Source organism: Strongylocentrotus purpuratus, unplaced genomic scaffold (genome assembly GCF_000002235.5).
Source record: "Strongylocentrotus purpuratus isolate Spur 01 unplaced genomic scaffold, Spur_5.0 spur5_scaffold_3, whole genome shotgun sequence".
In the NCBI taxonomy this organism is placed as follows: Eukaryota; Metazoa; Echinodermata; class Echinoidea; order Camarodonta; family Strongylocentrotidae; genus Strongylocentrotus; species Strongylocentrotus purpuratus.
This window is the reverse complement of record NW_022145609.1, coordinates 21,771,627-21,838,209: the sequence shown is the minus strand read 5'-3', so window position 1 is coordinate 21,838,209 and position 66,583 is coordinate 21,771,627. Positions and strand designations below refer to the sequence as shown.

The 66,583-nt window shown below is 37.2% G+C and overlaps 1 protein-coding gene across 1 annotated transcript; it reads right to left on the bottom strand.

The window, feature by feature from the left end:
• Positions 1-15,958: 15,958 nt before the first annotated feature.
• On the bottom strand, positions 15,959-31,248 carry LOC100892521 (tachykinin-like peptides receptor 86C). Its single transcript, XM_030996796.1, has 5 exons — positions 31,049-31,248; positions 28,120-28,422; positions 27,455-27,578; positions 25,781-26,200; positions 15,959-17,604 (listed from the first exon to the last, which is right to left on the bottom strand). The coding sequence occupies exons 1-5, from the start codon at positions 31,231-31,233 to the stop codon at positions 17,176-17,178; spliced, it is 1,461 nt and encodes a 486-aa protein (XP_030852656.1). The 5' UTR covers positions 31,234-31,248; the 3' UTR covers positions 15,959-17,175.
• Between the last annotated feature and the right edge of the window lie 35,335 nt (positions 31,249-66,583).

Sequence of the window (66,583 nt, the reverse complement as noted above, 5' to 3'; positions counted from 1 at the left end):
TCATCGCAATATGAGAAATGATCATTATCGTGGTATCTCTCGTATAATCCTAATTAAGGTTTGACATTGGGCTTGTCAAACCATCGTCTATTAAGCCACTTACCATAATCAATCAATCACGATTAAAGTCTTAATGCTCCATAAAACTTGTCCATTAAATCACCCAGTTAATAACAATCATGCGCCTATAATGCCACATTACTGTCCCCGTTTTTCGTTGATCATTCATCTCCCATTTGTGGTAGACAAAAATGAGGATAGAAATTAAATAAATTTGCTATTAACCTTTTCGATAACCATCGCTCACTGGATCTATTATTTCCATGTCAGGGAAAGCGTCAGGAAAATGTTCGAGTGTCATTTTCATGCTTTGCATGGGGAAAGGTTAAACAAAATGCTTGCATGAATCTCCTGTGATGGGCATCTCTGTATTTTCGGTATGCTTTTTGTGATATAAATGTAGATATTTATACGCCAAACCGTAAGCTTATTTGTGAACAGTGAACCTATATACCTATTACTCAATATTATATTTATATTCCCCATTTATGCGTGAAAATAATGTAAATCTCAATATATATTTTCTTATTTTTTGTAGTGTATTGATTAAAAGATTGTTACATACATTCAAATTCGCCTAGAAACAAAAAAATCCTTAAAAAGTAATGAGGCCTACATGATTGTTTCAAACAACAAGCTTAGGCCTATGCATATCACTGAAGTGAAATTGTACTAATATAGAAACAGATAAATGATGTTCAGTATAATGCAGGAATTATGTCAATAAATTATCAGAACCCCATTCAGATGCATCACTAAAGCACTGAACGTGATTTGCACATTTTATTTATTTTATAGATAAAAAAAAAACTAAAGCAAACAGCTTCAGAAGAAGACAAAAAATACTCAGAATTGGTGAGGACGGGGGGGGGGGGTGTGCCGCTCAAGCTACGAAACTCCTACTCGTGTTTAACGATCATTTGGGGGATTTTTTTCTCGAAGTACAGCCCATTCTTCACAATTGCTATGCAAACACCCGTAATTTTGACGAAACGGACCCACGTTTAGGTATATTTTGTTAAAAATGGGACCCATGTTTAGGGATTTTTGTGTGAAAAAGTGACCCATTAGAGCGGCACACCCATTATGTCTTAATATCTGAGTACCCCCCCCCCCCCCGGACCACCCACCTCAGTGGCTTCTTGTACCCGCGCCATAATATACACCAATATATCTGTACGACCCAGGGTAACAAAACAAATGAAAATAAGATAACACAGCAGTTCAAGAATATTCCGGGAAAACATCATTAATATGCCATTTAAAAATATTTTTAATGTTTGTAATGCTTTTTACCTAATATCATTATGTATTGTAAATGTTGTATATATATTTTTTTGTTTTCTATCTTTGACTTTCTCTTTTGTTGCCCCTTTCTTATTTTACTTCTCTTCAATTTTACTGGTACCTGGTCATATCTCTATCTGTCTTTGCTTCTGCTATATTATGTAATCATTCATTTATATGTAATGTCTTATGTTTTGAAATATTCGTGTATTGTATTTTTCCGGTGTATGGTAATTTGTTGTCTAATTCATTTGTGTAATACCTTACAGATGGATATACTGGAAATAGCCCTTTTGGCTGAAAGTGTTTTTTTTACCGTTTCTAAATAAAATATAAAACAACAACAACAAAACTGACAGTATAGTTTACATTATCGTAGCAATTAATCGAATTGAGATGATATTGATGATTCCATTTGATAAAAATGTAATTTCAAAATTTACATGAGCGCTTGACAGTGGGATAGAGATAAACTTTTCAAGAAAATGCGGGGAGGGAAGGGGGGGGGGGGAGCAACACTTCAAATCAATAACTGAAATAAAGTCCATAGTTTTGGATTATGATATCAACTCATCCTAAAGGCCCTTTTTTGTGGGTGTGTGTCGGGGTTCACTCCAATGCACATGCCCCCCTCCCCCTCCCTGTCTTAATGGAGCGTCTCTTCTGGCACATGCTGGACCATATCGTCCTCGTCCTCGTCTTCGCAAGTTTTGACAATCCGAGAACGTAAACTTGGAGATGATATAGCAACAATTCTCACAATCCAATAATACGATTGACCGATTGTACTATAAGATAACATGAGTACATTTGCATAGCAAAACAAACAATTAAAACCATGAAATCAGAATAAATCGGATGGGAGAATGACATAGTGATAACAGAACTCCCGTTGTTTTTTAATTTGATAACAATCGATCATCTGAGGCGCCTACAGGCAATATCCTAGCAAATACGACTCAATGATAGCTCGGTAGCACTAATTAAGAAAAGTTGCCCTACATTTCAATCATTTCAAGCTCAGAATGGGATAATACCCGGGGTTAAACGGATTTATTTTCTCGTCCTTCTCAAGGATATCACTGATTCACATGATATGGTCATGTCAGAGTAGGACAGATCGTTCCAGTTATTACTTCTGCCTCATAAATCATCACTAAATGATATAAAGTCAAGTGACTGTTCAGATAATTATGTTAAAGGTATCAATTAAATAAACTAAAGAAAAATATAGAAAAAAGAAGAAGAAGAAGATGAAAAAGAAATAAGAGAAGAAAAGAAGAAGAAGAGGAACATCTTCGCAAGATATCTTTTGTAAACCTCTTTGAACGGGGATCATGAGCATCAACATTTTAAACCAAATAAAATCGATTACGTAAGATGGGGGTAGTCCTCCCGAGCATTACCGTTTTAAAAGCAAATGGGACAGATTTAGTAAGATGGAGGAGATTTCGCCCCCCCCCCAGAAAAAAAGCCGATATTTACAGATTTTTCAAATAAAAATTTACGAGGACGAAACCAGTTGAGAAGTTAATGTAAAGTCTTGATTCATGTTTAAAAAAACACATCCCACCTGGACCTTGAAAATAAATAGTTGGTCAAGAAACGTCTTAGCATTTAAATGCCTTCCCAGCCTTTTTTTCTTGGATAAGTATTACTTTTTGAAGCGCTCTTGAATGCATATTGCAACAAATAAAAAGAAATATAGGATAGTTGACTGAAATTACATGACCCTTTGATTTATATTAATAGCAAATAGATTCCAGATTTAGGCCAATACCGAGCCAACAGCACGCAAAGAGTTAATTAATGAACAAACAAAAAATATTCGTTAGGCCACCAAAGTCAGCGTAGGCTACCTATTAGTTCATAGCACCCATTTTCTCTTCCCTCTCTCAACTCTCGCTCACTCTCTCCTTTCCTCGTTCTATTTTCTTTTCTCCCATTTCCCTTAATTTGTAGTTTCCACTTTCAACCCCCGGTTCGTATTTCGTTTCTTTTTCTCTTCCTCCTCCATCGGTCTCCCTAACACACACACACACACTCTCTCTCTCTCTCTCTCTCTCTCTCTCTCTATGCTTGTATATCTCTGTATTTATGTCTGTCTTTCTCTCTCTTATTAATCAGTCCCTCCATTGGCCTACCTTTAAGTCATGCTTTGAAATCAATCCAGACCTCTTAGTAAGGTTATTCCCATCCATTTGTTATCTCCGACTGGCTTAATGGACAGACCACCTTTCGTGTGACATATACCCAAATCATTGCAAATGAACACTCAATTTGGAATATTTCATCGGCTCAAGCTTTTGGTATAGTCAATGCAGACTTCAGGACTGTGCTGTCTTGTGGGCGATTAACATTTACCGGTAAAAGTTTTTTATTCAGTAACTCAATTACATTGTAGACACATGATTTTTCACGAACAGTGTAAATGCTATGCACTACAGTATAGGTTGGCATGATTATTTGAAAGTAACGAATCTGAATCAGGATTAGGGGTAGGATTCCAGCTATATCAAGAAGAAAACAAAAACAATTATTTTTTAGTTCCTATAGTTTTCCTTCAGACTTGACGAAATTAAAAATTTAATAACAATAATAATAATAATACAACGGTGCTTAAAAAGAGCTTACTACCAAATTCTCTAATCGCTATAAATAGATTTATTTAAAAAAAAAAAAATCCGATAAGATACAATAACCTCAAATACGACCAGAATTTCTAATCTTGCTAATTTTTGATCTTGTGACACACTTTTAAGCAATCAATGAACACGAATATATGAATGACGTATATAAATTTAAATGCTTACACAATTTACAGTATTTGCGGTGGATTTCAAAATTCGGTACGAATGACCTTTATATACTCATGCGCAGATTGGACATTCGATCGACCTTTTGTCACGATGTCCTTGACCGTAAACAGGTGTGAGCAAAATAGTTCGCGGTTACTGCCTAAACTTCACCGAAGTTTAATGACCGGTCTTACCAGTTTGTTTAAGGTTATAATGCACCAAGTAGCATTCTACAATGACGCAGGTCCTGGCCCTACACTCTCATGGAACATGTTCAATTAGAGCCCCACCTGCAACTTGCACCTGCAACTTGCACCTGCAACTTGCACCGGCCACCTGCACCCGATCAGCTAGGAATTTGCGTCACCACATTCCAGTAATTTGTGCACAGCGCACTCCACAGGAAACCGTCTGCGCATCGTATTGACTGTCAGAAAGGAGCTGATCCGAGCTGAGCCTTCTGAATCAAGGTCGGATCAAGATCCAATGTAAGTCCTATAACGTTCACGTTTTTTGAAGCAGATTAATTGATTGATTAATTGATTGATTAATTGATTGATTAATTGATTGTGATAATGGGGGGAGAGCCCGTTCCAGATCCGGTATAACGGGAAAATGGGACTAAACACGTTGCGACCACTTCTCTTCTTTTCTTACACTCTTCAGTTCACACTATCGATATTGTTCAATAGATAATATAATTTATAATGCACAAATCTTTGTTAATTGCCTCATTACAAATTATTGCATATATCCGTCCTGACTCCTGAATAATTTTATTTCAATAGTCAGAATGCAAATTGCATATATTACGTGGACAAACAATTATTCGTAACAGGTGAATGAAATAATTTGTAACGAGGCCCTTATATTAAAGACGTGTGCCTTACATTTTTATTACATTACGAGAATGGTCTATAACGATACAGCGCTTTGCGTATGTGTGATACTTTCTTAATGATAGGCCCTATTTTATATTTTACGATCCGCACATCTTAACAAGTTTGAATTGAATGTGTTTTGATTTTTTAAAATAATTATTATGATAAAGGATAGGTCTATCTGAAATAACTGTCTAAAGATCTACGTTAGACTAATGGGCAGAGGCGGCCCTCCCGGGGGGCAGGGGGGGGGGGCACAGTGCCCCCACTTTTTCAGATACCCCCAAAATGCCCCTTTTTACATAGGAAAAGTGCCCCTTTTATTTTGTAAGAAGTGCCCCTTTTACATAGGAAAGGTGCCCCTTTTACTTTGACAAGTGCCCCTATTACTTAGTAAAAGTGCCCCTTTCCCCTTTTCACCTCTGACGAGTGCCCTTTTTATTTTTGACACGTGCCCCTTTTCCTTCGACATGTTCCCATTTTCCTTTGCAATAAATGTTCATTTTCCATTCTCATGAATCTTGAAATTATCTTGAATAAGTGCCCATTTTAATCTCTAGTAAGTGCCTCTTTTCAGGTACGAGAAGTGCCCCTTTTCACTTTTAATAAGTGCCCCCTTCACCTCTGATGATTGCCCTATTCAAAACTGAGAGGTGCTCTTTTTACTTTGACAACTTCCCCTTTTTTCCTTTGTAAGAAGTGCCCCTTCTCCTTTTAATAACTACCCCTTTTTTAAACTCGGATGAGCGCACCTTTCATTTTAACATGTGCCCCTCTTATTTTCTAATAAGTGCCCCTTTTCCTTATGATAAGTGCCCCCATTAAAAAGAGAGAGCTCCTTCCCCTTCTCATAACTTCCCCTTTCCCTTTCTAATAAGTGCCCCTTTTCCTTATGATAAGTGCCCCCATTCAAAAGAGAGAGCTCCTTCCCCTTCTCATAACTTCCCCTTCCCCTTCTCATAACTGCCCCTTTTAAACATCTGAACGGTGCCCCCTTTTCATTCAACAAATGCACATTTTCCTTTATTATAAGTGCCCCTTTTACATTTTCATAAGTGCCCTTTTGCAATTCTGATAATTCCCCTTTTAATAATGATACGTGCCCCTTTTCCTTTCTAATAAGGGACCTATCCCCTTTTCACCTTATAAATGACCCTATTAAAATCTGATGGGTGCCCCTTTTCCGTCAACAAATGCCTATTTCCCATTTTCGTAAACGCCTCCTTTTCATCACTGGTGAGTGCCTCTGTTCAAGTGAAAAAATGCCTCATTTTCACCTCTTATAATTATCCTTTGTACTTATACACGTGCTCCTGTTCTTTTCTAATAAGTGTCTTATCCCTTTCGATAATTGTCCCCTTTTCATGTAATCATTAAACGTGCCCCTTATTTAAAGCGACTAAGAGCAGTTTCCCCCAAAGTTCGCTAGCTGCGCTCGCTCGCATTTAAAGATTATATAATTATGTTACTTATCAAAGGTCTTTTCAGTCTTCCGTTATGAGAATGTGCTTATAACCCCATCACGATTGGCTTTTTTCCTCTTTATAAGATGTAATTTTTCACACTGCGACCTCACAGATCTTTAAAAATGTTCTCGCTCGCTCGTAAATGCATATTCAGACATGCACCCAACTGTAAAGTTTGATGCTTAAGCGATATATTGTATGATGTATGAAGAGAAACAAAATTGAAATCATCCCTGATAATGTAATCACAATGTAGGGGTATATACCAATGTCTAAAAATTGTATATTTTCGCTTTGAGATTTCCCACTGTAGGTGCCCTTTTTTCCAGAAAGTGCCCTTTTTTGTTGGTGCCCCCCACTTTGAAAGTCGCTCGGCCGCCCCTGCTAATGGGGTTAGACTATTACTCCTTAATCTTCATTTTCATAACTAACTCGTGTATGAAAAGTTAATTATCTTCCTCATTATTCACGAATATGAATACAATAAACGAACCGCCGAAATATCAAAGACACGTACTTTCATAATTGATCCAAAGAGCTTTTATTTCACAATCATACCTTTAAAAAAAAAAAAACTTAATAAGACCGTGGGTGGGGGAGGCTGGGGGCCATAATGCCCCCCCCCCTGTCGAATTTTTGCCGCTGCATCAAAACCCCTGAATCTTTGGCGCTGAAATTTCATGAACTTTTCCCCTCATTTCTCTTGCACATTTTGATACCAAATTTGTTATGGGCGGACCTATGGTTCGGGTGTTAGGTGACAAAATATCATCACATGTCATTAAAAATATGTAATTCTCCCTAATGTGCGTGTGTAAGTATATTGCAGTTATATGATCTTTATTAAAATCAATATCAAGAGTGATTTATTTCATGTTATGCAGTCATACATTCATGATTATACTTGTTTAGTATTGGCCCAGCATTTTTTATTCACACAATATAGTGATGTAGTGACATTTGACCTCTGTTTTGTTTTACTGCCAGCCTCATCAAGGGTTATCTTTAGGTAACCAATTCCCTGGATTTGCACATGGCCACTTTCAACTGTACCACCCTTTAACTTTTGTGTTATTGCGTACCATGTGCAGCTCACTGTGGTAATATGTATGCAGCCATGCACTGTACTGGCACTGATTTTGTCGTTGACATAATTGACTCCTGTGCTGTGTTGTGATGTTTTGATGCTGTATATTCACTAGCCTAGCCACAGATTATTTCCGTCATCTTGATCACCTTATTCTTGGAATTGAGAAACCGTTACCATGCCTCCTGCTAAAAATACCCCTGCAGAGATTGCTCGCCATGTTATGAGCGAGCTTGGAAATAGTGATTTGTTGGCAAATATCGTGGAAAAGGCAGTGAAAAAAGCAGTCACAGAAGCGGTCGCTGGCCTATATAGTCACCCGTCTCGAGGATCAGGAGGGGAGAGTTCTGGAGCTAGAGGGGCAGGTTCGGGCTCATGCGGAGGAAATTAAATTTTTTATATTTGCACTATGGTGTGCTAGCTTGGGGCAACTCTATATCTCAAATGGATAAATTACTACTGGTACAGAAAAGAGTAATACGAATTGTTTGTAATACTCACTATCTTGCGCATACAGATGTTCTTTTTTTTAATAGTGGTGTTTTGAAAGTTGAAGATATTTAGCATTTAGGCCTACAACTATAGGAGCTCTAATGTATGAATTGAATGCAGGTCTACTGCCAGTAGCCTTGGCTGGAATATTTCAGAAAAATAATCAAGTTCATAGTTATTCCACACGACAGGCGCAAGCATATCACTAACCTCTTGTTAGAACGCAATTTGCCTTTACTACTTTGGGGTCCACTTGACCTAGGTTTTGGAATTCCCTTGAACCAAGAATAGCCCAATCGGTCAGTATTTATGTATTTAAGCGCAAACTGAAGTTACTGTATTTGAGTCGATATTTTCTAGATTTAAAGTTGTGATCAATATTTAAGAAAACTATTTGCTATATAGGTCAGCATAATTCTACTCCCGTTTCTCACATCAAATCTTAAATAAGTAAGTAAAGTTTATTTAACCATAAAATGAAACATGTACATACAAATGAGTAACATAGTAAACATAATACGGTAAAGGACACCCTTAGAAGCAAATTGCTTGTGGTGGGGCCTTAAAAAGAAAAAACAAACTACACATAAATTATACAGTTTAAAAACTTTAAAATAACATGATACAAACACACAAGCACGCTCACACATAATACATACACACATACATTCAAAATATCCTCCTCTGCTCAAACTTGTTTACATAAATCATTAAATAATAACTGTGTACATCGTACTTTAAATCGAGATAGAGTTGTACTTTCCTTAATATCATTACTCAAATTATTCCATTCCTTAATGCCATTTAAATAGAAAGAATTTTGTGCATTTGTCGTACGAACTTTAAATAAATGTAAATGATTTTTCTGACGAGTAGAATACGAATGAATATCACTATTAATAACAAAATTTATATTAGGAATTTCTGGCAATAGGCGATTTTGAAATTTAAACATAAATATGCGAGTATTAAATTGAATCAATTCAAAAATTGGGACTATGTGTGTTTTAACAAAAAGTGGCCGTGATGGGGCTAAATAATCAGATTTAGTAATAATACGCACGGCTCGTTTCTGTAACAAAAAAATCTTATCTATATATGATGCATAAGTATTTCCCCAAATAATATTACAATAATTTACATGTGGAAAAATCATACTATTATACAACATAAGCAAAATATTTGATGGTAAAACATGCTTTAGCTTTGACAAAACTCCAATACTTCGAGATAATTTCAACGAAATGTAATCAATATGAGGTTTCCAATTAAGTAATTCATCAATTATAATACCAAGAAACTGAACACATTCTTTCCTTTTTATAATATTTACATCAATTTGTATAGGCAATAAATCACTAGGGATCTTCCGATTTCGAGAATGAAATATTACATAATTTGTTTTATCATAATTGAGAAATAATTTATTACATTTGAACCAATTATCCAATTTTATCAATTCATTATTCATAATATCAACTAAAGTAAATACACTACTATGTGATGTAATAACGGAAGTATCATCTGCAAAGAGTGTAAAATTTAATACATTTGAAGATTGTTTAATATCATTTATATAAATTAAAAACAAAAGGGGCCCTAGAACTGATCCTTGAGGAACACCACATATTACATCCCTCTTAGTCGAACAGACACCGTCAATCACCACATACTGCTTTCTATCACTCAAATAGTTTTCAATTAATTTCAATGGAAGGCCGCGAATACCATAATAATTTTTTTTTTTTAGCAGTATGTGGTGGTCAATGGTGTCGAACGCTTTTGACAAATCCATAAACACACCCAATGAATAATTACCCTTATCCATATTCTTAATTACATAATCTGTTAAATGAAGTGCTCCCAAACATGTAGAATAAGTCTTCCTAAATCCAAATTGCTCATTTATCAATAAATTGTTTTTAACCAAAAAATCATAAATTTTTTTTTGCAGGATTTTTTCAAATAATTTTGAAAAAATTGATAAAAGAGCAATTAGTCTCTAATTTTGTATATTTTCTTTTTCATTTTTCTTATAAATGGGTATAATTCTAGCTAATTTCAAACTGTCGGGGAATACTCCAGAAGAAATTGATTTATTAAATATATCACATAATGGATCAACAATAAAGTGTATACATTCTTTTACTACTCTGGGAGAAATACCATCTGGGCCACTTGCTTTATATGGTTTCAATGTTTTACTAAGTTCAATTATTTCAAATACTGTAGTAGGTTTTAAAAACAATGTAAAATCATCTTCTGTCTGTCTTGTTTAGTTTTTGTCTGTGTTTTCAGTCCTGTTGCTCGTAGTATATTCCTGTTCCTGTTGTTTATAGCCATTATTTAGTAGTCAGTAGATTTCATTGTACTTATTTATTTTTAATATTTTCTCAGTTGTTTAGTTAGTTTAGTTTTGTAAGCATTTAAATGTATGCATTATTTTTTATTTGACGAGTTTTGTTCTTTTAGGACATACTCTTAAACTACCAAGGTCACCTCATCTTTCTATTGTGACGCCATATTCTGTTCACTCCTTTATATTCATGTCATATTTATAATGTGTGTTATGAAAGAAAGATAAATAAACTTGAAACTTAAAACTTGAAACTTAAAACATAAGAAATTAAAAACAATAGAATACATAAGAAATTGGTAGTTATAAATTCAAATGAAACTGACGCTTTTCACCCGCAAAATGTTGTACAAACTATAGTTTCATATGGAAACAACATGTAGCAAACATATTTGTACCTGTGTGTGTGTGTTTATGTGTATGTTTGTATTAGAAACTATTATATTTCAATTGATAAATGTTATTTTAAATCAAATCTGCCCATGCATTGTTCAAAATCACGCATTATTGAAACTTTCCAAAAAAATTGCATATTGTCATAAACATATTTATAAAATAAAGACATTACCAGCATCTTATTCAATATACTTCAATCTATCACCATGCTAATTTTCACATTAATTGAACCTTCCTAGGCCGGGATCTTAGAGGGGGGCATAATGCCCCCCCCCCCCCCGGCCGTATTAAGACCTCAAATAGCCCGGCCTTTTTTAAAGGAATTATTAAAACCAAGTTTAAGAAGAAAAAAACTTCCTCATATAATCAGAAAGCAAATTGATAGCTTTCTGTCTTCATATCCTGATTTATATTTACATAATAGAAAGAGAGACACACACAAAAAATAGTATAATTTAAGATTTTTTTATTTTTTTAAAATCAGTGTTATATAGCAAATTAGCCGTTTTTTGTAATAGAATGAATTCTTATTATTAAGTGCTCTGTAGCTGTTATAACACACTTGTCATAACAAGGTAATTTATCAGGACCCAATTCTTTTTTTCTTCTTTTTTAAGTGTGTTTTATTGAAACAATGAAATACAATCACAATATTTACAAGTATTTATAAAAAGATTACAAAAAAAGCAGTACAGCATAGATCAAAACCTCACGAAAAGTAAATTTACCTCTCTTTAGAAATCAAGCCAACTGATTGTTCGAAATTGCAGTCGTGGTTTAGCCATGCATTGACGAACAATGCCAGTAATGGTCAATAGTTCATGAGTGATATTCCCGGAAAATTCCGGGTACCACGAAAATAGTAACATTTTGCTGCGATCTCCATTAATGAGTGATATTCCCGCAAAATTCCGGGTACCAGGAAAACAGTTGCGAACCCCATTGGTTTACGTGTTAAAACTTAGTTTGTGCGCAGCGCGGCTACCATACAGTTTTTGTGCGATACATTTTGGTCAGCGCTACATTTTGACGACCGCCGATCTCGATAGGCCGACTTGTAATCTCCGATTTTTTAGTTTCTGAAATTTATTTTATGTCCAAAGAAGGTAAAAATGGCTGAAGAGACTCTTCCTAGATTTGAACTTCTTGATGATGATCAATTACAAGACTTGATTAATTCTGCGGACAGCAGAACACCAAAAGTGCCGTGAAATTCTCTGTAAAAATATTCGAAGACTAGGCCTAGATCTACCTGCAAGTTATCAACACATTGGAGTGGGGAGTGGGAATGGGGGATGCTTTTGTCAAAGTGCACTTTTTGTTTTTTCAGGGTTCTGGCTCTCACTTCCCTATAGGATTTAAAAAAATGTATATTATATTAATGTTTATTACCATCGTCAGCAGTAGCATCATCTTCATCACCAATAAAGTCATCAACGTCATCATGATCATTATCATCATCAAAGTCAGGCTAAACATGATGAAGATATCATGATGAACATGATCATGATCCACAATAGCCACAACACTATTGTAATCTAAATATATCATCATCATCATCAACATCTTCAACTTCAAACCAAACCACTACCACTCTACCATACTCGCAACAAATATGACACCACCAGACCGTTTTCAGTTCTTAAAATAGAAATGTTAGATATATTTTACACCTCGTTCAAGATTACGACTGAGATACAGTCACTTTGAAATAAATACAATTCAATTTTGAGCACATTTCTCAAATATTTTGTGCAAGAACAATGTACAAGTTAGAGATCATTGAAAGTATTCGTATACAACGTCCGTTAAGAGCCAGAAGGGCCCAATGCCAATGTTAACGCTACTGGTTAACGCCCTTCTGGCACTCAGGAAAACAGTCTTACATAGACAGATAGATGTGCAAGAGTCGACATTAATCAAAGCTAGTTGCAATGAACGACTTCCGCTGAACACCATATTGCAATAACCGACAGTCATTGTTCAGAGTTGTGAAGTTATAAACAGTTTTATGTACAAAAATATGGGCATTCATCACTTTGTATCAATTCTATCAAATCAAATTTATCTCTGATGTGTATTATGAAGTTCAGAATACACTCTACATGAGTGTCGAGAATTGTTATCATTTAAAAAAAAATATATAAACGACTGAGGAATGACAGCATTTACGTAATATATCTCACAGTTGTAATCTGAATATTTAAATATTAGGCCTACATTGAATTTCCCCCAAACTTGATTGTGAAGTCAAATATTTAAACGGACCGAGGAGTTGAAAAGGCGCTTTCGAACTTGTGTTTACTCACGCTAGGTTGAAACCTGATTGTCATATCTGTTTAAAAAAAAATGAAGCGCGCTCATCCTCGGCCCCCCTTTTTAGGTATACTTCAGAGACTCTTCTGATAAAAACTGCTGTAAGGTGCAGTTGGTCTAGCGGTCGGTACTTTTGGGATTAACGTGTGTTTGAATCCTTGTTGAGAATTCCAGTTAGCAATATATCATGCAATCCCATCCCATATACTCTTTGCAATGAGTAATTTTGTAAGTATAAGAGCTTCAAATTTGGGCACAGATTTGAATTACATCGATTGAATATGATAGTTGGATTGATATAAAAGGTTTAAATCGCGGTTCTATTGCAAACCCTGACAATGAACACATATCTACACAGTTTACATTATAAAAACACGATAGTACACTCTTGGAGAGAAGAAACTAGACTGGTTAAACGATTTTAGTTTCAGAGGTACATAGGATTTTCAAAACCCTACCTCCTTAAACCCTCCTCATTTTTAATACATACATATATATTATTTGGGGGAGGGGGTTGCTTGTAAACTTTCACTAACATGGTATGCAGAGATGCAAGTAGAACCATGGAATAAGCACTTTTTAGTTTAATGTATTAGGTGCACCTTTAAAAAGTTGTAAATACCACCATCTGCGATGCAATACCATATCAACTGATACATTCATACTCGCTTGTCAAAATTAAATCATGGTTTTAACGAGCCTTTCCACATTAAATGTAATTGTGTGAAATGTGGAGCGTGCCGTTGTTGCAACCGAGGCCAGAATTTAGGTCGTGACATGAATTACAGTTTCTTGCATTTAATTTAGACTGCTTCCTAAAAGCTTTGACCTTCATCTTTTAACAACATGCCCTAGCTTTAAGAGAACATTATCTTTTAAATAAATTTTTCGTTGAAAATGACTAATCTTGATAAAGAAAGAAAGAAAACAGGGAAGGAGGGTAGAGAGAGATAGAGAGAAATGAAGGGGCGTGGGGTTATTACATACAGATGAGGGGCATCATTATGTATCGTGATGGGGTTTTCTTTTGATTTAAAATGTTCATGTGTACCCTTCGTAAGTAAAATTCGTCCAGTTCGTGAACAAGTCAGTGTTGGCGAAAGTGGCGGGGTGGGTGGGTAATACTTAACACCATTAAGGGCGTACATTTATCAAATTCGTCTGCTTTATGTCAACAGGAAAGAAAAAAGTACTTCCTGTTCCAATTATGTCATTTTCGTATAATTAGTGTATAGTAATATAATAGTAATATAATATGAAAGTGGCTTTTGTTTAGTACCGTCAGACGTGAATACATTAATATCCAATTCGTCTGGTTCAAGAACGCAAGAAATATAGTCTTGTTGTCAGAGGAAAGATATACACGAATGCCGCCTATAAAGATATTAAAGCGTTCTTGCTTGTCAGGTGGATGGTCAGTGGTTACGGACGAATTGTCAAGTTTATACCCGCGGCGAGAAATCTTGATTCATGCTACTGTCAGTAGAATGGTTGTTGGTTGTTATTTTTTTTTACCTGACTGCTAAGAAAGCATAAATGCTTGTAAGTAAGCAACCAGACGGCCGACGGCTTTAGGTCCTCTCCGAGGGACCTGGTAATGAGGAGTAATGCCTTACCAAAGGGCACTAACGCATCGACTTAGTTTCGAACCCGGGTCACCGGATTACGAGACCACTGCTCTATCGCTATCGCGCCTCCTCGAGTAGAGTTAGTCCAACTGACGTCACATTTTTTACCTGCATGCTCTGGTCTGGTTTATAGAGAAACCGAACTCTATACGCAAAGGCCGATCGGGGATTGTCTAAAGGGCCGCATGCAAAATCTTGTTTTAAAGTCGATACTCCCTCAAAGAGTGGCAGGCCCCAGGAAATCATGCTCGCAAGATTAAAATGTCAAAAATGATAGGTGAAGCAGTTTAAAGGCACAATTAATAAAACAAACTTTATAATAGGCAATATACATAGTGCTAGACAGATTTATTTTGGAGGAAAATTTTTGATAATTTGTTTTTTCATGCGAAAAAGTCAACGATAGTAGGTCGATTTTTTTTAATCGTCACTTGTTATATATTTCATTTACAAATGTTTAAGGATATTAACGGTCATGAAAATTCACTGTTTACCTACAATTGTGATGTGTCGTTTAATTGTGTATTCATGCGTCGTCGCGTCGTCCAGTCAAAGTCGTTGTTGTAGTTTGTCGTCATAATGGTGCGTGGTGATGTTATGATACCTTCTTCAAGAGGGATACAGAATTAAAAGAGAGAGACAGATGGAGAGAGAGAGAGAGAGAGAGAGTAGGGGCGAGCGGGTCAAACTTCATTACAACTAGTCAAGCATTCTCGATATATTGATGCATGTAATGTCAGTTTTCTTCATCGTACATCTTACTATTTTTTTTTTTACTTTTATCTTAATATATGTCGTAAAATATCCCTTTCTTTCAGTTTACAACGGTGAACTATTTCAAATGTAGTCCGTGTCAGTCACTCTCGTGATATGAAAAATATTAAACATATACAAATTACTATTTCTATCACACTGATGATGCTACTCAACTGCTCATTTTAACCGATATAACAGATATTAAAGTACATACACAAAATAAAACGCTAAATATTGCGAACTCGTTGATCACTTTCTTATCCACAGACCAACATAGCCTATAGTGCTGTCAGGGAAAAAGATGTTTTTGGAGAGCAGCATAATGTCCTTCACTAGAGACTTTTAGATTTGCACGACGAGAACGTGGACTGCTCGTGTGACGTCCTTTAAAGGCAATGTGACGTCACTGCCAGTCCCTTAAAAGGACGTCACATTGCCTTAAAAGGATTTTCGCAGTCCACGTTCTCGTCGTGCAAATCTAAAAGTCCATAATAACGTGACGACGTGACAACGTGACTGCTGCATGAGTGGACACGTCGGATCTTAGAGCCAGGATGCAAATTGGTTTAGTACTGCTACATGAACAATCATCGTTTTATGTTGTAGTAAAAAAGAAATTGCGATGCAATTTTCGCAATACAAAAAATATTGAGATAAAAACGATGCTTTAAAATAATAATACTACGTTAAGGATATAATCAAGTTTGAGTAATTTGAAGAACAAAAGCCGGATTGTTTTCATGCTCGGAACCATTACTATGAGAAACTCTGATTCACATGTTCTTATATCCCTGCCAAAGAGGATGTTCTTAAATAGTCGCATGTCTATGTATCATAACATAATCGTAAAAAACGCCATAAAAATGTATTTCAATAATTCTCTCACACATATTAAGTACCAGTGTGAACATGCTGACAAACAACATTCCGAATGAAGGAAAAAGCATACAACCCCACAGTTTCGTCTTTGCTTTTGAATAGCACTGCTTTTCCTAATAATTTTAGATGAAACACGTAATCGTCGCACCAAACAAAATAACACACATTGTAGTAATAAATATTTACAACTCGCTGCGTGCAGCAGTGATTTGAAAGACACTTAGAATGCAAAACAGTTATTTACATCAGGAATACTTATATCTCAATAAATAAATCAATTACGATAAATTAGGAAATATACAGACCACATCATTTTTTCACTGTGTTCACTAGTTAAAATTTAGAGAATTGTAAGTTGGATAAAAGAATAAAGTGAACTGTCATCTTACACGATTTTTAATTTTTTTTTTAAATAGATACTACTAAATCTAATTCTCTAAAACATGCCGAAAGGCGCAAAAAGGGTAGTGTTTATTGACAAAAGAAGGAAAATACTTATTGTGGTAAAATTAGAAAATCAAAATCCTCCGTGAGGAACCATTTGATTATAATATCTGTGATTTAAATAGTTTTATGGTTAATTCAATGAAAAGCAAATGACGAGAACGAAGTTGTGACTATGCCCGTTTAGAGTCCTCGAATCATTTTCCCAAACAGTCAAGGTATTGCAAAGTTCATTTTTCCCGAGATAATAATTACTCAGAGCGACTTCAAACGATGTCCAAAGTCGAGTCCTTCTGTTGGCTACCACAGTTCAAGCCTTTCCTAAAGCATTAGTGGACATTGTTGTTACGGAGGTATATATACCCATTCGGGTTTGCTCCGTTAGTGCGTTTCACCGAGTCTGCGTTATTGATGGACCGCATCGAGTACTGTGTCATTTGCGTCGAGTTAGAGAGACTCGAACCGCGGTCACGCGTCGACGTGAAGCGGTAATTTCGCAGCGGTAAACGCGGCGTTGGGATGCGGGTGCAACACATGGTGAAGGCGGTCTTGATGACTTTTCTGAAGCTTCGCGACATGAGGGCGTAGACCACCGGATTTATAGCGCTGTTGGACATGGCGAGAAGGTGGAAGGCGAGAGAGAGCAAGATCTTGGCCTTGTGACTGAACGTCACGTGGAGACTGATGATGTGCATGAACATCAGAGGGCCCCAAAGGAACGCGTAGGTAACCACCAAGATGCCGAGGAGAACCATGACCTATTCGAAGATAAATAGATGGAGAGAGAAAGAGAGAGAGAGAGAGAAATCGAGAGAAATCGAGAGAGAGAGAGAGAGAGAGAAAGGAGGGGTGTGGTTGAGACAAATTATTTCATTAAATCCAAGTTAACTGATGTGGATTCTTTTTTTGTACTAGTGTATTGGTTTATTGAGATTTTTTTTTTAAATCGTCGGACATGCAGCTATAAACTAAAAGCTGAGATTGTTCAATTTACAGAGTAAAAAGTACATGGCATAACAGTACATTGATAACACATTAAAATATATAACACTTAACAAATATTGTGTTTAATTAAATACGATTTACAATTTCCATTGATAATATAAAATTGCCATAATTTTACATAAAATAGAAATTCGATAATTAGTAATTTACAGGTTTATTGCAACAATGACATGCAGGTGGGAAAAAACGTTAGATGTTTATACAGATAAAATACTATACAAATGAAGATATTAAAGCTATCATTCAATATTGGTTAAACAAGGTGATGTTCCTGAACTCAACGAAATTGGCAAATTAATCTTACATCAGAAAGTACAAAGTGAAGAATCCTTGAATGCATTGAGTATAGTGATGATAAAGAAATGACAGATCTAGGGGAGGGGGATTAGGGGGCTTAACCCCCCCCCCCCTTGAGCTGACAAAAAGAAAGGAAAAAAGGATTTTTTTTTTTTTTTTTTTTTAAATGTCGGGGGCCAATTGATTTTTTTTTGTAGTGCTTCCCCCCCCCCCCCCACCCACGATATATTGGTCGGCAATTTTTTGAAATTCGGGGGGCAAAATGAAGGAAAAAATGTAGTACTCACTACCCCGCCCTCCCCCCCCCCCTTAACTTAAAAACGTAGTTCGGAACTGAAACTTTCTGTATCTTATCTCTTTCCTCGATTGCATCTCGGTTCAATTCTTCTCTCGAAAATGTCAGTCTCTCTCATTTTCTCTCTCTCTGCCCCCTGGCTCTCTCTGTTTGCATCCGTGTCTATACCTTCCTCTCTTTGTCTCCCCCACGGCACTTCTTAAAAATGTGTCTTATCCCCGATTTCTGTAAAATTTAAATGTCTAATTTTTTGGGTATTTTCCTCTGACCGCCCCTTTCATATTTCTTTAGTATAAGTTAGATGGGAACCATATAAATCTGTCTTTCATTTTCTTCGTCTTAACCTCTTGCCATCTCCTCATCTCTTTCTCTCCTTTTTGCCGTATCACGCTTTAGCTTCCAGTAAGAGACTTACTCCTCTCTAGAAATCCTTAATTTTTTTGTGGCAGCTATGTTCATACTAACTCCGTCGAGAGCCTTTTGGGCGTCGATCCTTTTATAAACTTACCGCCTTTCTACATTTTATAACTGCGAAACCGTTGCAGGTATATACGCTCAACTCTCATTTTCTCACTTTCTCTCTCTTGTTCCTTTACATTATGTGATGTTTAGATATCTGTAGTGTTGAACACTATACAGTGACAGTTGATAGCGATCACTAGAACCAAGCAACACAAAGCGATATAATCTGGTGTAACGACAGATACGGTTCCCTTGGCGGATTCGGTTTCGTCATAACATCCACTCGGTGTATCCGGTGGTCTTGACGAAATAATCGTCACCGATGTCAATACACTAACCGCATATGAAGCAACCGCTGCAGGGATGCCGGTTGTATTTCGGTTGTACTCATAGTCCCCCCGCAGAGGCAGACCCAGGATTTTGTAAAAGAGGGGGTCATAATCTGAATTTCTGACAAGCATGACATTTAAAAGACCCCACCCCTCACCCCTCGCCCCCAAAAATATAACATTAATAAATCAGCACTAAAAAAGAAAAAGAAAAGAAGGGGCATTCCTGGAGTTGCCACTTGGGTGTCAAAAAAAGGGGGGGGGGCACGAGACGGCTGTGTCTCTACCAGCAGCATAGATGTCTCTATATCATTAGAGTTGGGTTGCGTTGATCACATTTGGGCTACTTGTTACGCCTGACCAGGACAAATTGACATGGCTTCTCAAGCCAAATGTTAAGAAATTGGATTGGGAGTTTTAGTGGATCTGGCGGAAGTCACAAAGGAACCTCTACGGCCGATAATGACTTTGAAGAACAAAATTTAAAAAAAAATGTATTTAGGAGAGACTGATTGAGGGAGAGTGAACTGAATAACGTTTGAGATTTACTGAAGTCACAATTGGGGCTGAAGAAAGGAAAATGACTTCGATAGAGAATATTCAGTAAAGAAAAAGAGACAAAAGAAACAAAAGGGAAGAGACAGAAAGAGAAAGAGAGGGAGGGGGGGGGGGGGTGTGACACAGTCACAATTATAAGTTCCAAAAAGAGTTTATAATTTTGCATTTGATATTAGGTCTTTAAATAAAAATATTGATAATCTTAGGTTGTTGTATGAAGAATGCATCAAATCTCAATTTCATTTAATTGGGTTTTCTGAAGTTTGGAATGCATCATGTGCAGATGTTCTAGGGATGGAAGGGTATCCTTAGGAATTTAACTGTAGGGGCCCTGACATATGGGGAGGTGTTGGAGTTAATGCCCTTTCTTCTTTAAAATATTTATATACAATTTTATTTGGAAGATACTGTACTTTATAGGTTTCGGACATGATTAGCATTTTATGCTATTTTCTGGTCTCGTTTATCCATTCAAGGACTTTGTTAAACATGCATTTGTTATTGTTATTATTGTTCTATTAATGTATTTTAACGTTTGGACAATAAAACCTCAAACAACGGTGGAGAAAGGAGGTACAGAAACGGAGAGAGAAAAACAGTCGGACAAACAGACAAGGATTAAACAAAAAACGGGGAAATGGGTAAAGAGAGCATGCAGAGGGAAAGACGGATGGTTTAAATCCCTTTATACTGTATAAAGGCGTAGCCTGGAATCGAACCGGGTACATTTGAATTGTGAAGCGATGCCTTATCCACAAGACCACTTTGCCGCTTTGCTTTTATCTGGGTCGCTTTAAGTTGTTAACACTTTAGGGGGAAGAAAAATGAATAAAAATAAGACGGGAAGGCGTAGCCGGGATCGAACCGAGTACATTTGCATTGTGAAGCGATGTCTTATCCACAAGACCACTTTGCTCCACTGCAAAATAACAGGTTCGCTTCGAGTTGTTAACACTTTCTGATGTTAATTGCTTTACAAAATATGACGATTAACTGCTTTTAATCCTTTGTTGAGGAGGAGGGGATGTCCCCCTAAAAAAAAGAGATGGACAAGTCAATATGAAGAAAAAAAATTATGAAAATAATACGAGCTATAAAGGCGTAGCCGGGAATCTAACCGAGTACATGTGCATTGTTAAGCGATGCCTTATCCACATGACCACTTTGCCTCACTGCTACTATCTGGGTCGCTTAAAGTTATTAACACTATACGGGGAAGAAAAATTAATGAAACCAAGACGGGAAGGCGTAGCCGGGATCGAACCGAGTACATTTGCATTGTGAAGCGATGTCTTATCCACAAGACCACTTTGCTTCACTGCAAAATAACAGGTTCGCTTCGAGTTGTTAACACTTTCTGATGTTAATTGCTTTACAAAATATGATGATTAACTGCTTTTAATCCTTTTTTGAGGAGGAGAGATGTACAAGTCAATATGATCAAAATATGATAACAATATTACGAGGTATAAAGGCGTAGCCAGGAATCGAACCGAGTATATGTGCATTGTGAAGCGATGTCTTGTCCACATGACCACTTTGCCTCACTGCTATTATGTGAGTCGCTTTAAGTTGTTAACACTATACAGTACCTTGAAAGCAAAATGATGTTCTATCAATGTTGTGCCCTTTCAACACAATACTAATGGCTACGCCCACAAACACTTTACAAGCCATTTAAAACATGCGGGCCGAATTATGCCAACGGTCGCACTCATTTGGGTACTACTTAGGAATGAATACTTAAAGGACAACCGTCAACAATTACAATGTCCCATATTTTCTTTGATTTAATTTAATTCGATGTACATACCTTAATCATGTAAATCGAATCTTCAGATCGTTTATGCCTTTTGGCTTTAAGCTTCTAATGATGTAACATTTCCAACATATTATGTTCTTAAAAGAAAAGGCCTTATGTTCCATTAATAAGATTCCAAGGACTAATACCATGATTCCCGTGTTGGAAGCTGCTTTACCATTTTTGAAGCTGCCTTATAGATTCGATGAAGTCAATTTTAAAGAGAAAACAAAAAAGTCAATGCAGCTTTGATTTTATGGAATGTTTTTAAATCAGATGTCCTACATTTTACTGGTTTCACAAACATATTAATGAACGGCAGCACAATGTTCATTAATACACGAAGTTAAATGTCACCAGACTGGGTGGCGAAATTAAATCCACCATTATTGTGCGATGCTAAGTGCATGAACCCGTTGGCTGTAAAATGCTACATGTAAGTGTTTTCAGTGATGTGTATTAAACATCGAGTGCGAGGTCGAAACTCCCGCTGGAGATACACGATTTTGTTAGCTTGGTCTTTTTGAAGCGTATAATAGGCGGTGAAGTTAAATTAAAGTTGATCAAACGGAGAGTTAATAATGTGGTATGCAGGAAATAAGTGTAATAATAAGATTGCAATGGCAAAATATACCTTGTTCTTCAAAGTGACATATATCAATGCATTTAAAGATTAAGATAATAGATTGAAAATCATATCATGATTATACGTATACGAAATATAAGTATATCATACGGTGTTTATGACAGAATATCATCAAAATTGGGCTACGTGTTTCACCATTTTTTAACCATCCGCTTATTGATTCATAAATTCATTTATATCGTTAAGGCCGCTGAAAAATATCCATGTACTCGATTAATATTTAATGATCTTTAGAATGTATAAATAATTTCAATACTTGATATTCCGCGACGTTTGAAAATGTAAGCGCGCGTGTGGTGTACTTTCTGTTCTTTCGGAACTTAATGCTGTGAAACATGTACCCTCCTCGTGCCTCTGGCGTTTAAGGTGTGCCTCTACCCCTCTTGATTTCAAGCACCCTGGGTCATTCTACCCCTCTAGTTGGATCCACTTCATTCAAATTTGACCCTTCTGTCAATCGGCGATGGTAAACCGTCGACCAAACTATCCCACCATAAAGCTCAAGATACTCGCATTCGCTTCGATTCTTTCCAACATGCTATCCTCATATTTCCGCCATAGTATCCGAAAAGAAAGTGCACCTTAGGTGAAAAAGATGTAATTCGTCACTGTTCGCCCTTTTATCTCAACGGAAAAGTTCGATTGAATCCAGCCTTTTTACATTTCAGGTGATAAAATAATGTTTATTCGCTTATTTCCTACGTTTATTTCCTGCGCCCCTTGATATTGCCTCGGGGTAGCAGCATTAATACCAGGTTCTGCAGAGGTCGAGGAACTCGTGTCTTGTATTTGTCGACTTAAGGGTGTTAACCCTACTTTTTGAGAGAGATGGGTGTGAGAGTATCATCAATGCACACCCGCCCCCGAGTGATGTAGCTACATGGACATGCCCTGAAGTGTGTGACGCTTTCCCGAAAATAGACCAATAAGATTACGATTATTAGATCAGGACATTTCAAAAGTGTTTGATTCGAATCCTAAGCGGATTATGTAGTGCCCATACAAGCACGTGCACAATCTGTTACCTATTGAAGACTTTTTTCTTCTTTCAAGTCATTCTTAAAAGGGTCGGCAGTTTGAATGTTGTGTTTTAAGAAAAAATAGAACGTATGGCAACTTATACGTTTGGGATTAGGGATAAGGAAGGGAAACAATATAAACATGTCCCAATTTTATTATCGTTTGTCGTTCCTGCCGATTTTGAAGAAAACAAAGTTGTGATTTATTTTGTTAAATAAACAATATATAAATTGGGCACCTTTTCACTAAAGTCTGAGTATTCAGGTTTCGTGGTTTGCTTGACTAGTAAGTTTTTCTTTAAAAAAACCCAACAAATCTGACAAACCAGTGTTAAAATGGTGCTTATCTTAAATTTTTAAAAATTAAATACTGCGACGTGCCCCATATAAATCAAATGAAACAAGTTTATGTTAATAAACCTCTTACTGATTAAATACCAAAATTGAGGACCTTTGATGACATTTTTCGTAGCATTATACGAAAGTGAATTGTCAGACACTATTTCTCCATCACTTTTTTTACCTCTCACAATTTTTCTTTCTCTCCCCAGTTTTTTTTTCTCTCTCTCTCTCTCTTTCTAATTTCTTTATCTTTTATTATTGCACTTTTCTCTCTCACTGCCCCCTCATTATGTTTTTCCCCTCTCTCTTTCAGAAATTCAGGTTCTATCATGTCCTATCCAAGGTCTCCCGGCTCTTTTTCTTCATTTTCTACCTCTTACCGTCAATCATGCAGTTATCATGTAACGTATTTTTGCTTTATTGTAGCCTGCTTATAATTACCATAATAACAAAAAGTGTCCTTGTTTTTAACGATGTACATTTTAGAAGAAAAAAACGACGTGCCCAAAATCAGTTCCCATTACTCAGATTTAATTAGAAATCCATTATCAGGCATCGGGCCCTCTTCATTGACATTTCATTGCAATTATGGGCACAATTGAGAGCGCGACTTCAATTACGAAGGCTAATCATACGCTTTGGCCCTATTTTCACAGCGAAGCTATTGAAAAAAATATTCTAATGGGTAATTTGGACATAGAAACTGTGACTATTGCACTGGCGAGTAATTACTGGCTAAAAGCTAGGTATACACCGGTTTTAATACCTTGTCAAATAGTGTTTGAACGAGCTCAGCAAGGGACGAGCAAAGGCGAAGGCTGTGTTGACTTAATCATCTGGTCGATTCGACAGTTCAACATCATTTTATTGTAATAAAGAGATTTCGTCTATTAAAGCCCGGAAATAGCCCGCCGGAGCAAAAGTGATAGCTGTCGCATATACTGAAGGCTCTTGCCCTTCGACTAGAAGTCAATTTTGATATCCTTTTAATGGTGTTCTAGAATGCGTTGTAGGTTTGAATTGGTGGATAATGCCATTGAAGGTCAAAGCCAGACGCGGTGTTAAGTGGGGGGGGGGGGGGGGGTAGGTCACGTATCCCCTGCAAACTCATTTACAGTCGGTTGCTGAATTAACAATGTAGGATCGGGTAACACAAGGTTTGCCCCACCCCTAAGACTCTGGCGCCAGCCCTGGTTAAATACATTACTCCAATTAAGCTTCCATATCTATATTGGGTGATTCCATACACAGGCGATTCCATGAATGGGTGCTAAATACGGACAACGTGGAGACCACATTATATGCGAAATCGTTCACTATCAGGTATGTAATGTCAAGTAATCGGTTAGGTACTCTATACTTTGCCGCCGCCCCCCCCCCCGATTAGTCAAAACATAATTACCTTGGGCTAAACTCTCCAGCGTGATTCTTCTGCGGTGCGCCTAGGGTCGCTGAGCGAACACGCACGTGATCGCACACAGTACACAATGTTACAAAGAAAATTCCAATCCCTATAAAACCATACACATCTGCATCCTACTTCACTTGTGAACTTTGTATAATCGTGGTGATATCGGTGAATGCGAAGAATAAAGAGAATAGTATAAACTGGCCGATTGATTGCACTTTTTTTAACTTGCCGCTACCGTGTTTCTTTAAAAGTAGGGACTTTTAGATTTGCACGACGAGAACGTGGACTGCGACGTGTGACATCCTTTAAGGCAATATGAAGTTCTTTTAAAGCACTGGCAGTGACGTCACATTGCCTTAAATGCATGGGTGTCACACGAGCAGTCCACGTTCTCGTCGTGGAAATCTAAAAGTCCCTATTGACATTTTACATTACACGTTGGTAAATATGGTAACAAGGAATTTCTTTGTCATAGTGTGTAAGAGACACTATGAACATGACGGACAAAGAAAGAGGACAAAATATACAGTTCCTCATTCTACCCTCAACAATTGCTGTGGTAGACAAAGGAACATCCCTTCACTGCTATTGTGTAAAAATGTGTAGAGCAGGTGAATATGCATGTGACACCTGTTCTACACATTTTTACATAATAGCAGTGAAGGGATGTCCCTTTATCTACCTGAGGAACTGTATATTTTGTCCTCTTTCTTTGTCCGTCATGTTCATAGTGAGAATCATACATCCATCATTATTGAATACATCTTACCCGCTTTCTCTCCTGCAGAGTTGAATGCATCCTACTTTTACGTTTCCCACCGCCTTTCGTGTTGGACGTCGCATCCCCACTCGGTCCGGTGCTCGTTCCGCCGTGCGAGACCACGGTGCTGATCTCCGATTCCATGCCGCAGCTCAGTCTTCCCGTACTGGTCGCCCCGCCTTTCGAGCTCCGAACGCCGTTGTTGTAGACGCCCTTGGTGAGATTCACGCTCTGCATGGTTCGCGTGACACGGCTGCTACGATGGAGGGTTATGATTACCCGGATGTTGCAGAAGAGCATGCCGATAAGGGGGAGGCCGTAGAGTACCCCTATGAAGAAGCTTATCTTAAGTACCGTGCCGGTGTACGTTGTTGTTTCCCGATTGCACACGTTGTAAAGTTCGCCCCCATAATCAACAACGGAATATGACTACAAAGCAAAAAACACAGAATTAATAAGTGGTAATAATTAACATTTCTTCTTCATTATTAAAAAGGTCTTTCGTCACGTACGAGCGTACTTATACTATAAACAGAGGTTTAGCCAACCATTCATGGATTTAAACATGTTTTTATAAATGTCTCCATGTCACATAATCATACTGTGCTTTCAAATGCTTTATAAAGTGGCATATTTTATGAATATTTTGTGGACGTAGCACCGGCCCGGGGGGGGGGGGGGGGGGGGGGTACTCACATACTAAGATATACGGGGATGTACCGCTCTAATGGGTCCAACAAAATTTTAGGTGTTTGTATGGCGACCACCCAAAATTTGTGAAAATGGGTACCTTTTTCTGCCAAGATGACCCTTAAAAAATGGGTTGGGGGTTTTGAGGCTTGACCGGCAAACCGCCGTCAAAACCAAATCTGAGGGCCCTTCCAGCCGGGCAAATAATCAATTCTCAATATCTTTTTCAAAATTTCTACCACATGCTTCCCAATAAAACAAGAATGGACATTTTGTAGGCCTACGGTCTATGTGAAAATGAATGTTTCAGTTTCAGTTCTTTAAAAAACACTCTCGTTCGACCCGTTGCTATGACACTTTTAAGAGCACACCGTTGACTCGGAGAGTTAATCATTATAGCCCCTAAAGCAGAAAATCTGAGCCCGCTTCAGCTCTCGACTTCGAATGAGCAATCTGTTAGACTTTGCACTTTGCTTGATGAAAATAAATTGATGTAAAGAAGAAAAATAGAGAACTTAAAAAATGATATAGGGAGTAACTATGGATGTTAACGAGAAGACGTATTTGAATCAGTAGAGCGTCTGTCTGTTAGGGAAGTGATACTCTACGATCTTGACACTTTAAAGATCCGCTCGTATTTATGGTAAAGATTCCGGGAGCCACCACCACCTCATGCAGTGGCACACCTTCAAAGCCGAACCAGTATACAGGCAGGTAAAAACTAATAGTTGAATTCTGGGGTGGTTATATATTTTATTAAGTTTCTCTCGGGGTTCCTCTTTCAATTTCAGAGAAAGAAAACACCAAATGCTTTTATTGGTTCCTTTGTATATAGCCATGAATTTGTCGTCAACTTTTTGTAGAATAAGAGAATTCGGAAGATGTTCCTTCAGTGGGGCCTGTTCCACGCACACCCAGTTGATTATAGATTTTGCCTTAAATGATTGAACAATTGCACGGATCTTTAAATGACGAACATTATTTTATACTCACTGTGAATGGTATCGAAACTAATGACAAGAGAATCGCTATTAGCCACGTCACATTCACGATAATCAACCCCATCTTTTTCGTGAGCAAAACTTTGGCTTGTAGCGGGTGGATGATGACAATGTACCTGGAAAATACAAATCAGCAAAGCAAGGATTCATTATAAACGTAAAATGGGTTTAGATTCATGCTTTAGGTTCAATCTAAGACATTTGTGATTGAACAAAGCACATAATATGAGATCTGCACTAAATCGCGGACAAAATATATTAATATCTCCCATAGGTGCCCTCTAAAGATCGCCATAGTTGTAACACAATATAATAGCTGAGAACTTGATAAGATTTGTAAGTGGATAATATATGTATCTTCATACAATCAAAACTACACTTACCACTTTTTTTGTTTGTTTTTAGTGTGTGCTTTGTATATATGCATTAAAATCAAAGAAATATGAGCCCTGCGTCTCGTGAAGGCCAGAAGGGCATTAGACCTTTGCAAATAAGTAACTTGAAAAAGCGCCCTCTTAAAGTTCGACATAAAATTCTTCACTTTCAGCGCTACTGACGAGAAGAAGTGCGTTCACTCTTATGCAAAAGGACTTTCAGTTGACGCCCTTTTATAAGTTTGTATAACAATAACAAGTCATATTGAAATCATCTTCTTGCCTTTCAGCGCTAATGACGAGCAGCATTATCGCCGAAGAAGCCGGGCCGAGGAACCAGAGGAAAGCCACCATATAGCAGCCGATAAACCCGAATTGCCAGCTGCCATGGTAGCTGCTGTAGAGCTGTATAGGGATGAAGACGGCGGCGAAGAGGAGATCGGCAAAGGCCAAACTGCACAGCATCATCGAGGTGAAGGAGATACGACGGTAGGTGCGGAGAATGCTGAAGATGACGACCAGGTTTCCGACCAGGCCGATAGCGATGATGATGCCGTAGATTGTGAAAGATGTGATGTTTACCGCTCTGTAGTGAACAGAAAAAGGCAGAAAAGATATTGAACCGTCAGGGAAATGATCTAGGCTGCCTGTTGCACACGAGCTGTTATCCCAGTTGCGCTTTGTTTATTCTTCACATAATTTTATGTCTGTATTAAAATTGTGATTTCAATCGCAGAAGTGCAATGTTAGGTGGAAAATACATTAAGTTTGCTCCATTTCACTACTCCAAAATTTTCAATTACAATGGTGTTTTTAAATACTTGCCAGCACTATGGGGCGTAGGTTAAAATAAATAAAAACAGATTTTTCAATTGCATAAGCGCCCTTGTTCGAAGACAAGCGCAGTTAAAATCGTTCAACTAAGAAATATCTCGATAATTTGCCCGTAAACCTCCCACGGGTTACAGTAATCGAATGATCGAAAGATCAATATGAGACGCAAGGCACGTCTAGACGATAATTATGACGTCACAAAAGGAACTTCCATATAACTGACTCTGTTTAATGATGTCATCCGCCGCACAGACAGCAATTTACACACCTCAACATTTAAAAAGAAGTTAGATCAGGTGGAAAATATAGGATTTTCCGGCCACATTCACGAATTAGTCATTTAAATTAATTTGTCTTGCGTTCAAATTCGACGGTTTTAGTGCTGTCAGATATATCTTGGGATTATATTCATTTTTCTAGTTTTCAAATCTATGAAGTTTTCGTTGGAATCTATGTATGCTTCATTCAAATTAATGAATAATGTGCTTCTTTCGCTATTTGGTCATTCAATTTGGTGCAACACGATTTCTGACATCGCGAAGGTGTACTTTTAGCATTCGAATTCATTTGTAGCATTCAAATTAGCACTTTGTGCACTTAAATTGATAGTCAATATACATTTCTCGTTTATTACACACTTTTTATAGCTCATTCTTCTCTTTCAAGATTGTTTTTGTCCATGTGTATTTCATCATATTTTATTTTCCCAATATTTTTGTAAATTTTTATGTAAGGAAGTTGTTTGTTTTGTGTTTCATCATCAATTTATCACAATTTCATTATGGAGGAAGGGTACAATATTGTGACTGGGGTAGGTTTTTTTTTGTATCCCCACTTTTCCGGGGTATATGAACATGTCTGTGCAGAAATGCCATATAATTTGATTTCGCCCCTTCTTTACCCAATGTCTCACTAAACCCATATGCATTGTCCTCAAAATTAATTAGTGAAATAAGGCCATTAACAAAAATATACATGTTTAGCGTCCCCGCCCGCTTCCTTTTTGGGGGCCGCCTTCTATTTTTTTTTTCAAGAAAAAAAACATGAAAAACACTGCTAAAATGGATCTATATATGATTAAAAAAAATAAAAATAAAAAATGTCGTGGGCCATCTTTAAAAATAGCCCGACTGTCAGGGCAAACGTACCGAGCGGCCATTTCGAGCGGCCATTTTGAAAGAAAAATAAAAAATAAAAAAGGGCCTCCTCCTTCCTATTTCTCGAAAAAAACAGGACGCTAAACATGTTGTTTTTTATTATTTGGCCTAACAGAAAAGACCCTAATGGCAAATCATGCATTTAATTGTTTTTTTCCTTCAAACTGTAAACGTGTGTTGCATTTCTCCCCCCCTAACATTCCTAATTTGAATAAACATAATTCGAATACGAATGACAGGTGCTAATTTGAATGATAAAAATGACGCCTCGACAAGTGACGATTAATTTGAATGCTAGTTGAGCAGCTTCTAAATTGAATGACAGATCTATCCAACCCTTCGACCAAAATTCTAAATTGAATACCAAAACGGGAAAATTGAATGCTAATTGGCATGGCAAAGCCAATCTGCGCTAACTTAAATGCAAAGTAAATGAATTCAAATGACAAACTAGCGAATTTCGCCGGAAAATCCTATAGTTTGTTAGCTTCCCATTTTTGTTTTCCAACGTGAAAAAAATAGCATACAGCCAATTAAGATTGCTGTGGGAAAGCTGTGATGTTTCAAATAACTATGACTAGAAATGTTTTTCGACATTATTAGACGAACCTATAACCAATTGTTTTGTCCTAAGTATCATACAAGTTTTCAGTTCATTGTTGTAATTGTTCAGCAAAATACAGTTATTTTGAATTTTGATGATAACAAACCTTGGGGAATATGTCGGGAAAAAAGTCACAATTCAATATTGCATGACACGGACCCATTATCATCCTTTAGCCCAAACAAGGGATGGACTGCTATCTCTCACCATACCTTTCTCTCTCTCTTTTTTAATTTTGAGCAGTATATGAAGGCTGAGCAAAACTCACTGAAACTTATTTCTCTCCGTCCATTTGAAATTTGTTTTTAATCCTGTGAAATTTACACCCCCTGGCCAAAATTCATGATTCTTATCCGACAATAAATTCTTAGTAAAAAGAAAGAAATTTTAGTGCCATGGACAAGCTTACTACCAAAAATCTTTAAATAAACGAATAGTTTGACAAAATGTTACAAATGTGGTTAACGAAATAATGTTACATTACTAGTGTCCTCGACAATAATGCTTACTTTGAAAGTAAATTTTCTTTTGCCTTACCCAAACGAGAAACATTTTGTAAACAAGCGTTAGATAATAAAAAAAAAAAACCAAAACAAACAAACAACGATAAAACATACTTTGCAAAGCCAGCATCATAGTAGTAGCTCGTTTCGTTTGCATCATTATAATCAATATCCGACTGGGACGTCGGCATGCCGCTGGGAGCAGGGCTGGATGAAAGTCTTGCCAGGAGGCTATCCGACGCACTGCCAGCCACTCCTTCTCCGGCTGCATCATTCGGGGCGTAAGCTGGCCCCGTCATGGCGACTGGTCGACCAGACTATGGTTAACGGCAGATAAATCTGACTTTTTCGTCACAGTGTTAGTCTTGTCGTGAAGAAGGTATATGGATCTGAAAAGATGAATATTTGTGACGTCATTACATATCGATCATGTACGAACAAGAACTTAAAATGTGTAAAGCGCATAATACAATTTCTCTTACTTTCAAAGACCGAAACAAGGATACATATTTCTACATTAAATGATCATGATTGCCCCCTAAAGCCACATGGTCTATGGTTTCATTAGTCAGTTGATGCAACGTGGTAGATATACTGTCAATTTAATGTTTGCCTTTCTCGGCTTGCGAGAGTTCATTGGAAAAAGTTTACACAAGGTATTGTATACTTACAGGCTGGATATTTTAACTGCATGAAAAGATTCCTGTTTTTTTCCAAACCAACACCGATGTAACGGGTTGTAGACTAAATAGCCTAAACGGTGATTTAACAAGAAAACTGTTTTAACCCCCCCCCCCCCGACAAAATGAATTTATATGAGCTCAGAGAATATCACATTTACCACAACCCGACTGACGCGTTTCAAAATGCTTTTTCTTTTTGCCTTTACATGCTAAAGGTTAGACATATTTGGCGGTAGATTTTTCATGATTTTGCCGTCGCTTTATCTTTTTTAAACGCCCACTTCACGCATCAACAATATTAATCTCTATGGCAACGTGGAAATCCCCTTCATGTTCCGGACATGTTAATAATAAGAAGCAATATATCACTCTGGATAAAATGTTCCCGCTCCGGTGCAACTCGGGATCCCGGCCTGCGCATTTCCATTTATCATATTCATCCGTTATGGGATTAAGATGATGTTGTAGATGATGTACTAGTCATGTAATTGCATTTTGAAGAAGAAAAACAAATTGTCTATAGAGGTTATTCTGAATAGATGATCATTCGTATAGGAAGTTATTTCCAGTCAGTCTTGCTTGATCTTTTCCTGGAGTTTGCCATGCACTAAACCACACTATTAGCCTTCACCATGTTTATCATAATTCAATTTCTTTTAATGCGATTATTCCACATTATTCAACTCTATGTGAACTCAAGTAAGATCTAAATCCTTCTCTTTGCGACTATTCAACATTTCTCCCTTCATTAACCCAACCTTCTCTTTGAATCGCCGGCAAAGCGGAGAAGAAAAATGTTTTTCACTATGTTCAAGGTCTTAACTAGATGAGCGTGGGCTAAATAAAATTAAATTAAAGGCATTTAAGCAAAACTGCAGGACGTTTATTTAATTATTATGCCAATCACCCACATTCGTGCCGATAATTTCATATCTGGCATTCAAACGCGGATCAATGAGCTGGAAAACGTTTTATCGACGCTTAATTGGAATCGAGTCTATGGAGTTAATTGAGTACTGAGATCGCAAACTGGACGTGAAGGAGAGTAAGGAAAATATGAGGGAAATAGAGAGATAGAGAGAGAGAGAGAGAGAGAGAATGAGAGAGAAAGAGAGCCTGGGAGAAAGCGACAGACAGATATACCAAGAGAATGATTTAAAAAAACAGAGAGATAAAAAAATAATAAGTTTAGGAAGAGAGGAACGAGAGAGAGTAAGAGAGAGAGAGAGAGAGAGAGAGAAAGAGAGGGAAGGGAGAGAGATAGAGAGAGAGAGAGAGAGAGAGAGAAAGGGAGCTGATAATTAAGAAGAAGAATAAAGAGGAAGAGAAAGATAACTCGAATAATAAGAAGTAATTAACTCGACATGATATTGTGAAGCGGCACAGTATTAAAGAGGAAAATCAATGACATGATTAAAGTATTCGCCACCCATAACAATAACATGTCAGTTTAGAACAACAAGTGAAAATTAAATCATTCATTATTTGGATGCAGCAAAATTTGTTTGACATTATCGAACCAGAAAGGAGGGGACAGAGAGGGAGAGGGGAAGCAATAGAGAGAGAGAGAGAGAGAGAGAGAGAGAGAGAGGGGGGAATAGATAAATACAATTAACTGATAAAGCGGTTTCTGAAATTAAAGCAATTTACATAACATACAGGGTTTAATTATTTTCCAGCCATAAAAATTACACAATTAAAAAAACGTATATTGAAATCATTAGTTATTTGGGTGTGGAGCGAAATTGGTTTTTATCTTATCGTACAATCTGATAGAAATAGAGAGAAAGAGAGATAAAATAAAGAGGGAGAGAGAGAGAGAGATGAGGGGTAAGGCAGAAGAATATACTAGCCCAAAGGATTTAAACTGTAACGTGAAATATTGTTATCCATCTGTAACAAGAACATGCCATTTAAAACAACCAAAAATGATTACATCATTTATTTGGGGGGGTTCAGCGAAATTCGTTCGACTTTATTGGTCCAGTGAAAGAAACAAGAGAGGGAGAGAGAGAGAGAGAGAGAATGGTCGTGCAAGAAGAAAGCCGACGGGCAAAGCGGTAATGGCAATAAGGCAATTCGCGCGATTTAATTATTCCTCGCCTATAACAATAACATGCAAATTTAACAAACAAGCAAAGATAATGAACTCATTAATCAACCCTGTGCCGCCGCATGAGTACAATTTACAGCTAATTTGGTTGACGCTAGCCCTGATGTTGAAAATTAAGTGAGCAGTCTCCGGCTCTCTTACAAAAAAATATATATCATTTAATGACAACCTTAATAATTTTCAATATTAAAAGTTGAAGTTTTCATTTTACCATTGTTCTTTGGTCGGAGGCAATAAAAAATCGTTTCTCGGCAGGAGTTCAGCGATGTGAATTTTTTTTCCAAAATCGATTATCATTAAGTTTCGATCGTGATGGTGTTAACATGTTGGGGAAGACGGAAATGCTTCACATCGTGTGGCAAAATGCATTTAAGAATACGTGTGCGTGCGTGCGTGCGCGTGTGTGCGTGTGTGAGCGTGTGCGTGTGTTTGTGCGTGTGTGTGAGACTTTCTTTGCGCCCATAAGTGTAGATTAGGGCCGTATTCATAAAACCTTTCTAAGCCTGGCAAGTAGACCCTATTAAAAAAAAAAAAAACTGGTAACAAGCTTAGAAATATTTTATGAATATGGGGGCTGTACTTCGGCAAACCTTTGAATTTATTGAAAAAAACATAACATTATTTTTGGGACTCGATAAATATGATAATAGAAAAGCCAGCATTTTCTAAACATCTCATGTGTAACGTTTCTTTTACTTCCTTTTTTTCTTCTTTTCAAACTTGCTGCCCAATTTAAGAATGCGCCCATGTTAATGGATATGTGAGGTCATATGAACATACTCCTCTCATATCGCCTACTCCGCGCCTTTCGTCCTTTCTCTGTCTCTCGTGTTCACCCACCCACTCTCTCCCCCTCTCACATGACTCCCTTTCTCACTCTCTCCCTTATCCTTTTCCCTCTCATTTTCATTGATTATTTAGTATTCAGACTATAGTGCACGATCCGCCTGTCACGTCAATCAGAAACAAAATTCTGTATACAACTTTGAAAATCCCACTGATATACATTATGACGATCATAATTGCGCCCACGCATCAGGAGGCCAACAAAAAGATTATTTAGACGAAGAGGAACGTCGTTCGATTTTGAATGATGTACACGAAGCTAACGAGCGTCAAAGCGCAAAGCACAAAAGATTGCAATTCAAAAGTTTTGCATTCGTGATAGAAATATTGCACCGTTTTCAGACAATTTCCGAACGCAATAAAAGATGTTTAGAAAACCCTTAGAAATGCCATTATTATGGGGAATTCCCCCTAACCTGGTATCTCAACAAAGACATATTTGCTTCGTATAATCTCTCTTTTTCATTGAAATTTGTCTCACTATTGGTAACACGATTATAGACAAATAAGTATGATGAAAATAATACATTACTTGAACGAGAAGAGCAGTAGTCTAAATGTTAGTAACTTTAACTTTTTGTTGTTGCAGTAAACTGGTTATTTGGCCAAGCAATGTTTATACAAACTCACGAAAACTCACTTTAAAAAAAAATCATTTTGAATGTCAATACTGCGCAAACAGCACTCAAGTCTGTATGCTCGATAAATTCGGGCCTTTCCAGACCAATATTTTCTATATTTCCATGTTTATTTCTTTCGCTATACTTCTTTCGAAATTCTTTTGGAATTGGTAATTTATAAGGTTTTAAGAGTCGGTGTAGTTTTAGGAGGACTCTGTACAAATTTACATTTGCATTAATTATGAAAACTACGATAACATTATCAACATATAATGTCCTTGACAGCATCAAATTTTCTGTGATGACATGAATAGAAACATGTGAATTCACTCGAACATAACGCAAGGACAATTAATTGTTATATTTATGTGTTGATGTGTTATACGATGGCACGAATATGGATACATTAACAGAGGTAACATAATGCATGCTATCGTCGTATTTTTAATAAGGTCATCATCCCATCTAGATATACTACTTACAGTGGCCTATTTTATGTATCTTTCATTCTCTCCCACACTTTTTCCGTCGTTCTCACTTTATTATGCTATTTCCTTCCTGCTTCCCCATTCCCTCCCACTCGCTTGTGCTCGCTCTTTCTCTCCCTCCCCCTCTCTCCCTGCCCCCTTCTCTCTCTCTTTCTCTCTTTTCTCTCTCTGCTACTACCTCCTCTCCAGCCTCTTCCGCTTTCCCCCTCTCTTTCTCTCATTTTAGTATGAAAAATGATTGATTTCATTTCCGTCTCTGTCATCATCTCTTTTCCTATCTTCCCTTCTGATTTGGCTAAGTACATGATCTAACAATCTTATACTCTTATTTTAAATACACTGGTTTCCCTTTTAAAAGGCAAAGTCTCGTCAAATATTAATAACAAATGTAGTCGAGTGTTTATTCAAAAAATAAAATGCAAAGTTTCCCGCAGTCTAAACCGAATGAGGAATGCGATAAAAGCTAATTAAGTTTTACACACGAGACAGACTGTACAATGAAGACGGATGAACGTGGAGTAGACATTGTAGATCGGGTAAGGTTAATCACAGACCTCTTTTGAGTGGTGTTTTCATCAGGGGCTAACCGGCACCCAATAGGGTCACTAAGGCTGGCGTCACGCACAGAAACACGACAAGTCGACCACAAGATCTGTTTACAAATACCCCTAGGACGTTGAGAGCCGTTGTGTCTTTCGAGTTTGTTAGGACACTTAATTAATTCACAGGGATGATTTAAACCAACTGATGTGTAAAAAAGGAGGTTTTCTGTAACATTGAAAAGGCGAATCTATCTATAAGCAATATTTGTATATCTTATACATCTAACCAATAATGCGTAGTCAAATGCTTTAATATGATTCCTAAAGTAATATTCGTATACATATTCTCCCCCTCCATATACAGTGGCGTAGTGCTAGCGATGGAGGCAAGGAGGGGGGGGGGGGAGGGAGAAGAAGGTACCGAATTAGAAAGGGCACCCCTCTAAAACAAGGACGGATGTGACGGAAAATTAGGTTCTCTTGAATGATTTAGCACCTACCCCATGACATCATCCGCCCTGAGTTCTGTTTTATGGCTCCTTTCCTCACCATTAATATGATATATCAATGATGTTATTGTTGATGACTTACGAGCAGTGATCATCAATATTAAACGACCCCCCCCCCTAAATCTGTGACTCAAACAGAAGGAGGAAATGTCATCGGGTGCCTGCAAGAAGGCCGTTACTGCTATTGATAAGACATAGAGGTTACAGCCTTCTTAGGAGCAGGCGACAATGTACAGGAAAATGAAGACAACATATTAAATCGAGTCAAATTTGGAGAGAGGAGAAAACTCCTTTACCATGATACAGAAATATTCTATCGAGACCCTCTTTTGCATTAATGTTACCGCTCCTGTGAATGGAACCGCGCTACGTCCTGCCAGAATGTTTTATTGTGGCGCCATTAAATGGTTTGGAAATGACGAGTAGCTTCCCTTTTCTGTCTATCGATTAAGAATTGAAAAAAAAATCAGAGGCTCCTGCATGTATAGTCGAGAGTTAAAGCTATAGACCGGTAGTGGTCAAATTGTGGTTCAGTTGGGGGTGGAAATATCCATTCAATATTGTTTAAATATTGCCTTCAGAGGTTTAGATGGCAATTTTCAACCTTAATTCGCAAAAATCAGAATTATATGCATTCGCGATATCTACCCAGGCCAGATCGATATGATAATTTGCTAAATATATCAATTAGTAGGCGGTTTCCCGCCAAAATTTGTATCATCACATATTAGTCAAAACATATTCTTTCACATGATTGGTAATAAGAGCTTCCATTTCATTTCTTGAGAGGGGAGCGTTTTAAAAACTGGCCCTTACCTTTAAAAAGACATAGTCTGTATTCAAGCGCATGCCTGCGTGCACTTGAATGATCAATGTTTATTGTGTGGTAATTAGAGCTTTGATTTCCTCCTTTCTCTCGTGACGGGAATGCCCACTGAATTAGTCTGTGTAGTTATATCTGCCCAGATACATGTATATACGGCTACAACTTTTGAATACGAGCTTAAAACATTTTTAACTTTAATTACTATCATTTTCATGATTTACATTATCTAGCCCGTATGCAGTGTGTTAAAAGCATAACAGCTTTAACAAAAAGTAGGTATGAATTAAGCCAGAATTGTGATGAAAGCAAACTCAGGATCGTGGATGATCCATTGGATACAATCCAATGCTCATACAAATTTGAAGGGCCGGATGCCCATTTTTTGGCAATTTTATTTCAGAGATTCATTTTTTTGTAAATTGACTACTCGAACTTTCATGAACGGTATGATTCATCTTCAAGAGGATTAAATTATGTTTATTTGATATGTGAAAGATAAGCCTAAATCAAAATGCAGTTATAGAAAAAGAAGTCCTGATATATCAGTTTTATTTAAAAACCGACACCATACCGACACCACATCGACATCACACCGACACCCACCGACTCCTAACCGACCGATTCTTAGCCAATCAGGATAATGCAATGATTTTGTTCGGTCAGTTGTCGTTCTGGTGTCGGTCCCTTTGGTGTGACTTGGTTATTAACATGATTAAGAACAACCCTGCAACCCTCCGGTATCTAAGTATGGGTATCCTACCCCTGGGTTCTGCAGGTGCCACGTTTCAGGGGGACATGTGAAAATCGAACATCAAGAAGCGAACATTCGCATCATTAAACTTGACATTGGTAAGTGTCTGATAGCACGAAACAACATTAGATACTCCCGTCTTCGGTTTGCATATTATAGATCTGCTTCTAAAACAAGCTAGCAAGCTAATAGAAGTGTCGGAGTCGATTGGTTTAAGCACTTGACTGGAAATTCGAAGGTCGTGGTTCGATCCTCGACACGGCACTAATGTCCTTTGGTAGGGCATTAATTTAAATTTGCCACACTCGACCCAGGTGAGGTAAATGGGTACCTGGCAGGAATTAATTCCTGGAAGTACTAGGGCGCTGTAATGGCAGCTATATAGGCTAAAGCCGGGGTAATAATTAATTTGTGCGCCTCGGAATAGAATTGTCTAGATAGACGCCGCTATATGAATGCCTATTATTATTATTATTATTAGACGTAAAACGGGTGAAGATATAACAATATAATGTGTTAGTACATGTGTATGTGGGGTTGCATTGTTTTAAAGAAAAAGAAAGAAAAACAGGTCACATTCTAGGATTATTTCATTTTTGTTAACAAGCCCAAAATACAAAAAAAGTTGCCCAACAAGTATTAAAGATCTGTATTCATAAAATATTTGAATGCTGGACAAATCTGATACCTACATACATTCATATCTGTAAGATCGGGTGGGCTTATTTGGTAATTCAAAATGTTTGCCCTTTCAGCAGAATCATTTGAAAACATTCCCATGAAACTGGGGCTACAGAAACATAATACATTGCACATCTTGAATGTAACTTCTGTGAGGTTTAGTGTGCAATAGTTCCCTATATCCCAATATTTCTTGTTTTTATTTCTTAATTATCACTGTTATTACCCTTCCAAAAACAAACGAAAAAAATTAAATGCTGAGTTAAACCTGTGCGCATTTAGCCCTTAGTACAGTTTAACTTTGGCCACGACATGTTCCTAATTCCGGAGCTCGACAAATTTCAGATTGTACCAATTCTAATATAAATGTTCTATAGCTCAATTTTAACCGACTTGTATCTATTCATAATAATTATGAACAAATACAAGTTGGTTAAAATTGAGCTAAAGAATAATTCAGGTGATATACCCCAGTCCAATTACAAAATGGACACCACATCTACACCACACGGACTCTAAACCGAACATTATGAGGTAAACTTTCCTGCATTTAGTATAATGTAACTTTGGCCGCGACACGGTTCTCATTCAAAGACCAAAATTGATGAGCGGTAAAAAAGAAAATGTGTTTATTTCACCTGGTGCAATAACTACGGATGATACACAGAGTCTTACAATACCTGATATGTAAATCCCCCTCAAGGCAATCTTTGCAAGAAACCGAACTTCTTCTTTTATTCCATATCTTTTGTAAACTAGGAAGAATATTGAAGTTGACGTTTCATATTGGTATGTGCTATATAATAAGGTTTAAAATATAACTGTTTACAATTGCATACGTACACGGTTGGAGAAAATACTCCTTCTGAATAATTGAAATAGCGAATGATTTATTGTAAATTATATAAAATGCGTCAGTGCCGGCATTCTGCCAATTTCAAGAGCAGAAATTGGCAACAGCAATAAACTAATAAAAACATGTTTTCCTCCGCGATTGAGTTTCCCACACTGTGTACACGTCGGGTAGTTACAAGGTTTTTACAATGATGGATTTGCACTAGACTTCTTTGCTTTAATAGTAAACCAATCCGTGTATCCGATTATAGTTATTTGCAGAACATGCTCGAATCACGGTGCTTGGTGAGATCATTTTTATAGCTGTCCATTAGCTTTCTGAACATGTCGATGAATATTAATCTAGATACTAACATACGCAGAGCTGCAGATTTACCACAGCTTCTTTATATTTTGAGAATTTTACGATTTCGAAGTGTTTCATTCCAATTATTACGGTATACAGACAGGAGTATACTTCCCCTTTCACCCTCTCATGACTACTGATTTACTACTAATTAAAGTTATTCTGATTTACTCAGTCGAATTGATCATAATGTTCCGTCCTTACTTTAAGGGATCTCATGATCAACACGCCGAGCATTTTCCTAGAACTATTAAACAGCAGATTGAAATGAACCTTTTGATTATTTGACGTTATTCTGTATTTTTAACAAGAAGATCTGAGTGATTAGGGGGTACAAAATAATACAAGTACATGTACACATCCTGCTTGTAATCTCCCCGTGGCACGTAATGTGGCGATATAAATCATAACTGTACGTGCTTTATGAACAACTAGCAGGCCCATAGCTATTCGAACGACTAAAATAAATTCTGGTTGTGACGATTTTATAGCGTTACAGTGAAACGGGGAAAACTGGCTTAGTGACGACCAGTGAAAAAAATCACGGGGCTCGGGGCAAATTAGCCCCCGAAATGCCAAAAAGAGCCCCCGAAAGTCATAAAAGAGCCTCCCAAAATTTGCATAGAGTTCAATGCGAAACAAATTAAAGAGTGTTATTTTCATGCAAGCTTGAAAAGTAGCCCCCCCCCCCCCCCCATTTTTTTTTCCTGGTGACGACCTGTACATAAAAACCACCCGTCTTTAAAGACCATCTTCATCATGGTTCCCATTTCTCGTCAACATGATTCAAACAGTCCTGTTCTTAAAAAATATGTACACTGTATATCATTGCCCTCTTGTAATCTGTTTATATACAACTTGTCTATAAAAGTCGAAGTCCAATGTGTTTAGTAATTCTATGTTTCTTAATTAATTGTTTTTGTTTTACTTGATCAGTATACATTTATCACAAAATTATAAAAATCCTATTTCTTTCTTTCTTGTCTATTCTTCATATCACGATACATAATATATATTTGTTTGCGCCTTTAATTCACTTCATGACGTTAAAGGTCATGACCCTAGAGGTTGAAGGTCATGTGTCACTCGGGGGGGGGGGGGTGTCATGTATCCGAGTCTGGAGGGAGCAAACATTGAACTTGAAAGAAACATCAACCTCCCCGGGGAATAACAGTGGGTCGAAAAAAGAGATCGAGCCGGTTGTTTGTATTATTCATTAGGGAGACAGATATCGAATAAAGCTTTGAGCAGTCAGATTGCACGGGCAAACGGAGGGGAGGGGGTATGCCAATATATAATGCAAAGAGATGTGACAGACATAAATGTATTTGTTCAAAGTGTATACTCCGAAAAAAGTAAATACAGAGAATATTTGGCCCTATCCAACTAACTATTTTGGTAAAGGGTCCGAATACATTTACAGTCATGCATATACAGAGTGATTCAGAAAAAAGTTTACACCTAGAAAATTACAAATTATTAACATGACTTCACATCCTTCTGGATTTGAGAAAGCGATGTCTGTAAACGAGGGAGCATAATAACACATCTACGCACATTTTCATACTGTTATTAATTTTAATGGGAATTACGTATGAAACAATAGTAAGCTTAAGCACTCAAGTACGAATCATACTAGTATCGAATTCCAATCACTATCAGATCCGTGTATTGCATTTTGATAGGTATATTGATAATAGTTTGGAAGAGTATTTCACTTCGTCAACGGTTTCGATGTGTACATAACTAAAGTTAGGGGATCTCGAAAATTTAAAAAGTTGTGCAAGCGAAGCATCTGTGTACTTAAAACTCAGAAATAAATAGACTAATGAAAGAAAACAAATCTATTATCATTGGACATATTTCCACTCGAGTACTCACTTACAGTGAGCTACTTGAGAAATAGGTAAACAAACTTCGCAAAAATGAGCTCAGGATCGAAACGTAGGAAATTGTTGTGCAGTAAAATTATGCTAGTGGGTTCATGAATCCAGAGCCATATCTAGGTTCCCAGGAAGCCCCTATCATAGGACGGGTTCGTGCTCAATACAAATTGAATAGCGAACTTGTTGGCAAATTGGCTGACACCACCTCCAAATTCAAAAGGTTCTCAGAACGTCCCTTACAGTGCACCAGTTTGTGAATCTGGGGCCTTCTACGATTTAACCATTGGGCATGCGAGGGAGATGAATTAAGATCGATCTTTCGTATACATTAATCCATTGACTCCTGAATTGTATATGTCCCATAGACTTAGCACGGGGACCACCAGGTTCCCGTAAGCAAAGGGTTAAGCTTGTTTGAATACAGCACACTTACAAAGAATAATGTCTTTCGTCTTTCAAAGAATCGTTCGTAGATGTGGACATATTATCCTTTCTTCAATCATGTGCAGTCAAACCTGTCTAAGTGGCTAGCTGTCTAAAATGGTCACACTATAGAAGAACTTGTATGACTTTTTTGAAGCTGTCCAGAAATGCTACCTTTCTACCGTGGCCACTGTTTCTTTTCTTAGTTTAGTAACAGCTTGATTGTTATCAGTTTGAATCTCAGTATATCATCACGTGACATCTAACAGTATAATTATCTGATTGTTTACTAATTTGTTTTAAACAGTAAGAGAGAAAATGGATTCTCCAGAGCTGATTGTACCATGATTTCAAGATAAGAATTGGTCTGGAACAAAAGCTCAACAAAATGAAGGAAAACGAAAACGAATATGAAGACGTCATCTCCGAAGTAGCATATATGACATTGGTTTAAAAAAAAATATCTATAAATAAAATCAATGATTAGATGACACATCCGGTGATTGGAGAACTAAGGCAATCGTATGCATTACTCATATAGAATTTCTCTTTTTCTTCTTCAACTTCACTTCTATATCTTTCTCCCTCTTTGTCTATCCGATCCTCTAACAGATAACAATTTTCATCGCTGTCTAGTATTGATTTATAGATGTCTTCATCAATTGTTGTATAGTGCTTTCGGCGATTCGTTACATGTGCCATCTAAACGAAATTAGTTGAATTCCATCCAAGTTTTTTGCATCAATACATGTAATCGGAATCTGTAAATCTGTATGATCGAGATGTTCTGTCTAGATGACTGAAAAAAATATCCTCTGAAAATCGTAAGCCCAATGTTTTCTTATCAATGTGTGTGGTGTCAAAGAGTGATGCTAGAAAGTGATATATAATTGAAATGAAAGTATGAACGAATGGAAAATATTACTTCTGACAGGAACACGTCAACTTACAGAGTTCCTTCTGTTTATGTTGAGTGTGTGATGTGTAACGGATTGAGGCCCGAAACACTATGCCTGGAAATATTTCAATTGAGTTTGGCTCACAGTATGCGTAGGTAAAAGTTTCCAGTCACGTTTCTTGCTTCTCGATATAAGTGACGAATGTATCTTACATTAACCCGATTCTGCTACCGTATTGTTACCGCTTTTGTAACTGTATGATTAACACTTACATACGTTACCGCATGGTTACCGCTTTTGTTACTGTATGATTACCACTTACGTTACCCTATGATTATCGCTTATGTTACCGATTGGCGCACAGTATGGTTTCATGGTAGAAATGCAATGCGTAAGAGCAGATAGACATCAGTGATAAAGAAAGTAATTGTGAATTATATAACGTAACAAAACATTACATTTCTCCTAATTTAACATCTCATGTCCATCCAAATAAGACGCTGTATCGGATTAAAAATGAAAAGCATGTCTGTAACAGTCTGTTTATTATTCGAGCAATTTTTCTGCAAAAACGCTGTCAAATGAAGATGTGAACGTCTAAATCATTCAGAAATCTTGTATTTCTTTTAAAAATGTGCATGTAGTTCGAATAATCTGTTTTCCAAACAAGACGCTATATCAGATTTCAAAATTATAGCCATGCGTGTTCATGATTCGAGCAATTTTCCGCAAAAACGCTGTCTTAGGAAGATGTGAACATACCAATTTTGCGAAAATTCTTGATTTCTTCTAAAAATGTCTCGTGTAGGTCGGTAAATATGTTTTTACCTTTAAAGACAAACAAAATACCATTTATAAGATCAGTGACGTGAGATATTCATTTATTTGAATGCCTCTGGTGTTTTGTCAATCCGAATTCAGAAGATGACAATGATTTTTATTCGAGATCTTAGAGAAAAATACATTATTAACACCTACAAAATTATATAAAAGAGGGCCTCGATACGAAAACAGGTAAGGAAGAATTTTTGACGAAGATCGAATAGGTTTTTTTACTTTCATATATTATAGAATTTGTAAACGGTCTATACAGATTATTCAGCCTAAGGCAAGTGTTTGATACCTATTTAATCATGTAATGTCACATGCAAAACGAGCATTTGAGAGCTGCGTGGCACGAAATATATTCACTAATATCAAATTCATCGCACCTTTCAGGAATGTCTAATGTATAGCTATAAAGTAAAATTAGATTGAGAGAAATTATGAATGTCCCGTTGACTTGGTGAAAACTACAGTTTCAAAAATATTCCTGTCTTTTACAAGACACGAACAACTCATTATTTCAAATTCGTTTCGATTCGTTTAAATGCAAAGAAACATAACTAGTTACATTCCCTTTATAATATAACATTCTGCATACACAAGAATAAACTTTGTGACGGAAGAATTAGAAACAGCATTGAAATGTAATGTTTGTATTATTTAAACAACACAGTTTAATATTATTTCCAATACTTCCGTCTGTATACTTTAAAATGAAAACGAAGTAAGTAACTAACAATTATATTGACTTTTATATTTAGGTTTCCTCACCAGATCCAGTCGAGAACCACTAACAAAACAGTTTCGACCAGCAATCCAGATAGACAAATAATTCCAACAAGTCACGCCGGGGAAGATAATTCCAACTTGTTACGACAACGCAATTCCAAACAAGTCTTGAAAGTTCTATTCAATCCCAACACACGCAGCTGGCAACACAACTCCAGGTAGGTCTAACTATCTGAATGACTGCAAAAGCAACTTTCCTTTTGCCTTCTCCCCGTCCCATAGATGTTCACTCAACGCTTCCCAGGCTTTGTGTGATGAGTGAGCGAGCGAACACTGATAGTTTTATGTCTTGCTCATCGGGATTGAACGTGGGAGGATGCGAATTTTGTCATGATGCTATCATCGAAAGTTTATTCTTGCTCCCAGCCGCATTGATTTAATTACAGGATGCTAGCCGTATGCTTCTGAAGCCTGGGCACCTGATACAATATGTAAACGTGATAATGAGTAAACAACGACTGGGATTTTTCGGTGTTTTAATTATCTGTTTACTGCCTCATTATTTTCCTTCTCTAACCAAATAAATGGCCGCCTTTTAATATAAGTTTTATTACAATATTGTATTGATTAGTTAATATTTGAGAAGCTAAATGAGTTACTGACGATATATAAATGTCCATGCAATGATTATTACGGTTTTTTTTTTAAATAGCAGTTGGTCATGTATGCAGTCTCTCAAAAAGATATTTGAAAAGACACACATTATCGAATCCATTACCCTTCAACTCCCTTTAGTAGTTTAAATACTAAAAAAAAAAAAAAAAAACACTTACACAGGAAACATGCACAATGGCGACATACGACAGCCAGCGAGAACAACAAGAAAACACAACAAAAACGAAGAATATAAAAGATACTTTCTTTCAGACTAGAAGGTAGTCTACCAAACTATTGGGCCGCGAATACAATTGGCCGACCGGAGTTGTTTAATATCGTGACGTATAAGTCTCTCATTAAGGAGCACAACCGAAAATTAAACCTCTTCACTCGAGAGTGTGTGTGTTGTGTGATCAAGAGATTACGTCGAGAGGAGAGTACGAAAGAGAGACAAAACGAAATGGTGCAAGACGAGAAAAAGGAGATCGGGTTTGATAGGGATGATTATAGAGATCTCTCTTTCTCCCCCATCTCTCTCTCTCTCTCTCTCTCTGTATTATATATATATGTGTGTGTGTGTGTACATTATTATACATTTATGTTGAATATTAAATTATCTATATGATTAAGAGAGAGAGAGAGAGAGTGAGGGAGGAAAAGAGAAAGAGAGAAGTAAGAGATTGATAGGAAGATGTGAGACAGGGTACATTGGAGAGTCAGAAGGAAAGATAAAGGTGAAGAGAGAGGGAGAGAGAGAGAAAGAGAGAGAGGAAAAAAGTGAAAGTTGGGGAGGGGAAGAGGTGAGAAAGAGAGAGATTGAAAGGGAGAGAAAAGATTTAAGAGACGTGGAGAAAAAAGGGGAAAGGAGAAGGAGAGAGAGAGAGGGAGGAAGGGAGAGAGAGAAAGAGAGAGAGAGAGATAGAGAGAGAGAGAGAGAGAGAGGGGAGGGGGGAGAAGGGGGGCAGATACACAGAGATAGAGAATCGCACGTAAATGTTTGATACTGTGTCAGATGGTTGCTATTGATACGCGTTAATTAGTTCAAAATCCGTCGCCCACACGCTTCCTAGAAGATGAGGGAAAAATTGGAATTTCAAACACTCAAAGCTTCTACGATCGAATTCGTTTTTGATACATCACCTCACTTTCATCCTAATCCATAATCTGTCTTACCTCGAACAGTGTGAATTATTAACCGATGATGGATTTAGTTATGAATATGATACGCAAATCACTTCCTCTCATGGTCTCAGTTTCCGCCTCCTCCGTTTCAAACCTCGGAGATAATTTCGTCGGATGTACATTACGTATACATTTATTTATGTTGAGTAAATCTATTAAAAGATTGGATTTTACGGCAAAATTCTTTCTTAAAGTCAATCTAATTTCATGCGTTTTAAAATTGTATTGCACAATCAGAATGGAGATAAAATAAAAACGGACGTGCAATCTGCTATAAAACAATTTGGATAAATATCTGTTTATTTCATATAAAACGAAAGAGGTATAATTCATTTCGTACACTAGTTCTCGGTGTTATATTAATTCATTGTGGCCTACGAAAATTAGGCGCACCATCTTTATATTTCTAAAATGTACTGTACATGTTAGTCTACTAAAAAGACATATTGTTATAGCATCTTGAAATTTGTTAAAGTAAAGGTTGAGCTCAAAACAATAAAAACTGATTCAATCTTTCATCTTTGTGGTAATTTCCAGCCATAGCTGATGAGGACGTAATGTGTGTACTCTTATGTTGTGTACCCATATGTTTGAAGCGGTCTTCTCTACGCGATTTCTGTCTGCTATTATTCATTGCGTTATAATTTTGTTAACAGGTCTAAGAAAGTCACTAATTACTTTCAGCGCGTGAAGCTTCAGACAGCTAAAAACCAGAGTTAGTGGTATGGAATCTAACGTAATTCTGTGAATTTTACCAAGGGAATTAAAATGTCCATGTGGACACGGTCTTGATGTGGAAGAGGTTATTGATCTTTTGCGCCACCTCTCTTCACTGTCACTAGTGGCTTTGCGGTATATCAACACACGCGAGGTTTATGATTGTCTGCCAAAAATTAGTTTGGCCAAGCATTGGCGCCATGTTGTGAGATATAATATCATAGCGCCAACACACGGGATAAAAATTAATACAATATTTTATATATTGAACAACATGCAGCATTATTGTAAGTACATGTTTAGTTCGTGGGTATATTAAGAGGTAATGGATGTGATAAGGTAATACGAATTTAATTAAGAATCATAACAATACTAATTATAACCAAACAAATGAAAAGCTAAGATAGGACTTGGTAGTAGCGAGGGACAGAGAGGCACAACTCGAAAGACATCATACTTAGATAATAATAATAATAATAGTGGCTACTTGTATAGCGCACAGGTCCACCTTTCGGTGCTCATGGCGCTTGGGGGAGAGAGAGAGAGATTATGATGCGGCAGCTATAGAGCAGTATGATCAATCAAGAGGCAAAATATTCTATATTAAAGTAAATACAGCTCTGCCTCTGCATGTTACTCCATGCACATTGTCTAATCCAGTTTTAGCATGCCTCATCACAGCGCTGAATTGGCAATAATTCCTCTCCGAAACATAGATGCTGGGACATCTGAACCCATCCCGCCAATTACGGAATTCGAATTATTCGAATGAGATGTTTGATGTTGTAATAGTGGAGCTAGAATATCTGTCATCCCGGGCCCTTTCCTCGCGGAGACTCTCTCTGATCACGCCGCGGGGTAAGTCATACACCAACATGACGAAGGAGACTTAATAATTGAGAAGTGCAATAAAAACCTGAGACAATAATTGCTACAGGGTAACTTCCTACCCCTAACCGATTTCCGAACCCCAACCCTAAACCCAACACCTAGCCCCCCCCCCCCTCCCAGGCGTTGTGTCGTGCGCCTGTAATCCAGCTAAAAGTGGACGTTACAAAGTGATTTAGCCAAGGACGCAGGTTCGAAACTGAGTCACGTCTTTCGGATGGTGACGTTTAAAGGTCGGTCCCCAGACGTAAATTCAATTCAATTCAATTCAATTCAATTTCTGGTTTATTGCAAATAAAAACATACTGTATAAAAAGTCCGGAGACTCATACAATTCAGTTTACAAATTATAAATACATACAAGAATAAAGAAATCAATACTTTTAGCAATTTTTATATTAGTTACTGATTATAATGAACTAAACAACTAATTTCAAACAATCGTGAAATAATACATGTTCTAATTATGCAGTTGTAACATTTAAATAGTAAAATGATTGATACACGTCTGTTAAAACCCAATACACAGACACACCTCAGTCACACCAACGAGACCGACACCAGACCGAAAACAGGCCGATCGAACAATCGCATTACCCCTAGTGGCCAATGGAGTCGGTCTTTAGACAGTTCGGCTGTGTGACTGAGGTACCACCCCAACTACTTATACTTGTGACAGCATAAAAGCCTGGAGCATTATTTTGTCGCCGCAGCATAATGCCTGATCACTTAAACGTCATCTCGTAAACAAGGAATAACACCTTTTCAAATTGTGTATGCATTTTTTTCTTCTTACAGTATCGAGCTTCCGAAGAACATGATTCATGGGTGACAGCAGCATTCCCATTTTGTCTCTAATTAGCATATTTCAGTCTATTCAGATGACTTTACCGCAGGTACGTTCTTCCAGTCATTTCCTTTACGCAGGTCATAGACGTTTTAGACATTCGCTGTTGTAAACATGCAAGCCTATTTATGATAAATACTTTGGAGATTGTCAGTAATTCGACAGTTACATGCAGGGCTGATTTCGACGAACTCGATGTGAAAAAGAAATGTCACTTGATGAACTTTAAAAAATAAATTGGGATAATGAGAATGTGACAAGAGCAAGAGAGATACAATGGAAAATGAGAGAGTGGAGGAAAACGATATAAGGAGACAGACAGGCAGAGTGAGAGGAAAAGAGAGGGGGGGGGGGGGGGTAGTAAGATGAGGCGGGGTCTTCCCCCCCCCCCCATAATTTGAAAGTAAAAAAAATAGAAGCGTATTACGAATCCAAGCAACCGAGTAATTCCACTCTATCAAACAATGATTATCGAAAGGATTGGAAATTACCTTCTTAACGTTTTTTCTCTTTCAAAAATGATATTTGATACCGGATACTTGAGATTAGCTTTTAAAAAGTCAAAGTACAATTACTGCACATTAATGATACACAAACTCCTCCGCACTACAGCCCTTATTATATATACTTTGTCAATTTAATGAGAGGGAGAAAGTTAATGCGAAATCGCAGCTTATTTTAAGTTCTCCTCTGAAAAATGTGATTTATCACTTCGTTTAAAGTGTCCATCTGATGCCGAATAAAAGTCACGATAATCTAGATGAATGGGGACGGGCTGAAGTGTATGGTATAGGTGAGGCAGGAGAGGGGGGGGGGGGGGGGGTGATACAGAGAGACTGACAAAAGAAAGAGATATAAATTGCGGCTAGAGAAAGAAAGAAACAATACTAAAATCGTACTACTACAAGAAGCAATGGGATTGAAAGTACCCAGACAACGAGATGAGTCAACAAATCTTTTTTGAAATCAAAAAGAAAACGAACGCATAAAGACGTGAAGAGATGTACAGAAAACCCTTTGAATGTACGGCCCAACCATAATATCAAGATGTTAGGGCTTACTTCGTTCCGTCGGGTAGTCACGTCAGGTCGGATTCTTGCACGACCTTCCGTAAATACATACCCCCCATGTCAACGGAAGGTCGGGTGTTTCACGTTGTCGAGTTACGCGATATTTGTGAAAAATGCCCCTTTATATTCACGAAAGGTAATGTTAAATGAATGGGGGAAAAAAAATTACAATTTATTCAAAGATGGTCCTTGGGATAAAATCAATATTTCTACATGGACTTTTGATGATGTAGTGTCAACCACTAGCCCCCTTTACGAGCTCTTATGATTATTGATCTCGTCAAAAAAAGTGTCGCGTTAAAGCGAGAGTTTTCGTAGGTTTGCTATAGGCTTTTCAGGAAGTGTCAAGTAAATTGAACCCGATATTTTGGTGATAAGAGGGGTGTACTGCATAAACGTTACACCAGAAAACTTCGGGAACCTTGGCTTGATTATTCACGAAATGTGTAACACGGAGACAACGAAGTAAGTAAGAAGTTAGTAAATCGCAATTTTTGGACCCTAATAGAATATGGACCTACATGTATAGTAGAACGTTAAGAAACTAGAAGGAGAAGGTTCCTAAGATGACAAGCGAAATGCAATATTTACATACTTATGAAGACAGAGGGGAAAACAAAGGAAAGAGTTAATTTGAGAAAAAGAAACCTGTGGCTGTATATAAAGATATTTCAGAGAACTGGAGACGGATGGAAATTAGCAACACAAAATAAGCATTCATCTTTAACAACATCCGAACGCAAAATAAAGTATGTATTCCAATCAGAAAATGTTGGAATTCTAATTTTACTTTTTTAAACTAATTTTTATTCAGTTAGGTATATAATAATTTTTATCTCCGTATGCATTTTCAACTTTGCATAAATTGTATGCATTGTAACCGCCATAAAATATTCTGAAATACTTGCTTGTATAGTTCTTGTATGACGTCAATCGGTGAAAATTTGCGGGGTGTCGAATGAAATATTGAATGAAGGCGGACTTGAAAAGTGTCATTTTTAGTATGGCCTATACATCAGACATACCCCCAAAGGGCTAAGTGAACTCATGTCACCCTTTACAAATCAAATCGCATTTTCGAATATTAATCCAAGACCTCAAAATACTAATTATTCTCCTTTCTTTAGAAGGAAACATTGCTTTGTTTTGATAAGACATAAGTAATACACAGTACCCTGTTGGATCTACACGATTGGTATTCCAAAATTGACGATTATTTGCTCTATAAAATGATAAGAATAATCGAAAATAGAGGCATATTTATTTTGTTCTCTTTTATTAGCATGTGTATTATGGTTAACTTTTGATCAATTGCTTGCTGTGGATCACTGACAATGTACTCTAATATTTATATTTATTCTTACCAAGCAAATCGATATCTGTACTTTTTATACTAAAAATAGTATACGATTTATATCCGCATCATGCTGCTACGTACATTTTTTTCATCTCACAGTGACATTTTAAAATGTTAGTTTTTAACACCCTCTTTTTTTAGCTCACATCAGCCTTGACCGACTTACTTTATCTTAACTGTCCTATTTTCTCTTTTTAGATTGATCTCTCAGTTATGCTTCCTGGAAAAAAATATCATGAAATAATTTGGGAACCTTCGGCGTTCTTTACTCTATTATAGATAAATTTTGTGCTCTTCTACAACACTGATGAATTATGTTAAGTAATGTTTGGAGGTCTGTTTAACGGCGTTAATCACATGGATTATGGAATTCTTTTACCTTGAAACCAGAAGAAGGGAGCAATTGCTATATAGGGAGGCAATAGGGCAATGTGACCCTCTTAACAAAAAAAACCCAGCAAACATCATAGTCCTGCCACCCCCCACCATTTATTTTCTTTCTCCTCTTCATAATTCAGCTGCCTTCCCATGAAAGGTCGGTAGATATCCATCACTTATGTTTATTAATAAAGAATCATTATTGGAATTTAACATAAGAGTTCTTTTCATGTTGTGCCTTAAGGTTAATCAAAGGGCATCATTTCCAAGAAAGAAAGGAGAAAGATAGGGGAGGGAGGGGTGTAGGAAAAGAAAGAGAGAGAGGGAGAGATAGAGGAAGAGAGAGATATAGGGCAGACAGACGCAAAAGAAGAAAAGACGGATAGTTACAGGGAGAGAAAGAGAGGAAAAACGAGACCACATTGCAGAAAGTGAATGAAAGATAACAATGACAAAAATAATAATACTACTAATGATAATCATATGTCTTGATCACCCAGGGTAGCCTCATCAGTATTCGTAATGGTCTCCCTGAAGGCTCTGCAATCATTTCATTACCCCATCTTTGAATGAAGAAGAGACCGTGAGGCTGCGATAGAGAAAGAAAGGGAGAGAGATAGGGAGAAAGTGAGAAAGAGACAGAAACAGACACGGTGAGAGAGTCATTGAGAGGGTAAGAGAGAGAAAGAGAGAGAAAGAGAGAGAGATAGAGAAAGAGAGAGAGAGAGAGAGAGAGAGAGGAAGGAGATCAAAAGAAAGAGTTGGAGAGACAGAGGATAGCGAAAGGACCAACACATCGTCGTGATTTGGAATAAAAGAGCCTTCATCGAGAGTCCTCTCTGTCTTGAGTTTATTCCAACGCAATCATTACTTGCTTCTAGGAAACCAATGATGGGTAGAACGCATACCTCATTATCCATAAAAAGTCCCTTTTACGATGTCGCATCTGTGCCACATATTATTAACGTCGCGGCAACTAAAGACTTACAGAGAAACACATGCATTGAAAGTGAAAATCATAACATAGAGACGTGATTGCATCAAGCGATGTTAATTATCAAGAAATCCAAGTTTTGTTTTCCTTCTCATTTTTGTAATCTTAATCATTAGCTTCCACGTCTTCCAGATTTGTTTGATGGCGCCACATAACAACAGTCCTTATGCTCGATATTTTTCCAATGTTGTGGTATATGGAATTGGGGAAAATTCGACAATTTTGCGTGCTCGCGAAAGGAATTCATTTCAAGACACATATTCCGGGAAATGTTAATGCACGGATAAATTAAGATTCGTTCTAGTTAAGTCTGTTTAAGTGTGTTTTTGTTTTCCCTTAATTCATACAAAGTAAAGTTAGGTCCTCCTGCGTTAAACATCTGATATCAGATTTGCATTTATATCAAGAAAATGTATTGAAATCAAAATTGGTCGTAGTCAGATGTAGAACAAAATTGATTTCTTTCCTTCTACCTTAATGCAATAAACGATGTATCGTGCGCCAAGTCCGATTGAACCCGTATTTCATGGAAATTATAATTTTGTCCAATAAAAAAGAAATGAAGTCACGTATGAACTTTATCAATATGCGAACACGCCACATACTATGCTTATGGCGTATTCATCGTGATAGGGCGTAGTCCACGACTCCACGGCGTGCCCCTCGCCTTCCATTTGCAAGGCCCAGGAATATTTGTAAATATAATGCATAATAGCAATCTGTGGTTTTCAGGAAAACGCCTTGCATTCTCAAAACTGTGCATCCTATATAGACCCCTTACCGCTTGACGTGGTAAGGAAGTTTCTATTACACCGCCCTTCGATACGTCAAGTATCTTAAATCTGGGATTGGCAGCCCTCGACCAGTGAAAACTAAAACTAAATTGTCAGGTAATGTTGTTATGATGAAAATAAATTGGCCCCAAAGCAAGGGTATACCCAGAATAACTCCTGCATTCCAGGAAACCAGTTTCATAAAGAGGGGTTTTATGATATCTCTTCATCATATTGTTTTTGATGTTCTCGTCTACCATAAACAACCCGGCGGTTGTATTGATGAACAGTGGACTGGTAGTGCGTATACACTCATTTTCAAAGCATTATTCAAAGCGTTTTATACAACGATTAACATTGCTGTACAAAATCGAATGAGTTCCTACTAACGTATCCTTTTCCCATACAAAACCATGTTCAAAGCGTCAACTCTACCGTGCAACAACATGGTATTTATAATCCATTAGCGTTTCTAAGGAAACACTCTGGCCCGAATTCACAAAGCAAGGTTTGAGCTCAGACCAAGGTTTGAGCTCAAACCTTCTTTTGTTTCGCCAAACCTCCTTTTGTTCTTTACAAACCAGGTTTGTAAAAAACGCGTAAAACGCGTCATACGACGTACGAAAACCAAGGTTTGTCGACAAACCTCCTTTGTGAATTCGGGCCTTTATGTTTGAAAGCGCTGTTTCGAATCGTAATTTAAAAGTCCATTAAGCACAAGATTGAACTCGTAATTTTTATGTTTCAGTATACTACTGTATTCATTAGCAATATGCTGTATAAAACCATTCACCCGACAGGCATATAACTGATATATGTAGAGAGCCTATGTAAAGGGATAGGGACAAGGTCGAAAATCAAGAGCTTGTATAAGAAATATTTGTCACTGCCCCCACAATATACACCGTTCCGAAGTCTCATTAAATTTGTTTGTCGAATTAGAAGTATGTTCTTTAAATACAACACTTACACACGATGTGGGACCAACGTGGTGTAGCAGTTCATACACTTGACTCTCAGTAAGGAGGTTGAGGGTTCGAATGTTTGCGCGGTGCGTATGTCCTTAGACAAGCCATTTTATCCATTGTAGTCTGTCTCCACCCAGGTGGTAAATGTGTAACTTTCATTATTTCTTGAAATCCCTTGTGCGTTGATCACGGCTGCAGGAGCTTAAACTAGATTAATGATATTCAAAGTTCTTTCGAAGCGCGTAGGGACGTTATATCAAAATGTGATATGCGCTGTACAGGAACAGTTAATTATCCGGCAAACGACTGCACGCACTACATAATTGAATGAAATATTCAACCAGCTTAAAACACACTTTGTATCGTGAATCCAACATCTTCACTTTGATCAGAGAGTATTCTGCGTCGGGGATTAGACCTAGGAGAGTTGAGCCGCCAAGAGAATCGAGACACTTTGATCTGAGAGTATTCTGCGTCGGGGATTAGACCTAGGAGAGTTGAGCCGCCAAGAGAATCGAGACACTTTGAAAGGTACCAATATTACAGCAATCATTCACAGAATTTGCACGAGCATTGGCATTGTGCAAAAATAAAAATTGCACCCTAACATAAGATGCACAGAAAAAAGGGTTTAAATCTGAACTGGGGCCAAATTATTATAATGGTAGTCTTGTATTTATTAAGCAAACCAGAGTCGTTAAAGAACGTTGATATGATAACAAATATTCAACAATAAGAACAACTTTACTGTCTATCTGTCAGCCTAACTCAGTTTGTCCCTTTCTATCTGTTTATAGCCAGAAGGGCACTAATCCGTGTATATGGATTAACGCCCTTCTGGTTCCAAGTATACATTTTGTCTCTCTCTCTCTCTCTCTCTCTCTATCTCTCTCGTTCTCTCTTTCATTCTCCACAAATCTCCTCCCTCCTCCTCTCCCCTCTCCTTCCCATTGTCAATTTTTAACTCCCCAAGTCATGTCTGCCTCACAGTAACAACCGTAGTTAGATTCGAAAAGAATACACAAGTGGCGTCACAGGGCAATTCAAAACCCAATTGCCCGTTCATACTATTCACGGTAGTTCATCTCGGTCTCAAACGGTATGCGAAAATGGACTCATCAATTACTCTTCGGGTTAATTTGTTCCGATACATATCCCTCTTCTTATCCGGGTTTTCCCTTCCCCTTCACTGGTTTCCCTCGACTTTCATTTCATGGAATCGTTAAAGACACTGTCGGAAGAGAACAATTAAAAAGATGAATTATATATATCAACGGAAAGTTTGTAAGCCATAGATTACAATAATATCAATTGCAATGCTATTTTAGAGTCTGCCAGAGGAGTGACAGCTGAAAACTCATAATCTAAAGCTTTAAAAAAATCGTACGTTGTCTACCTAAAAACTAGCTATTGACTTGATGACTTCATCTAATGTGACGAGTACGCATATTCAGAATGATTTTGCGATAATTAAAGGGGATGTAGCATGACGGGACTACGTGTCTTTCCCGTGGCCTGACCCCGACCGCGGTATTCACGTGCGTGCAACGTACGCGAACGCTAGCACGCGCTGACTGTTACTCAAGTCCATTCGTTAATACGTGCAGTTGTCCAAAAGAAGTATTTTCCATAGTACATCCCCTTTAAGCACGGCTCATCGCCTCACCTATGTAGCAGGCCTGATAAAACCCGATTTAAATCGGTTTCCCGATTATTATTTTTCTTCTTCCCGATTAAAAGATTAAAAATAAAAAAAATCCAGATTTTTCTTTTTTTTTAATTTATTTTTTTTTTTACCAGATTTTTTTCCCCTTCCCTATTTTATCCTGATTTTGCCGATTTCCCCCTTATTTTCTCTACTCTTACCTATTTTGCCCTATTTTCCCCCAATTTTCTTACTCGAAAGGGGGGAATGTTGTTAAATGCCATTTTGTCCCCGCGAATCCTCTTCTTTTTTTTTTACTCAAGGGGGGCATGGTTGAGGGGAAAACAAAAAAACTATTTTTTTTTAGTGCTCACTATCACCCCTAATGTAGGCGAGCCGATCGGGTCCACATTATGTCGTCATCAAATAAAGGAAACTCATGATACGCGCCTACATACGCCCTTTTACGATTTTGATTAGCCCGATATGATAGAGAAAAAATAACAATTTATCACACCTTTTTGTTTAAATACACCATTTTATTATTATTCTATTTTTTACTCGAGTCGATAACCCGGATAAGATCAAGGAAAATTAATAGTTTATCGAATTTCCCCTTTCGAACGAACCGGAAGACATAGGCCTATTTTAAATAAAGAGGATATTTTGTTTTACCTCGAAACGTTGCTTCGGCCTGGAGCCATTGTGTAATCAGATACACATGAAAATCTTCTTGAAATTAAGCATATATCTTTATCTTAATGGTAGCTTCTTCTTTTTTCTTCTTACAAAGCTATTGTAGGCTCTTTTTCAAATTCTCTCTTTTTTAAAAATTTAATATAAATTTGTAAAGCAAAACATTTTTTATAAATTGCCGGTGATATTGATTTCGTATTTACACAGTTTTGCTGTTTGAATACGTGATTATTTGTTTTAAACGTGTTTTTACGAAAACGAATGAATTAAGCATCTACTGCGAAAGAATCTACTGTGAAGGCATTAGCTAGTCACATACCGATCAATTCAAATGTTTTCTTTATCTTATAAGAGCCGCGTTTCCACCCTCTCGCCCCCTCCATACCGCCGCGAATAAGACGCCAATAGAACGGCTGCATGGTGCACCACCGTTCAGACGGGGGGCAAACCGCACTCTTTATACGTTGAGGGATATGACGTGTGGTTTCCGAGGTGGCTCATAGGATTTGCTCGGCGCTGTGATTATCTGATGAAATGAAAATATCAATTTGCCCACCCAATCAACTTCCTTTTTCTTAAAACTCAATTACTTAGTAAAATACCCCTGTCGTGTGTTAATGAGGTAAAGATTCCGTCCCTTGCATTCGTTGATCCTCCTATTTTTGATGGACAGGTCAATTCCGTTTATGGTTAATGTCTATATCTTTGAAGCTGATGGTCAGTGGTGTGGCTAGGGGGAGCAGGGGGCATCGTCCACCCTAATCAAACGAAGACAAAATTAGAAAGAGAGGGAGAGAGATAGCGAGGCGGGAGGGGGGCAGGGGCAACACAAAAATGATATGACCCCATTCCGCATCCTTCTATATTCCCTTGTTCTTCTACTCAACGACGAATAATTGGTATTGTGTTTTTTGTTAACGTACATTCGATAGTTTAGGTGAGTCTCTGTGGAGAATCATCTAGTACTGCCTTCAGCATCCGCACTGCGAGGATTTTCCTCACTACCGTCACTTCGTGAAAACAAGGACGAATATAGGTCCATTTTCTATGGAAATAGGAAATCAGTCGGGAATCTATATTGGAAAGTGTTCTATAAACAAACACATGACAAATAACGACAGAGCGAATTAAGAAACGGTTTGTTTGCTTTTCTACATGGATGATCAAAACACTTATGTTATTTTGTTGGGAATATGACGAATGATTAACCTTATATTTGCATCAATGTTTCCGCACTTACTATTTAAAAACAGAAAAGGCACGACTCTGGTGGCTTATCTTCTTATAATTATGTTGATTAATACGAACATAGATCCGATCCAATTCAGGAATTTATAAAGCACCAATATCTAGTTGCCTAATTCTTGAGTGCCCAAAGATTGAGCTACAGATCACTTCCGGAAAAGAAAACAAAAAGAACGTGATGAGCCTTCAACCAAATTTGTCTAAATGAATGTAAGTTGAAATGTCGAAATGTTATCAATCCATCGAAGAAGATTTATTCCGTGCAAAACGCTAGTTACCCCAAAGTTAATCTTTTCATGCCATTATGAGATTAGGCTGGGCCTCCGTGTAGCCATTAACATTTAGCTAATTAGTCGAGAAATGGTTTTAGACATTTTGCTGATTACATCTTATCCGTTGCCTTCCTCTCTGATTTAGCGTAATGCATTTGGATCGAATATGAGTATTAGACTTTTCTTGTTTTCATTTAGAGAGAATCCTTAGCAAAATACTTGAATCATGTATCGGTAAAAATTAGTTTGTGAGTTTTCTATCTTCTTCTCTTATCTTCCGTTGACGAAAATCGATGTCATAATTAAATACGACATAGGTACAAAAAAGCTTGCAGTATACGGCAAGCGAAAGCCTGCCGAATAAGGTTTTTTTCCTTAAATCTACGGATTGTGAAGAACAAAATAATTTTCAATTAATCTGAAATGATTTAAAGCTATACGAAGCTAATTTGAAACATCTTTATGAAGTGCTTTTCATCAGAATGATTTACAGTGATATTTGGCCACTTTGTTGTCAATTTGGGTGACTCCAAAAACTTCACGAAATTATTCAGTTGTACTACATAATCAGGACGTCTTAGTCTTCTCTTTCACTTTACATTAGGCTCATATCGTTGACATCGTTCTTTTTGCGCTCTTTTCCACAAACATCATAATGTTTCTTAAATTCAAAACACGTTTGTCATTTTCATTTCGTTCTTTATACAGACTGAATTGTACTGTCGGGAATAATGAATGACTAATGTGGGACTGACTACTACATGACGGCGATCAATATCACATTTGGAGGGTGAAGGGAGGGGGGGGGGGGGTTACATACTTACATTCAGTTAACATGGTTCATTGACACTTGCTTCTGAGGGCACATCAGCGTGCATGGAATGAACAACGCCATAAGCAACATCTGATTTTATGCCATTTTATAGTCGCTTTACTATGTTTCTCTGTCTAACTTTAATTCAAATCAGTGCAATAATGATAAATCAAATGAAGTGGTATTTACCCGTTCAGGGCAGGAATTCTTAAGGGTTAGGTTGATTATATGCCATTCTTCCAATTGGCAACAATAATATTTTTTCTTTGGACGTAATGAAGGTTCTAATATAAATATAGTTTACTGAAAATTCTCAGTAAACATCGGAATGAATTTTAGCGAACAGCTGAATACTAGTCAACTTTTATCGAAAAACAATGACCTTTAACCTCTCAACCTGTTACCGATATAGGGATTCTGAAATGATTTTCCTTCCAAAAATAAAGAAGAGATACAAAATACATTAAAAAATGGCCACGAGATAAGCAACAAAAAGAGCCCTTTACTCATGCATCTGTTATATACTTAGGTCTCTGAATAAACAAAATATTAAACCAAAGTAACAAAATGTGGAATGAAAGTCTCAAAAGGGTGAAGTGGCCAATCACTCAAATATAATTATACTAATGTAAATCTCACTTACCGAATGGAATCAGATTTTATGCGCGATGTAATTAGACTGGAAGTAATTGGTTTTAATGTGCGACATGGAGCGTCGCTTGACTTTTTCAAACGGCATTTTGGATGGGAGTCGCTACGGTATTGAATTAAATTAGCCGTCAAATCAAAGTATGGGGAAAATGTCCGAAAAATAGAGAAAGAAACGCATGAATGAATAAACGAATAAACAATAGATTAAAATTAATAAGCGTAAGCGTACAGATTTCCCAATAATATGAAAGCAAATCGTCACATTTCAAGTTTGCCGACTGAAACAATTTTCCGACAAACAAAATGAAAACGGGGCATTCAGTTTTGTAATCCACAGACGAGGTAACATTTTTTAATCGCGATCAGAATAGGCTATCCCTCATTTTTGTGTGTGAACCTAAATATTTCACTAAAAAGTGCGATTCTGATTGCGATTAGAATTTCACTGAAAGTTGGATTTTTTGTTTAAAACAATCGCGATTATTTGGCCGAGCTTTTTGTGTGTGGACATAGTCGAGATAACAGCGCCTGTCGAGAAGTGAGAAGATGAACGGTGGCACAAAATAGGTGAGAATTGAATCGCGATCCAAATCTCACTAAGTATTTGTGGGTAAATGGGCCTTTTCTCCTGAACTGTACATTAAGATGTCGATTTCACCTAGTGCTTTTAACTCTTATCCTGCCACAGGGCTAACCCCCATTGTGCCACGGCCCCAAATCCCCCCAGTACCAGGTTGTTTTGGAGATAATCTGATTAACGCGATGGTTCCAGGAATAGCGCGTGCTAAACACTAGGCACAGTCCAATGGGCATGAACAATAACTGCTATTACATTTACGTGCAATCATGCAAGAAGCAGAGGAGCAACAGCTTGCTAGCGTGTACATGACACCTTAACAATAGCGTGCATGCAGCCTTATGGCAGGCTATGAGTTAAAGACGGCGTCAGTCATTGGCGCACTCCTACGTCAGCAAAATGACTCCATGGGGCAAAGAGATAAGATTAAAATGGCGTAATGCATCCAGCTACCGCACCCAGTACCTTTATCCTCGTATACCACTTAATTATATCGTTTCATATTGGCTGAGATTTGACCAAATTATTCTACCTTTAGAGTTAATAATCTAAACAAAACCCTATTCTCGACGGCGTGATGCTTCGATTAACCGTATTGCGTACATTGACCTCTAATAGGCCACCTGCGGCATGCTGGCGGGAAAAAAAGAGATAAAAGCGCGCGAAACAATTGCGCGAATTTCCTGTAGCCTGTTTACATGGAAATGAGGTATCGAATTCACATCGGTAAAGGTGTTATTGACGATGCCATGTTACGGAAGAGAGCTTCTAATATGGCATTTTCCAATACCAACACTCCTTGGCGATCGAGTGTTGTCTATTCCAAGTAATTGCATCCTTTTCGCTACGCTCCTCCCCCTCTTTCCTTTTCTTCTTTTTTACCTTCCGGTTTCCATCTCTCCTCTCTCCTGCATGCTGTCTGTCTGTCTGTTGTATTCTTTTTCTTTTGCTCTCTCCTCGCTGTTCTCTTTCCCCCCGTGTCCCCTCCATCTTGACCTCTACCTCTTTCCCTCTTACCCTACTTCCTCTTACACCGTTCCCCCTCCCCTCTCTCTCTCTCTATCTCTCTCTCTCCATCTCTCTCTTTCTCTCTCTCTCCCTATCTCTCTCTCTCCATCTCTCTCTCTCTATATATATATATATATATATATATATCTCCATCTCTCTCTCTCTCTCTCTCCATCTCTCTCTCTCTCTCTCTCTATCTCTCTCTCTCATTTGATAATAATACGTGGGTGAAACTTGTCTTTTATAAGCCTGGAAGAAATGGAAGTAGGGAGGATTTAGCCTTACAACAGAGATTATTGCAAACTATCATGAGATTTATTTTAAAAGGTTTGAATAATATTATTATCACAGAGAGTGAAAGCTGATAATTAATGTAATAGTTCTGTTAGATATAGGATTCGATATAAATATATCAATATGAGATATAAACTTGAATACTGTCGATGAAGAATAATAATTATAATCATCGTAATAATAAATAATGGCAGTTATTCATGTACCTATATGATAATAAAAAAATTCCAAATCAATGAAGTCTCGGTCAAAGCTTTTTATTTCTTTGACATACAAAATCATTAGTGTCATATAGCTTACCAAGTTTAATCTATTGCATTGTGCTGTCCCCGCGGATAATTTCTATTCGAGAAATTGATACAGACATAGAGATTCCCATTGATATGTGTTTCATTCAGCTTTTAAATGTCAATTTCCAGGCAAACTGAAAGTCTGAAATAAACCATCGTGGCAGGAAGAAGTCAATAGCCTCATAACTTCGTTTACAATACTTAGATTTAACTCTCTGCCAACACAAATTTGGCTCGGGTTAATTTCTGATAAAACGAAGATGAAAAGGGGATCATGTTAGTTAGCGTGGGAAGATACGAGGATGTCTGTATGGACAATAGGATTATTTACTTTCTAGAATTTATAGCTTCTTCTTCAGGAGATTAAGATTAGAATAATCATAACTATATGATAAATAGGTTGATAAATGATGTTGAAAAGGGGGAAGACTTGCTATGTCAACCCAGAACAAAACGAAAAGAAAAACCCACGTGATTTGAAGACTGTCTCCCAAACTGTTGACACCATTATAATTCAGTCTGTTTTGGTTCTTATTTTATCCTCCAACTTATCTGGTCAAGGCCTCCAGTAGGAACAATTTCACTCTGAAAGCATGCAAAAAATTAATTAACCGTCATAAAATGATGTTTTGATTTTTCAAATTTTATTGAGGAAGTAATCTGTTTTCCTTTACATTTCCTTTCATAGATGAAGTGGTATAATCAACATTAAATAATATCATGAATTGCCATACCTTAAATGACATTCCAACCCTTGTAATATTTTATGAATGTATGATTTCACTAAAGTCTATTCGATCACAAATTGACTGTCCGTTCAAGTGCATTGTGGCGTAATTGCGGATAAATCTACCAATAGTCAGTCGTATTTCAAAAAATATAACTGTGGTATCTGGTTTTCCTAAGTGCTTTCTCCCTTTAGGCTCTACTACAAAAATGTAATGGATAGCATATCATTAAAGGTCCTCTAAAGAGAAAAGACTCTCCTGAATCATACTTTTTTTTTTTTAAATAGCAGATTTAGTAATTTTGTGTATTGGAACAAATGGAAAAATTGTCCGCCACTGCATCACAGAGACATTACCGATCTAGCCAATGCGAAGAGCCCGTATCGAGTGTAGTTGCAGCTTTCAGACATTTATAACCTTCTTATTTTTGCTAGTAGTTTGCTATCAAGGTAGGGTTTCTATTTAATAACGCATGAGCTTACTTGTTTATTCGGTTTCATAATCATAAATCACATTTTTCCTTTCCCTTTTCATATTATTTCAACATTAAAGTCACGTAAACAAAGTAAATCCAGAAATTAACTAACAAAACATGAACATCAGCGGTAAACATACTGTCGGGCCAATGAATATGATGGATATTTATAAACGGAGGACTTTGAAAGCAAGAAAATGTCATCAGGTTGGCAATTGGCAATATACGGTTGAAAATGAATCTTGACCTTTTGCGACATTTTGTGACGTTATACCTTTCAAAGGGCGTTTTCCTTTTTTATTTAATACCTCCTCTGCAACTTTATTATTTTTCAATGTGGGGATATTGTGGTTTGCAATGGCGATAATGTAAGGAAGGGCATTTGAGAAGTAAGTGTCAATTTTCACTCTGTCTCTCTATCTCTGTCGCTCTCTCTTCCCTTTTTAAAATATTTGTTTCCTTGTCTTCAATATTTTCTCTCGCATGTATGTACAGAAAATGTTAAAGACAAGGAAACAAATATTTAAAAAAGGAGAAGAGAGAGAGAGAGAGACTAAAAATGTACACTTAATTACAAATAAACGAAATTATGGAATATACTGAAAAGTTTTAAAAGTCAGACATTAAAATAAAAAGATAAAAGTTTTCACTGATGAACCGATACAAAAATAATTGAGAAAAAAAGAGGTAAAACAATGAAAAGGAACATAAAACTAAGACAAGTAGAAAAAAAACCAAGGAGGAACGAATATTATTAGAAGTTTTTTTTTAAACAGTAAAATCTAATATCTTTGAAGATGAAAGAAAAAAACAAAAACTCTTTAGCATTAAACAAAATAGATGAGCAAAGGGCGGGGAACCTTTTGAGAAGCATATATAGTAACTATAGAAGACGCTTGGAGGAATAAAGAAAGACGAGAAGAGATGAACTTCTTCTTGACCGGCACGGTGCACTATTTCCTTTTGATGCATAATTAAGCCGAGAATTGTATCAATTTGGAAATCGAAGGGTATTTCCTAGGTAAACTAAGAGCGACCGAATTCGCCTTCAAAGGGTCGGGAAGAAATAAAACTCCAGACTCGTGTTGGACCACTCACTGAAGAACGTGTCATTGCTTTCCCGCCATTATAAATTGTCTGCAATACCAAGCAATTCTTGCTACTGTATTGAATTGACTTTTGGAGGTAAACCATAATAGGGCATGTCTTGAAACTCATATAGGACGATGTAATACAAGGAATGTGCTCACTGTTTTGCATGAAAGTACTTTCAATATGCCGCTGTGCGAACAATCCCTTTGGATTTCGGTACATACTGCGCGTAGTAATGAAAACGTACATTTTTTAAGACACCGAAAGGTCGAAACTCTTTCTCCCAAAATGAGAATATACGAGAGAAGAAACAACCCTGTCAGTTATCGTTTCATCCCGTAATATTCTTGTTCTTCGTCGTCTTCTCCTCAATTTTCTTCGCCTCCCATTTTGTCCCCTTCCTACTGTCTTTGTGATTTGTTTTTCCTTTTTCTTCTCTCAATCAATTATTATTGCATACGTGTTTTTACACGAGTTCCTGTTTTCGTTTTTAAAATTACCACTTTCAATAACGGCGAAATAACACTCGTAACTGCAGCTGCCAAGATGACGACGACGATGACTACTACCAAACTACAACTGAAAAAAGAATGTACAAGAACGTAAGAGAAATAGTAGTTTAGATCACGAAATCAATGATCTAAACAAAATCAAGTCTTCAGAAATTATTTTTGTATATATCGATTACATTATCCACGTTTTAAAATTAATCTGATATAGCCGGTGATTGATTGCCATCCTTAACAAAATTTCTAAACGAAGCTCTGGAGATTGTCTTGAAAATCATGAACCGCCAAGGGGGTTTTCCCTATGATAATCTCACATAAAATAAAGGCAAACAAGTTAATGCATTCAAGATAATGTCTCCAATTGAATCCGGAAACACGCGATCTATAAAACGCATTAGGACCACCAAAAAAAAAATCGTATTATATCACACGTATTGCTTACCTATTCAACAAATCCTTACATTGTAACACGAATACATACAAATTAGGCTTTCGATGAATCAGCATTGGGCAATACTAAAAGAATAATATTACAAAATAATACAACATATCAATAGACTCGTTCATCATGCTCATCACCTTTTGAAACGCGCGAACTTCACAAAGCACCATGACATAATATGACGTCACCGGAATGTGATTTATATAAGCAGTGCAATGTAAGGAATTGAAATTGCCCTTGAGCTGATTTTTTTTCTTGAAAGCCTTTGTGATCGTGTTACACCAAAATTACCAATGATATCAATAGTAAAGGCATCTCCTTCAAAAGTTAAACAAAAACAAAAATAAACTGATAATCGGAAGAAGGTAGGCGCAAGTAAATATCTTATCTCATGTAAGTTGGGTGTCGCCGAAAAGATGAAGTCTTCGAAATAATCACAATGCAGAATCATACGTAAACGGAGAAAAGGGATAACGACGACAGGACGTTCCAGAGTGAAGAAGGGTGGGGGTGGGTACCAGAACAGTGTGGCGAATCTTAAATAATCTAATTACAACATCAAGTAACACCGATTCAATGAACTCGACGCTGAAACAAATGTTGCCAAACGAGACCTGCTGGTAAAGGGCTAAAATGACAACAACTAAACAATGGCTCATATTTCTAACATAGAAATGGGACATTCTTGAATTTCAAATAAATATATTATACCACTTTCTGCATGTATCCCACAAATTCAATACAATCCTACATACCCGACGGCAAAATGCTTTTGAAGATCTTAATTTAATTTACATCCGAAAAATTGTATTCATTTCCTCATTTGCAAGCCTTTATGAATAAGACGATCTATATGCCAAGTGCTTATAAATGTAATACGAGAATACCTCCAGCTCTAATTACTAAATCAGTGGCCTAAATTTAAAAATAGTAGATAGGCTAAATGAATAGGATCATGATAACAATTTTCCTTTATTCATTTTAATATTGAAACACATATGTGAGAGGTTTTCGTTTCATTCATGTTTGTTTTTCAGAGACTGACATTTTTAGTTTGA

Coding starts and splice junctions, on each gene's coding strand:
- LOC100892521 (XM_030996796.1), bottom strand. CDS start 31,233: ATGACGGGGCCAGCTTACGCCCCGAATGATGCAGCCGGAGAAGGAGTG. Junction 26,201..27,454: donor TAGTTTCGATACCATTCACA/GTGAGTATAAAA, acceptor TTTGCTTTGTAG/TCATATTCCGTTGTTGATTA. Junction 17,605..25,780: donor CTCTGCAGGAGAGAAAGCGG/GTAAGATGTATT, acceptor ATCTTCGAATAG/GTCATGGTTCTCCTCGGCAT.